Here is a 66,779-nt window from a genome sequence, read left to right as displayed (position 1 = left end):
GGGAATTCTAGCTCTCTTTCTCTCTTCAGTAACTCTGTAGCACTTTCGTCGCAGCTGGAACTCCTTTATCTCTCTCTCATTCTGTGTTGGCCTCCAAGGCTGGGTCTATCCCCCTTCCTGGGCTAAAACCGAAGGCTGGGGGTTACTCAGGTCCTGAAGGGTTTCCTTCCATAGGCTTGCAAGGGGACACTTGCTTACTATGGATCTTCTTCCACAGGGTTACAGGGGATAATGGTTTAAGAGTTCACCCCTGTTTCCCTATGGAGGTCCCTCCCCATGGGAGAACAGTCCTTGATAGACTCCTCGGCATGGGTCTAGTCTGGATCCCACGCATGGATCCCTTACTTGGATCCCAATATCCCACCTGAGCCGTCTTCTGCTCCAGCGTAGGTCCTTATCCCCCTCAGGGTCATAAATCTTCAACAGTAGCAGCATGGATCTTTCACTGAGATCCCAACATCTCACCTGAGCCGTCTCTTGCTCCAGCGTGAGGTTTCCCTCAGGGTCACAAATCTCCAGCACCAGCAGCATGGATCTCTCACTGAGATCCTAAGCTTATCCGAGCCGCCTCACTCTGGCATAAGCATCATCCCCTTCAAGGGTCACAAAGTCTTCAACAGAACTCTGCCTCATCTGAGCCGCTTCTGCTCCAGCACAAGGCTTTCTCTTTCTGTCAAAGTCACAAATCTCTGGTACATTCACAAGCTCCTCTGTGAGCCGCATGGGGAGGTCTCCTCACCCCAACAAACTTTCACAGGTAGCAGGGATTTTATTTTTCAGTCTTTACCCTGCTGAAGGGAGGGAGAGGGAAAGGGGGAAAAAAGCAGCTCTCCCCCCTTCGAATTTTTCTTCTCTCTCCTGCAACTGCCAGATTTGACCTTGGAAGTCCTGTTATCTCATGGCTGGAATTCTTCTGCAGCAGTTTCTCATCTAAGCAGTTCATCTTTTAAACCTTTTTTTTTCTTCACTCTCTTACAAGAGAGAAGAGAGGCTTCAGTGCCGCACCTGCCCCCCCGCCCTGACCCAGGGCCGGGGGAGGAGGAGGCCTTGACCCACTTCAGGGCCCACTGCCACCTTTCCTACATGGCTGCTTAATTTCAACTGCACAACCAACCTTTCTCTTCCGTTTTCTTAAAGATGTAATTAGCAAAGGCATCACTGAACTTTTTGATTGATTTTTTTGTCCGGAAATCACTTGGACAAAACCATCCTCAGCCCCAGGGATGGGCTGGTGGGCAAAACCATGACACCGGGTCAGCTCATCCCTGAAGGACTGACCCCATTGAGGAGGGACCCACGGGACAGCAGGGTGGGAAGAGCTGCTGCCCGAGGGATGGACTCACTGGAGAGGTCAATCCAGGACTGTCTCCTGTGGGAGGGACCCCCACGGGAACAGGGGGAAAGACTCAGAACTGTGGCTCTGCTGTAGCCGTGGTGGAGACCAAAGTAACTCAGGTGTTCCCCTGCAGACCATGGAGGACCATCGGGGTGCAGAGACCCCCCTGCAGCCCATGAAAGAATAACCCACAGGACAGCAGAATGGGAAGAGCTGCTGCCCGAGGGATGGACTCAAACAACACCTGACTGCAACCCCCTTCCCCGTCCCCCTGCACTGCTAGGGGGGAGGAGGGAGAGCTGAGAAGGAAGGAGGGCTGGGGGGAAGGTGTTTTTAAAACTCTTTTATTTCTCACTCTTTGGCTTTTATCCTGTTAGGAATAAATTTAAGTACTATCTCTACTTTGAGTCTGTTTTGCCCATTAGTGAGCAACTTTCTCCAGACCATTTTCTCTACTCAGGAATCCTCAGCTGGTTTTTTTTCTCTCCTCTGTGGACTTGCAGAGAGAGGGGGAGGTAGCGGCTTTTAGTGGGTGTTTGAAATGCAGCCAAGGTCAACACATTACATCAACCCATGTGCTTGAGGCCCTTTTGTGATGTCACAGCCCATCCTCTCCATTCCAGAATAGCCCTTGGCAACCAAAGAACCAACACCCTACAACCCCGAAGTAAAGCCTCACCTGTGTGCCATGGGACCCTTTATGATGTCATGGCCTACCCTCTCCATTCCAGAACGGCCCCTGGCAACCAAAGAACCAACGTCACAGAATGTCACAGTGCAGCCCCACCATCTGCCATGGCCCCTTTGAGATGTCAGGGCCTTTCCCCCAAGGAAAGAAAGCCTGTAACCTTTGGGTTTCAGGTGCAGTTGGTGGGCCACCCTTGGCACTCCATGGGCAGCAAGAATCAAAAGCAAATGTAACCATCTTACCTCAAATTTAATCCCCTCACCCATCTTTTGGATCAAAGGTGGATTTAAACCTGGAATGAGAACCTTTAGGAATATGCCAGACCACCCTGCCTTATTTGCTCATGGGATCCCCTCTTTGACCCATTGCACACACCAGATGTACACAAAAGTTTAGAGAGGACACGAGGACCTGCCTGTCAGGAGGGTGTTTGTCAGGGACAGGAGCAGGAATTTTTGGACAGAAACAGGGATTAGGTATTGACATGGGCTGCCCAGGCAGGTGGTGGAGTCACCGTCCCTGGAGGTGTTTAAGGACAGACTGGACATGGCACTCAGTGCCGTGGTCTGCTTGACGTGCCGGGGATGGGTCGTAGGCTGGACACTGGTTGAGCCTCAGAAGTCTCTGCCAACCTCATGGATTCTGGGCTTCTGTGCCATCCCAGCCTTTGGGACAGCATGCTGGTGGCTCAGAGGCTCCGTCCTTGCCTTGCCTTGCCCATCTCCTGGGTGCCAGGCAAGGGCCTTGTGCCATCCCAGCCTTTGTGGAACAGCGCGGGGGCTGAAAACTGTCAGCGCTCCGTCCCCGTGCACAGAGCCTGGGCAGAACTTGGCTGGCAGGGACGGCACAGACTGTGCAGAGGGGTCAGCTCTTCCCACAGCAGCACAATGCCCAACCAGGGCATCTCCTGGCTCCTCAGGCTCTCTGTGCTCCTGCTCTTGCCTGGCACACTCGACCCTTGCAGCTGTCCCACAGGTGCCATTGCAGATCACCGGGGTTTTCCTTGGATGGTACCTTGCCATCAAAGGCAGGAGTGGCTTTAGAGAGGGCAGGGAGGGGGGTCAGGCCGGTGGGATGGTGCCAGCGGACCGTGAACCCGGAGCCAGCAAGGCCTGGGCCCAACAGGGTGTCAGGAGAGGACTGGGAGCCCCCAGGGAGGAGGAAAGCTGGGCAGGCCCCAGGGCTCCTGGGCCTCTCCCTTACCAGCCCTTTGCCCAAGGCCCCAAGGCAGAGGTGGGCTCAGCCCCTGGGCAGGAATGGGGCACAGGCTGAGCCCCAGGGACAGCAGACACAGGAAACCTGGGCTCTTCTTCCTCCAACATCTACCTGGGGCAGCCCAGCCAGGCCTGAGGCTCTCCAGGACAGGCCAAGCCCAGCCAGAGAAGGCTCAGCCCTCGGAGGCTGCACTCACTCCACATGGAATAAAACATCAGCCTAGAGGAAATCCTGACCCCAGATGGAGAACTGGAAATGTCAAGAATAAAAAAGCCACCTCCCTCTATTATCCAAGGAATGTTTCCAGCTCTTTACTAAAAGCATCCAGGACTCAGTCACCCCATTTTCTCTCTGTCAAGGGTTTGCAGGGGCTGATTGGGAAAGGGAACCCCTGGGGCCCCATTGCAGAGGGTGGGGCTGCACTCAGGGAGTGTCGGCCTTTGGCTCTTGGGTTCCAGGGGCAATTGGAGTCAGTGAGCCGGGCTGGGGACGAGGGGCAGGACTGGCTGGGCTGGCTCTGGTGCTGGCCCAGAAAATGGAAGTGTCCCCATGGGGGCAGCTCTGAAGGGCCCAAGAAGTAAATGCTGCTCCAGTGCAGGTTGTGCCAGGGGTGAGTGTGCAGGGGGGAAGAGGCTGGGCCAGGCAGGGCTGGGCAAGAATGGCCATGCCAGGGGAGGGATCTCCCCCTGCCTCCAGGGCCCAGCCCCTGATGGGAGGGCTTGGGCAGGGCCTGGTGAGTGGCTACAGCACAGCTCACTGTGGGCTGGAAGGCACTGCCCAGATATCCTGCCTGGGAGGGAAAACTGAACTCTGTAAATACACCAGACTCCGTGTGGTCTCCCTCCCTCTTTGTCCTTCCCTCTGGTCTCTCCTGCTGCCTAAACCATGTGAGTCAGTAACTATTTTTCCCTCCTCTCCTCTTCCTGTCTCTTCTCTCTTTTTCCTCTCCAGCTGGTACCATGTGAATCATCGACTCATCAGTAACCATTTTTTTTTCTTCCCTTTTTCTTTTGCTCTTTCTTTATTCTTTTTAATCTGTTTTCTTTTACTCTTTTTCTTCTCTTGTGGGTAACTTAAAACCAATGAACTGGGTTTTATTAAAGCTGGTATATGGATTGTTTTAGTGGATGTTTCCTGTGGAATGGGTCTTTGTGCTGAATGTCTGAGTGAAATGCTTTTTCCTTGGTTGTATTTTACTCTTGTAAAGGCCTTTTGGCAAAATATTGTATCTTTATCACTAAATTAAAAAGAATTTCTCTTAGAGAAGAACATGTGACTCTCTCTCCAGACTCTAGAGGTTATAACAAATCAAGAGGCTTTTGAAAAGTCTTAAATAAAAAATGCAAATGCTCTGGGCAGTTTATAGCTTAATCCAGAGCACAACACCCTCTTCTCTTTGGAGGTGCCGTCCTGGTAGCCTTTGTAAAGAGCTGAGCGTTCCAGGTGAGTCGTGGAGGCAGCAAGGAGGAGCAGGGGACCAGGGAATTTTCCCTACCCAAGGTGTGCCATGCAGTCAGAGCCGCAGGCTCCGACTTTGGCGGCCGCCAGGGACTCGAGGACCTCGGTGCACTTTGGAGACAGTGAGTGGTGGAATTGTTGGGGTTTGGCCCATGTGCAGCTGAAGTCGTGCATTGCTTTGGGTTTCCTTTCTTGGAGGTGATGAACAGAATAAACAGTGACTGCAGGAACCTCTGAACAAGCCAAAGGGACCTGGGGACCTGCTTTTGGCAGGTGGATTTATAAACCCAGCTCTCTGCAAGATAAGTCGATGAATGGGATCCAGAGAGGGGATGAGAGCCGGGTACAGGCTTGGGATTTACCAGAAGGGCTTTTGTAATGAGCATAGGGGAAAGGGATGTCTAAGAAGAAGTCCTTTAGGAGAGGGAAGCCTAAAGGCACAGGTTTGTCCCCACCATTAAGGTGTTCAGGGCAGAGAGGAGAATCTTCCCCACATAAGATTCTTGTGCGTCCCTCTTTGCAGTTCTGACAGATCCTTCTTGTCAGAGGTCATTCCTTGAGTGTCTTTTTCTTTCCAGGTGGCCTGTGAGCGGTGAGGTGGACTATCAGCACTGGAGGGCAGAGGAGCAAGGTTAGTATTTTGCTGCCAGTCAGAATCACGTTACTTTTGGCAAGTTGCATTTTTGTGAATCTGAGCACATCCCTTGTAATTTGTTTTTTTCCCAGTGTTACACAACCTTACAAGTGTGGGCGGAGAGGGAAGGAGGTCCTTGCAGTAATAGGTGAGTGTAAAGGAACCTCAGATGGAAAATTTGGTCAGACTGTTGCACTCTGAGGGGATCGATCAGTATGTGCCTTTGTCTCTGTGATTTTTTTGCAGTGGCCATCTGTATTCCCACAGGAGCAGAGCCACAAAATGTCACAGTGCAGTCCCTTCCATGTGCCCCTTTGTGATGTCATGGTCCATCCTCTCCATTCTAGAATACCCCTGGATACCAAAGAACCAACACCCCACATTGTCAGAATGCAGCCCTGCCCACAAGCCATGAACCCCTTTGTGATGTCACGACCTATCCTCTCCATGCTGGAATGGCCCCTGGAAACCAAAGAACAAATGCCCAACACCCCCTAAAATGCAGTCCAACCCGTGTGCCATGGAACCCTCTGTTACATCATAGCCTCTCCTCTCCATTCCGGAATGGTCCCTAGCAACCAAAGAACTAATGCCTCACACCCCCAGAATGCAGCCCCACATGTCTGCTGTGGGACTCTTTGTGATGCCATGGCCTACCCTCTCCATTCCAGAATGGCCCCTGGAAACCAAAGAACACACACCCCACAGTGTCCCAGTGCAGCCACACCCTTGAGCCATCGACCCCTTTCAGATATCACGGCCTGTTCTCTCCATTCTGCAATGCTCCCTGGCCACCAAAGAACCAATGCCTCACTACCCCAGAATGCCATCCCACCTGTCTTCCATATCCCAAGGGAATGGCAGCCTGAGATTCTGTGGAGACATCTGCTTTGTCCTGTTTGATACACCCTGACTGACTCTTGTGTGGATAGGATGGAACACGTGCCATTGCAAATGTCATGCTCGGGGATGTTCTTGGTCTCGCTTGGCTTGGCAGGGCAACACCTCCCCAAAAGCCCTGGCCATGCCAACATGTTCATACCCAGCCCTTCCACCAGGCCCAGGCCCATCACAAATGTGTTCTGGATGCCTTGATCCCAAAGCATCTTTGTGACTGGCACATGTATTGACAATGTCTGATGGATAAATCCAGATCAAATCTATTCCCTGGATTGGACATGGAGACGTGAGCCCCTCGAGTGAAGACATCTCCATGCCCTGTGTCCAAAGGAAGCTGTGTGTCCATAAACCACGGGATCCAGCTGTGGGTGTGCTCTTCTCTGTGCCCACACTGATGCTCCCCTGGCTGCACAGGCACACAGGGGCAGAAACCCTGCTGTGAGATGTCTGTGGCCTGAGCTCAGCTGAGACATCCACCAGACCCTCAAACCTTCATGTTCATACTGTTCTACTGCCCCTCCTTTCTTTCCTTGCATTTTCTTTCCAAACCTAAATCCCAGACAAAGGTAATTTTTAGCCCTCGCTGGACCCAGAAAGGCCCATGACATTGGAGTGTTAAAATACCATGTGAGGTCACAGGGTCACATCTTTTCCTGCATCAAAATTGTCATCAGTTGGTAGATTGAGGTTTACCTTAAAGTTTAAGAAAAAAAGAGCTCTGCATATTCCCATGAGGGCTGGGTTTGATGTCCCCACATGAGCCCCATGAAGCAGGTTTTGGTTAAAACTCCTGGATACAGAGAGTTGCTCCTGGGGGACATTTCGCCTGACCCTTCTCCTTGGATGAGGCAGAAACATCCCCTTTCTCTTACCCTTCTCGGTGTGGGGGGCGAAAATCGCCCTTGTCAGGGAGCCCCTGCAGGCTCTGCCCCTCCGGTGATCCAACAGCGGCCCCTGCTGACCGGGATTGGAATTGCGCCAAAGAAGGGGAAGAGAAAGGGGATGTTTTTGCCTCATACAACCTTAACTCTAACCCTAACCCAAACCCTAATCTTAATCCTATCCCTTACTCTAACAAAAAAGTTAGCTAAACCCTAAATTTAACCCTAAACCCTAATCCTAAACCCTAACCCCAATCCTAACTCTAAACCCCAACCCTAACCCTAACCCTGATGCTATCCTTTATTGTAACACGAACATTACCTAAAACCTAACCCTAATCTAACCTTACCCCTAACCCTAACCTTAAAACCTAAGCCTAAACATAAACTTAAGCCTTACCCTAAACCCTAACCCCCTAACCTAACCCTTAACCCTAAGCCAAACCCTAAACCCTAAACCCTAAGCCTGACCCTTAACCCTAACGAAAGGGACATTGGTGACATCACTGCAGATGAGTGTCATCACAGGGGATTGGTGAAAACAAAGAGACAGCTATGATGTCACAGAGACATCAGTGACATCACATAAGACATCAGTGACATCATAAGTACATGGTTGACATCAGAGACATCAGTGACACCATCAGGGACAATGGTGACATCACAGGGGACAGTGGTGACATCACAGGGACATGGGTGAAATTATTGGGGACCAGTGACATCACAGGGGACTGTTGACAACAAAGGGACAGGCGTGGTATCACAGGGAAATCAGTGACATCACAGGGGACATCGGTGATTTCACAAGGACAGGGGTGACATCACAGTGACACCAGTGATATCATCAGGGACACTGATGACATCACAGGGGACAGAGGTTACATCACAGTGACATGGGTGACATCATTGGGGATCAGTGACCTCACAGGAGACTGGTGACAACAAAGGGACAGATGTGGTTTCAGAGGGACATCGGCGACATCACAGGAGTCTGGTGACATCACAAGGATATCAGTGACATCACAGGGACAGCGATGACACCACTGGGCACAGTGATGACACCACAGGACAGCAGTGACATCACTGGGGATCAGTGACATCACAGGGGGTTGGTTAAAACAAGAGGATAGCTGTGATGTCACAAGGACATCAGTGACATCAAAGGGGTCTGGTGACATCACAGGGACATGGGTGACATCACTGAAGACCAGTGACATCCCAGGTGACTGGTGAAAACAAAGGAACAGCCATGATGTCATTGGGAAATCGTTGAAATCATGGGGACGTGGTGTCACCTCTGGGGACAATGGTGACATCACAGGGACAGCAGTGACATCATTGGGGACCAGTGACATCACAGGGTACTGGTGACAACAATGGGACAGCTGTGATGTCTCAGGGGACATTGCTGACATAACAACAACACTGGTGACATCACAGGGGACAGTGGTGCCATCACAGGGATGTTGATGACATCACTGGGACCAGAGGCCGCACAGATGAGCGTTGAAAACAAAGGGACAACCCTGATGTCACAGGGACATCGGTGACTTTACAGAGACACCAGTGACATCACAGGGGACTAATGAGAACAAAAGTTAAACCCTGTTGTCACAGGGACATCGGTGACACCACAGGGGACGTCAGTGACTTTACAAGGACAGGGGTGACATCACAGAAACACCAGTGACAACATCTGGGACATTGCTGACAACACAGGAGACACTGGTGACATCACAGGGACCTCACTATTACAAATTACAGAGGACCGGTGAAAACAAAAGGAACAGTTGTGATGTCATAGAGACATCGGTAAAGTCAAAGGGTCTGGTGACATCACAGGGACATCGATGACCTCATGGGGATCTGGTGCCACTGCTGGGGACAGTACTGACATCAGAGGGACAGCAGTGACATCATTGGGGACCACTGACATCACAGGGGACTGTTGACAACAAAGGGACAGACATGATGTCACGGGGACATTGGTGACATCACAGGGGACAGTGATGACATGACAGGGAGATAAGTGACATCACAGGGGACTGCTGACAAGAAAGGGACAGTTGTGATGTCACAGGGACCTCACTGACATGGATGACATGATGGGGACATGGTACCACAGCTCAGCAAAGTGATGACAACACAGAGACACCAGTGACATCAACGGGGACATCTGTGACATCACAGGGGACATCAATGACTTCACAAGGCCAGGGGTGACATCATAGAGACACCAGTGACATTATTGGTGTCAGTGGTGACATCCCAGGGACATGGGTGACATCACTGGGGACCAGTGACATCACAGGGGACTGGTGACAACAAATGATAGCCATGATGTCACAGAGAGATTGCTGAAATCACAGGGGACATCAATGGCTTCACAACAACAGTGGTGACATCACAGAGACTCCAGTGACAGCATTTGGGACCAGTGACATCACACGGGATTGTTGACAACAAAGGGAAAACCCTGATGTCACAGGGACTTCGGTGTCTTCACAAGGAAAGGGTTGAAATTATAGAGACACCAATGAAATCATCGGGGACATTGCTGATGTCACAGGGGAGAGTGGTGACATCATAGGGACAGAGGTTACATAATTGGGGAACAGTGACATCACAGGGGACTGATAATAACAAAGGGACAACAGTGATGTCACAGCGACATTGGTGACATCACTGGGACATGGTGCCACTTTTGGGGACAGTGGTGACACCACAGAGACAGCAGTGACATCAACATGGACATCTGTGACATCACAGGGGACATTGTTGATTCACAAGGCAAGGGATGACATCACAGAGACACCAATGACATTAGCTGTGACATTGGTGACATCACAGGGGAAAGTGGTGACATCACTAGGGACCAGTGACCTCACAGGGGACTGTTGACAACAAAGAGACAGCTGTGATGTCACAGGGACACTGGTGACATCACAGGGGACTTGAGTGACTTCACAAGGAGAGGGGTGACATCACAGAGACACCAGTGACAATGTCAGGGACATCTGTGACATCAGAGGGGACAGGGTGACATCATTGGGGATCAGTGACATCACAGGACAATGTTGACAGCAAAGGGAAAGCCATGATGGAACAAAGTCATCGGTGACATCACAGGGGTCTGGTGACATCAGAGGGACATCGGGGACATCAAAGGGACATGGTGGCACTGCTGGGCACAGTGGTGAAATCACAGGGACAGCAGTGACATCATTGATGACCAGTGAGATCACAGGGGACTGCTTACAGCAAAGAGAGAGCTGTGATGTCACAGGGACATTGGTGACATCACAGGGGGTGGAAGTGAACACAAAGAGACACCAGTGAAATCCAGCCAGGGTCAACTCACTAAACCAACCCATGTGCTTGAGGCCCTTTTGTGATGTCACAGCCTACCCTCTCCATTCTGGAATAGCCCTTGGCAACCAAAGAACCAACACCCCACAAGGTCAGAATGCAGCCCCACCCATGTGCCCCTTTAGGATGTCCTGGCCCATCCTCTCCATTCTGGAATAGCCCCTGGAAACCAAAGAACCAACGCCCCACACCCCCACAGTGCAGCCCCACCCATCTGCCATGGGACTCTTTGGGAAGTCACGGCCTTTCCCCCAGGAAAGAAAGCCTGTAACCTTCGGGTTTCAGGTGCAGTTGGTGGGCCACCCTGGGCACTCCATGGGCAGCAAGAGCTTTCTGTCCTGGCACCTTTTGTCTGGCAGGAATCTTCATCCATATTTATTTTTGGAAGTCGGACAGACAATTTCAGCATGGAGCTCCTGCAAGTGAACAACAGCTCTGCCCTCCAGGAAAGAAACCCCTTACCCTCGGTCTCTTTTCCTCTTCCTTCAAATACAACCTGCAGGGCAGCTTTCTGCCATCTCTTCTCTTGGGAATTGTGAAGATAGACCCGCTCCCATGTTTAACACCTCAGGCAAAACCACCCTGTTAACACCTTTCCCAACCTTCCCCATCCTTTCCCAAAGCTGAGATGTGGAAAGAACAAGTGCCCTTGTCCCTGGCTGTGCTGCTGTGCTGGGAGTCTCTTCCCTCCAGCTCTGCACACAGGCACTGCCCCTGCAGCTCCAGAGAAGGGCTGAAGAAGCATCTTCAACACAGAAATCAGGGCAGGTGCATCAGGGATTGTTGATATTTTTTGGTCTGTGTTTGGCCCAGCCACCTGCTACAGTTTTGTTCTTTGCCTGCCAAGTTCACTGAGAAACGGGAGCTTTGTCCTTGGAGAGAGAGTTTCTTGTATAAACTGTTTTAATTGGTGTTCTGTCATTGACTGGTTGTCTGTAGGAGGACATTTGAAGGAGAAACTGAAGAGGAGAGGATGAAGTAAAGCCCCCAGACCCAAATAGATCAGACCCCCTGAGTGAAGCAGCGCAAGTGCGAGGGGAATCCCCACGTTCTCCCGCATGGCTGAAGGGGGGCACTCACAGAACGGGGGAGGGACCGAGGGCCTCTGGCTGGGTGGTGCTGCCACACCGGCCCAGGGAGACGTCCCCGGCTAAGTGGATAAAAATGCAGGTGGTTCGTGCTTAGGGCTCTCAAGCTTCACAGGAAGGACAACGTTGCATTTTGTGGAGACGCCGCTGTCTTTGTGAGCCTGCTGACCCTCCGAGGATGCAGCCTCTGCTGTGGGGAATTCTGGTTATCCTGGGGTGGGTAAAGACAACCTTGTAAAACACAGCTGAGTGAGTGGGGGTTTCCCTGAGGGCTCAGTTCACTCCCCTCCTTTCCTGTCTCTCAGGTTCCTGTTTACTTGGCCATTCTTTTGTAATAAATATTGGGTTTATTGATGAGCTTTGAGCAGTGTCTTGGTTTTCAATCTCGGCATCCTTTCGAACTCACCCCGTTACAAGGTGTTAATAAACGAAACTAGGAAATTGCACAACAACAGGGAGAAAAGACAAGATAGAAAACTTACAAAGGTTGTGGTTGCTGCTTTAATTCAGAATTCAAATATTAGGGGTGGTGGCAGAGGACAGGCAATGTGAGGAAGAGGGGGCTCACCTTTTCAAGAAGCAAGAGTGGGACAAAATCCATGTGCCCATTGCATGCAGGAGGAACACTGGAAACGGGATTGCCCCACATTGGCAAACGGGAACCCAGGAGGAGCTGTCATTGCTCATCAGACCAGGGAATGAGGGGGACTGGTGAGTCATTCCCTGGCAGACCCACTGGTTAAAATGGAGCAAGGGGAAGGTGAAAAAGAATTAGACTTTCTGATCAACACTGGAGCCACATTTTGGGTTCTAAACCAAGAACTAGTGCTTAAAAGTGATAAATTTGTTCATGTCGTGGGAGTAACAGGCCAATCAGGAAAAGCTTTCTTTCTGAAACCCTCCAATACAAAGTTGGGAAAAATGGGAATTCATCAATTTTTAGATCTGCCCAATTCCCCAAAGCCTCTGTTGGGTAGAGATTTGTTGGAAAACCTGGGAGCTGTGATTAAGTTTGAAAAAGGTAAACTTGAATTTCAGGTAAACAAAGAAAAACTAATAGCAGCCCTGAGTTTGGTCCTGAACTGCGTAAAGCCAGAGCAAAACAATCAAAATATCAGTCACATTTTAGATGGAGTCTATTCCTTGGTGTAGGCTACAGATGAACCCAGTAAATCAAAAAAGGCAACTCCTATTCAGATAGAATTATTACCAGGAGCAAAGTCAGTAGTCAGGAAACAATATCCATTGATGTTTGGGGGCAGAAAAGGAATTGTACCATTAAGTGAAAACTTTTTGAAGTTGGGACTTCTAATAGAGTCCGAACATTAACATCCCAATTCTCCCAGTTAAGAAACCAAGTGGAACTTACAGACTAGTTCAGGATTTAAGGGGAGTAAATGAGATAACTAAAACCTTATACCCCGTGGTAGCAAATCCCTATACACTTCTAATAAAATTGAGAGAGAATTTGATTTGATTCACAGTGTTATATTTAAAAGATGCCTTTTTCTGTCTACCTCAAACTCAGGAAAGTCAAAAAATTTTTGCTTTGGAGTGGGAATCTGTCCATAGTGGGAGAAAGATGCAATCAAGTTGGACAGTCTTCCCACAGAAATTTAAAAATAGTCCCACTTTGTTCAGTGACCAACCAGTCAAAGAGCTGGAACAATGGCACAGCCACTGGCAGATGGCGTTCTGCTACAATATGGAGATGACTTGTTAATAGCGACTGGAACAGAAGAAGTGAGTGTGCAGTGGACAATATCTCTGCTAAACTTCTTGGGTTTAAACGGTTCCCGAGTTTCCCAACAGAAAGCAGGGCTGGTGCAAGAGAAAGTGGTGTACCTGGGGTATGAAGTCTCCGGTAAGCAATGTTCCCTGGGAACAGCAAGAAAGGAAGCATCTGCCAGACACCCAGCCCAGAAACAGGGAGAGATCTCCAAGCCTTTCCAGGAATGACAGGTTGGTGTAGTTTATGGCTCTATCAGTAGGGAGTACTTGTAAAGCCTTTCTAGGACCTGCTGAAAAGAACCCAAAAGAACATCATGTGGAGCCCTGAGACAGACGAGGCCTTCAAAGGCCTGAAGCGGGAGCTCAGGAGGGCTCCGGCGTTGGCTTTGCCTGACGGGACGAAGCCCCTTTGGTTGTTCTGCCATGACCGTCAAGGAATGGCTTTGGGGGTCTTGGGCCACCAAGCAGGGCCATCCAGGAGGGCCGAGCTCGACTGCAAACAGTGGGATGGAGTCAGTGAGGGATGGCCCACCTGTCTGACAGCAGTGGCTGCAGCAGTCATGGACCACTGTCCCAGTGATGTCACTGATTTCCCCAGTGATGTCACCGCTGTGTCTGTGATGTCATTGCTGTCCCTGTGATGTCAGTGATGTGCCTGTGATGTCACCAGAAACCTGTGATGTCACTGGTCTACAGTGATGTCACTACTGTCCCCAGGGGTGGTCCCTGTGTCCCCAGTGATTTTAAAGCTGTCCCATGTGACATTACCGCTCTCCCCAGCGATGTCACTGTTCCCAATGATGTCACAGAAGTCCCTGTGATGTCACCACTGACCCCTGTGATGTCACTGATGTCCCTGTGATGTCCCTGGTCTCCATTGATGTCACTGTTGTCCTCACAGGTGTCACCACTGTATCCTTTGATGTCAATGGTATCTCAGGGGTGGTCTCTGTGTCCCCAGTGATGTCACTGGTCTCCAGTGATGTCACCACTGTCCCCTCTGATGTCACCAATGTCCCTGTGACATCACGGCTGCCCCTTTGTTTCCACCATTCTCCTATGAGGTCACTAGTCCCCAGTGATGTCAGGGATGTCCCTGTGATGACACCAGTGTCACCGATGATGTCACTGGTGTCTCTGTGATGTCACCCCTGTCCTTGTGAAGTCACCGATGTCCCCAATGATGTCCTTTGGGCATCACGGCTACCCCTTTGTTGTCACCGGTCTTCTGTGATGTCACTGGTCCACAGTGATGTCACTGCTGTCCCTGTAATGTCACCACTCTCCCCTGTGATGTCACCAATGTCCCCCGTAATATCACTGGTGTCTCTGTGTTGTTATCCAGGTCCCCTGTGATGTCACCGATGTCCCTGTGACATCACGGCTTTCCCTTAGTTGTCACCAGTCCCCAGTGATATTTCTGGTCCCCAATGATGCCATTGCTGTCTCTGTGATGTCACCACTGTCCCCAACGGTAGCACCATGTCCTCATTATGTTACTGATGTCCCTGTGATGTCACTGATGCCCCTGTGACATCACGGCTTTCCATTTGTTTACAACAGTTGCCTATGATTTCACAGGTTCCTGTGTGATGTCACCACTGTTCCATGTGATGTCACCAATGTCCCCAATGATATCACTGGTGTCTCTGTCTTGTCACCTCCACGCTCTAATGTCACAAATGTCCCTATGACATCGCAGCTTTCCCATTGCTCTAAACAGTCCCCTGTGACATCACTGGTCTCCAATGATGTCATTACTGTCCCAGCAGTGCCACCATGTCCCTGTAATGTGACCAATGTCCCTGTGCTGTCACCAGACCCCTGTGATGTCACTGATGTCCCTGTGACATCACTGCTGTCCCTCTGTTGTCTCTCTGATGTCACTGGTCCCCAGTGAGGTCCCTGCTGCCTCTGTGATGTCACCACTGTCCCCTGTGATGTCACCAATGTCCCCGATGATGTCACTGGTGTCTCTGTGATGTCACCACGAGCCTCTCTGATGTCACGGATAGCCCTGTGACATCACGGTTGTCTCTTTGTTGTCAACAGTCCCCTGTGAGGTCACTGGTCCCCAGTGATGTCACCAATGACCCTGTGATTTCACCACTATCCCCTTGTGATGCCACCAGTGTCACTAATAATGTCACTGGTGTCTCTGTGATGTCACACATGGCCTTGTGATGCCACCGATGTCCCCTGTCATGTCACAGATGTCTCCAATTCTGTCACTACTGTCCCTGTGATGTCACCACTGTCCCCAGGGGTGACACCATGTTCCCATGATGTCACCAATGTCCCTGTGATGTCACCAGACCCCTATGACATCACTGTTGTGTCTGTGACATCACAGCTATCCTTTCATTGTCATCAGTCATCTGTGATGTCACTGGCCTTTAATGATGTCACTGCTGTCTCTGTGATGTCACCACTGTCCCCAGCAGTGACACTGATATCCCTGTGATGTCACTGATGTCCCTGTGACATCATGGCCTTTCCTTTCTTGTCATCAATCCCCTGTGATGTCAGTGCTGTCCCTGTGATGTCACCACTGTTCCCTGTGATGTCAGTAATGTCCCCGATCAAGTCACTGGTGTCCCTGTAAAGTCACCGATGTTCCTGTGATGTCACCTCTGTCCCCTGCGTTGTCACCTCTGTCCCCTGCGTTGTCACTATTGTCCTTGATGATATCACTGGTGTCACTGTGATGTCACCGCTGTCCTTGTGAAATCACCCATGTCCCTTGTGATGTCACCGATGTCCCTGTGATACCACGCCTGTCCCTTTCTTTTGCACAGTCCCCTGTGATGTCAATGGTACCCAGTGATGTCACCCATGTCCCTGTGATGACACCAATATCCCCAATGCTGTCACTGATGTCTCTTTGATGTCAGCCATGTACTTGTGATGTCACTGATGTCCTATGTGATGTCACCAATGTCCCTGTGACATCACAGCTGTCTCTTTGTTTACACCAGTTCCCTGTGATGACACTCGTCCCCAGTGATGTCACCAAAGTCCCTTTCAATAGGGTTAGGGTTTAAGTTTAGGGTTAGTCTTACGTTTAGGCATAAGTTTTAGGGTTAGGGTTAGGGGTTAGGGGTTAGTGTTAAGGTTTAGGGTTTAGGGGTTGGGTTTTGGTTAGGGTTAAGGGTTAGGATTAGGGTTAGGGGGTTAGGGTTTTGGATTAGGTTTAGGCTTACATTTAGACTTAGGTTTTGGGGTTAGGGTTAGAGGTTAGGGGTCAGGATTAGGCTTAGAGGCAAGGGTTAGGTTAGGGTTTGGTTTTAGGTAACGTTTTGGTTAGAGTAAGGGATAGAGTTACAGTTAGGGTTTAGAGTCAGATTTAGGTTTAGATTTTGTTTTTAAGGTTAGGTCTATCGTTTAGTACTGTCTAAGATACCTCCCAGTCCAAAGGTGCCCGCAGAGAAAGCTCTTGCTCTTTGTGTAGTGCTGAGCATGTCACAACAACTGCACTGGAGAGACAGAGGCTCAGGGCTTTCTTTCCTGGGTGCAGTGCCAGTCGTTCTCTTGTAGGGACGCTGGGCTGAAACTGCCATCTGACAGCCAAAATTCCATAAGGACGAAGAAAACTCCCTGACCAAAGGTGCTCGCACAGAAAGCTCTTCCTCTTTATTCAGAACCGAGAGAGGCACCCCAACTGCACTGGGTAGATGCTGAGTCAGGGCTAGGGTGAGTGTTCGGGGCTATGATTAAAGGTCAAGGTTAGTGTAAGGGTTAGGGTTAGGTTTAAAGTTAGGTTTAGGTTAGGGTTCGAGCTTAGGTAATGTTTGGGTTTGAGAATAGGATAGACTTCAGGTTAGGGTTTAGGTAATGTTTTTGTTAGGGTTAGGATTAGGTTTAGTTTTAGGGTTAGGGTTATGTTGGGGTTAGGATTAGTTCAGGGTTAGGGTTATTGTATAGATTATGTTTGGGTTAGAGTAAGGGATATGGTTACGGTTATGGGTTAGGGTTTAGGTTTTAGATGTTTTTTCATATTAGGTCTAAGGTTCAGTACTGTCCGAGATACCTCCCAGTCCCAAGGTGCATGGACAGAAAGCTCTTGCTCTTTGTGTAGTGCCGAGAGTGGTGCACAAATTGCACTCAGTAGATGGTGAGTCACAGTTAGAGTTAATGTGAGGTACTGGGATTTAGGGTTAAGGTTTCAGATGGGGTTAAGGTTAGAGTAAGGATTAGGTTAGGTTTAGGGTTTAGGTAATGTTTGGGTTAGAGTAAGGGATAGTTTTATGGTTAGGGGTTAGGGTTTAGTGTTAGGTTTAGGTTTAGAGGTTTTTTTAAGTTTAGGTCTAGGGTTCAGTATAGATGAAGATGCCTCCAAGACAAAGGTGCCTGCACACAAAGCTCTTGCTCTTTGTGCAGTGCCGAGAGTGGCGCAGCAACTGCACTGGAGAGATGCAGACTCAGAGCTTTCTTTCCTGGGTGGAAGGGCAGTCGTTCCCTTGCAGGAGTGCTGGGCTGAAATGGCCGTCCCACAGTGTGACACATTTGCTTGTCCTAAGGAAAAAAGGAACTGAGCATTGAATGTTTTCCTTCTCCCCCTTCCCTACTTTGTGGGAGGGATGTTGAATTGGCAGGTTAATCTTGCCTTGGGTGATTGAGCAAGACGAAAGAACTGGTCAGGGACTCAGATTCCAGACTGATGGCCCTCGAAGTCTGTGGGGAGGGATGAGGAAGGGTTTTTTTTGTTTTGTTTTCTTATCTTTTCCCTCTGCTGGGACACACATGTATTGACAATGTCTGATGGATAAATCCAGATCAAATCTATTCCCTGGATTGGACATGGAGACGTGAGCCCCTCGAGTGAAGACATCTCCATGCCCTGTGTCCAAAGGAAGCTGTGTGTCCATAAACCACGGGATCCAGCTGCGGGTGTGCTCTTCTCTGTGCCCACACTGATGCTCCCCTGGCTGCACAGGCACACAGGGGCAGAGGCCCTGCTGTGCTCAGGGCTATGGGGGTGTGCAATGCTCAGGTGCTTCTGCTCCCGGGGAGAACAAACATGGATTTCTCTCCCTGACTGCACCTCTGCCTCCCACAGTCCCTCCCGGAATGGGGCTGAGCTGCCCAATGACAACCCTGGAGATACAAAGGGGTAGCTGGGGAGACATGAAGGGTTTGTGGAGCTCCATGGTGAGAGAAAGGACAGATGTCTGTGACCTGAGCTCAACTGAGACATCCATCAGACTTTTCAACCTTCGTATTCATACTATTGTACTGCCCCTCCTTTCTTTTTTTGGATTTTCTTTCCAAACCTAAATCCCAGCCAAGAGTAATTTTTAGCCCTGGCTGGACCCAGAAAGGCCCATGCCATTGGAGCGTTAAAATATCATGTGAGGTCACAGGATCACATCTGTTCCTGCATCAAAATTGTCATCACTTGGTAAATCTAGGTTTACCTTAAAGTTTAAGAAAAAAAGAGCTCTGCATATTCCCATGTGGGCTGGGTTTGATGTCTGCACATGAGCCCCATGAAGCAGGTTTTGGTTAAAACTCCTGGAGACAGAATGCTGCTCCTGGGGGGCATTTCACCTGAGCCTTCTCCTTGGATGAGGCAGAAACATCCCCTTTCTCTTGCCCTTCTCGGTGTGGGGCGAAAATCGCCCTTGTCAGGGAGCCCCTGCAGGCTCTGCTCCTCCGGTGATCCAACAGCGGCCCCTGCTGACCGGGATTGGAATTGCACCAAAAGCGAGGAATAACGGACTGTTTCCTTTTTTTTGAGGGGGATTTTTGGTACAGGATTACTCGATCATCCTTGTGGGTCCCTTCAAACTTGGAAGAATCGGTGTTATTCTGTGAAGTTCCACAGGGCTGTGTCTGAGCAGAGAGAAGGGGCTGAGCAAAGCAGAGCAAGGTAATGGCAGCACAGCCCTTGAGCACTGTGAGGACACAACACAGGATCCAGATCCAGAGGGGAATGGCTGACCCTGGAAGAAGGGTGGGTCACAATGTGGACAAAATATGTCTAGGAGGGAAGAGCACTGGAGTGCTGCTGAGAGGGGCAGGACAGGGCATGTCCTGGGCACAGGACAGGACACAGGCTGTGTGGATCAGGCGTGCAGCAGTGATGGGCAGAGCTGCTTTGGGGAAGGCAGGAGGATGATTGCTTCCTTCAGCCCCCATGGGACTCGGAACAAAAGGGGGTGATTTTCAACACTTCACAATGGGTTCAGGGCAGAGTGTAACACCTGGGAAGTGTTGAAATGCTTTAGGCATCAGAACCATCCACCTGGAACCACAAACCACACAAAAATTAGGTTTGGGGTGGTGTCGAACAGGGGAAAAAGGAGGTGTGGGATGGAACCACATGGGTGAGGAAATTCTTGTCTAGTAAATCCTCAGTAATGGGAATGTGGAAGGGATCCAGAACACATTTCTGAGGGGTCTAGGCCTGGTGTAAGGGCTGGGTGTGGCCATGTTGGCATGGTCAGGGCTTTTGGGGAGGTGTTGTCCTGTCAAACCAAGGGAGACCAAGAACATCCCCGAGCATGACAATTGCAATGGCACGTGTTCCACCCCATCCACACAAGAGTCAGTCAGCATGTATCCAACAGGACAAAACAGATGTCTCCACAGAATCTTGCGCTGCCATTCCCTTGGGATATGGAAGACAGGTGGGATGGCATTCTGGGGTAGTGAGGCATTGGTTCTTTGGTGGCCAGGGAGCATTGCAGAATGGAGAGAACAGGCCGTGATATCTGAAAGGGGCTGATGGCTCATGGGTGGGGCTGCACTGGGACACTGTGGGGCGAGTGTTCTTTGGTTTCCAGGGGCCATTCTGGAATGGAGAGGGTAGGCTGTGACATGGTAAAGAGTCCCATGGCAGAGATGTGGGGCTGCATCCTTGGGGTGTGAGGCATTAGTTCTTTGGTGTCCAGGGGCCATTCTGGAATAGAGATGATTGGTTGTAAAATAACAACTAGGCCAATGGCACAAAGGAAATCTGCAAGGTGGAGTTGCCGTGCATTGGTTCTTTGGTTTTCAGGTAAAATTCTAGAATGTAGAGGGTAGGTCAAAACATCACAAAGGTAACCATGGAACACTTCTGGGGCTGCAGTGAGGGGGTGTGCACTGCAGTTCCACCCAGGAAAGAAAGCCCTGAGCCTCTGTCTCTCAAGTGCAGTTGCTGCGCCACTATCAACACTACACAAAGAAAAAGAGCTTTCTGTGTCAACATCCTTGGTCTGGTAGGTATCTTCGTCCCTATTGAACACCAGACCTAAACTTAAAAAAAATCCTAAACTCAAACCTAATGCCAAACCTTAACCCCTAACCATAACCCTGTCCCTTACCCTAACCCAAACCTTCCCTAAATCCTATCCTAATCTAACCCAAATACTAAACCTTATCCTAAATCCTAGACCATAACATTAACTCTAACCCTGACCCACCATCTATTTAGTGCAGTTGTTGCACCACTCTTCGTACTACACAAAGAGCAAGAACTTTCTGTGTGGGCACCTTTTGTCTGGGAGGTGTCTTCGTCCATACTGATTTTTGGATGTCTGTCTCAGTTTAATGAGACAGAAGTGTTTTACTAAGGAACATGAGTTATGAGGAAAAACCAGAAGTCCTCTACCTAAGCAATTGTAAATCCAAAATTAAGATGCTCTGATTGAGAAAGTGTGGAGAAAAGAAAAAATAACAACCCTTTATTAAAGGATATATGTGTTTTGGCAGAACAATGAACAAAGAAAACAACCAAACTATAATCCTGTACCCAAAAGTCCCCTTCAAACAGAAAAGTAAAAAGCTCAGTTTGCACTTTTTTGGTGCAATTGGAACCACAGTCAGCAGGGGGCGCTGTTGGATCACTGGAGGAGCATAGCTTGCAGGTTTCCCTGGTGTCCAGCAGGGGGCGCTGTTGGATATGGAGGTTGCCTTGGGGGTCCCTTGGGGGTGCAGGAGCAGCCGAAAATGGAGATTTTCCCTCCCACACCGAGAAGGGGAAAGAGGAGAGAAGGGGTTTTTCCCAAGAAAACTCACACTGTCTGTGGCTGGCTCTGTGACTTCCCCTTTTCCTTGATATGTATAAAAAAAAAAAAAAGAAAAATGACTGCCAAAAACACAGGAGCAGAAGAGGGAAAAAGGGTGACCTCCTTCCCAAAGAGTTCCTCTCTGATGAAGTCTGGGCAGGTCTGGGCTGGGGGCAGAAAACCAGGTACAGGTAAACTGGAACCAAGCAACCAGGCTGAGAATAAAGCAATTTTGGAACTTTTCCACCCCACACCTTGTCTCAGTTCAGGCAACAATGAAGTGTCCTGTTTCCCAGGAGAGGGAAAAGATAAGAAAACAAAAAAAACCCTCCTTATCCCTCCCCACAGACTTCGAGGACCATCAATCTGGAATCTGAGTCCCTGACCAGTTCTTTTGTGTTGCTCAATCACCCAAGGCAAGGCCAACCTGCCCATTCAACATCCTTCCCACAAAGTGGGGAAGGGGGGGAGAAGGAAAACATTCAATGATCAGTTCCTATTTTTGTTAGAACAACCGAATGTTTCACACTGTGGGATGGCCATTTCAGCCCAGCACTCCTACAAGAGAACGACTGCCCTTCCACCCAGGAAAGAAAGCCCTGAGTCTGCGTCTCTCCAGTGTAGTTGCTGCGCCACTCTTGGCTCTGCACAAAGAGCAAGAGCTTTGTATGCGGGCACCTTTGTCTGGGAGGTATCTTAGACATCACTGAACCCTAGACCTAAACTTAAAAAACCCTCTAAACCTAAACCTAACTCTAAACCCTAAACCTTAACCGTAAAACTATCCCTTACTCTAACCCAAACGTTACCTAAACCCTAACCTTAATCTAATCCTAAGCCTAACCTTAACCCCATCTGTAACCTTAACCATAAATCCCAGTACCTCACATTAACTCTAATTGTGAATCACCATCTCTCGAGTGCAATTTGTGAGCCACTCTCAGCACTACCCAAAGAACAAGAGTTTTCTGTGCATGCACCTTTGGACTGGGAGGTCTCTTAGACAGTACTGAACCCTAGACCTATTAAGAAAAAACATCTAAAACCTAAACCCTAACCCATAACCGTAACCATATCCCTTACTCTAACCCAAACATTATCTAAGCAATAACCCTAACCTAACCCTAAACCTAATCCTAACAAAAACATTACTTAAACCCTAACCTGAACCCTATGCCTTTCTCTAACCCAAATGTTACCTAAGCTCTAACCCTAACCTAAACTTAACTTCAAACCTAACCCTAACCCTTACGCTAACCCTAGCCTTTAGTCATAGCCCCGAACACTAACCCTGACCCTGATTCACCATCTACCCAGTGCAGTTGGGGTGCCTCTCTTGGCACTGAATAAAGAGGAAGAGCTTTCTGTGCGAGCACCTTTGGTCAGGGAGTTTTCTTCATCCTTATGGAATTTTGGCTGTCAGACAGCAGTTTCAGCCCAGCGTCCCTACAAGCGAACGACTGGCACTGCACCCGGGAAAGAAAGCCCTGAGCCTCTGTCTCTCAAGTGCAGTTGTTGTGACATGCTCAGCACTACACTAAGAGCAAGAGCTTTCTCTGCGGGCACCTTTGGACTGGGAGGTATCTTCACCTATACTGAACCCTTCACCTAAACTTAAAGTAAAACCTAAACCTGAACCTTATGCTAAACCCTAAACCCAAACCCTAACCCTATCCCTTACTCTAACCCAAACATTACTGAAAACCAAATCCTAACCTAACCCTTAACCCTAACCCTTAACCCTAACCCCTAAGCCCTAACACTAACCCTAAAACCTAAGCCTAATTGTAAGCCTAAGCCTAACCCTAAACCCTAACCCTCTAACGCTGACCTAACCCTTAACCCTAACCAAAACTGAAACCAGAAACCCTAACCCTAAACCAAACCCAAACCCAAACCCTAAACCATAAATCCTAACCCTAAGCCTAATCCTGACCCTAAATCCTAACCTAACCCTAACCCTACTGAAAGGGACATTGGTGTCATCACAGGGATTGGTGAAAACAAAGAGACAGCTGTGATGTCACAGGGACATTGGTGACATCCCATGGGACATCAGTGACATCACAAGTACATGGTTGACATCAAAGAGACATCAGTGACATCATTGGGGATATTGGGGGCATCACAGGGACATGAGTGACATCACTGGGTACCAGTGACATCACAGAGGACTGTTGAAAACAAAGGGACAGGCGCTGTATCACAGAGAAATCAATGACATCACAGGGGCATCAGTGATTTCAAAAGGACGGGGTGACATCACAGTGACATGGATGACATCATTGGGGACCAGTGACATCAGAGGGCACTGATGACAACAAAGAGACAGCCATGATATAACAGGGACATCGGTGACATCACAGGGGTCTGTTGACATCACAGGATATCGGTGACATCACGGGGACAAGGTACCACCGCTGGGGACAGTGGTGACACTACAGGGACAGTAGTGACATCATTGGGGACCAGTGACATCACAGAAGACTGGTGAAAACAAAGGGGCAGCCGTGATCTCCCAAGGACATCAGTGACATCACTGGGGACATCGATGACTTCACAAGGACAGAGGTGACATCGCAGAGACACCAGTGACATCATCGGTAACACTGGTGACATCACAGGGGCAGTAGTGACATCATCGTTGACACTCTTGACATCACAGGGACATCAGTGACATCATTGAGGACCAATGGCATTACAGGGGACTGGAGACCACAAAGGGACAGTCGTGATGTCACAGGGTTTTCAGTGACATCACAGGGGACAGGGGTGACATCGCTGGGGACCAGTGAGGTCACAGGGGAATTGTGACAACAAAGAGACAGCCATGATATAACGTGGACATCCATGACATCCTTGGGGACATCGGTGACATCACAGAGACACCAGTGACATCATCGGTGACCCTGGTGACATCACAGGGACATCTATGACATCACTGGGGACTAGTGACCTCACAGGGGAATGGTGACAACAAAGGGACAGCCATGATATCACAGTGAAATCGGTGACATCCTTGGGGACATTGATGACTTCAGAAGGACAAGGGTGACATTACAGAGACAGCAGTGACATCAACGGAAACATTGGTGACATCACTGACAGGGGAGAGCAGTGACATCACAGGTGACATTGGTGACTTCACAAAGACATTGGTGACATCACAGAGAGACCAGTGACATCACCGGGGTCATTTGTGACATCAAGGTGGTCTGGTGACATCACAGGGACATTGGTGACATTACGGGGAAATGGTACCACCACTAGGGACAGTTGTGACTTCACAGAGAGAGTAGTGACATCAAAGGGACATTGGTGACATCACAGAGAGACTAGTGGCATCACCCGGGATATTGGTGACATTACAGAGGACAGTGGTGGCATCACAGGGATATCAGTGACATCACTGAGGACCAGTGACATCACTGGGGAATTGTGACCACAAAGGGACAGCCGTGATACAATGTGGACATCGGTGACATCATTGGGGACATCGGTGACATCACAAGGACAAGAGTGACATCACAGCGACATCAGTGACATCATTAAGGACCAATGGCATTACAGGGGACTGGTGACAACAAAGGGACAGCCGTGATGTCACAGGGACATCTATGACATGACAGAGGTCTGGTGAAAACACAGAGATGCCAGTGACATCACAGGAACATGGTGGCACTGTTGGGGACAGTGGTGACATCACAGGGACAGCAGTGACATCATTGAGGACCAGTGATATCAGAGGGGACTGGTGACAACAAAGTGGTAGCCGTGATGTCACATGGACATCAGTGACATCATTGGGGACAGCGATGACTTCACAAGGGCAGGAGTGACATCACAGAGACAGCAGTGACATCACAGTAGACAGCGGTGACATCATAGGGACAGTTGTGACATCACTGGGGACACAGGGACTACCCTGGGGACAGTAGTGTCATCACAGAGGACAGTGGTGACACCCATGAGGACAGTAGTGACATCTCATGAGACCACTGACATCACAGGACATTGGTGACATCACAGGGACATCAGTGACATCAGAGGGACAGTGGTGACATCATAGGGACAGCGGTGACATCATTGGGGACATTGATGACATCAGAGGGGACAGTGGTGACATCACATAACACCAGTGATGTCACAGGGGTCTGGTGACATCATAGGGACATCAGAGGCATCACAGGGACATGGTGCTACCATTTACACAGCAGTGACGTCACAGGGACAGTAGTGACATTTTGAGGAAACAGGGATCACCCTTGGGGACAGCAGTGACATCACATGGGAGAGTGGTGACATCCGTGGAGACAGCAGTGACATCACTGGAGACTGCTGACATCACAGGGATAGTAGTGACATGAAAGGGACAGCGATGAGGTGACAGGGACAGCAGTTGGGCACATTGGTGACATCTCATGGGACAGCAGTGGCATCACTGGAGACCAGTGATGTCACTGGGGACAGCGGTGACATCACAGGGACAGCAATGATATCATTGGGGATGTCAGTGAGATCAGAGGGACAGTGGTGACATCATTGGGGACACTGGAGACACCCCTGGGGACACCAATGACATCACGGGGACATCACTGACATCACTGGGGATGAGTGACATTGCTGGGGAGAGCGGTGACATCACCGGGGACAGTGGTGACATCACTGAGGACAGCAGTGACATCACTGCAGACCAGTGATATCACAACTGTCTGGTGACATCACAGGGACTACAATGAAATCAATTGGACAGCTGTGACATCATTGGGAACACCAGTGACATCCCAGGGACAGTGGTGGCATCACTGGGGATGTTGAGGATGTTTGGGGGCCTTTGGGAGGGCACCTGCCTGGGGGGTTTCATGCGAGCATGGACGACTCAGCACACCAATGTGATGATCAGAGAGCGCCGTTGATTGGAATCAAGCAGCAGTCTTTGATCCAGTTTTCTAACAATACTCTTCTATCAGCTTTGTTTCTTTAACATTCTTTATGTCCTTTCCCACTCTGATAGCCGGTACTGAGACCCTGTTTTCTATATCCAGTTTTGCTACTGTTTCTCTTGGTAGATCTTTCACATCCTGGTACCATCAGAAGGCCATCAGAACAACAGATCATGTTTTCACAATTGCAACATAAGGTTATGATCTCACAGCTGCAGCGTATCCTCCATATTAGCACTAAAAATCCCAACACTTCCCCCTTTTTCTTTAAACAAAGCAGACACAGTTTGACCCAATAAGCTGTGAAAACATTGAACCAGACATGGCAGAAAAATACACACTCCTGGAAGCAGAAAGACAATGGGTGCCAACCATTGTACAGTTTGCATAAGCTGATTCTGGGGGGGCTTTGGGAGGGCACCTGCCCTTCAACACCAGGACTGCAGAGAACTGGGAAGCTTTACTGGGAGCACTGGGAGCAGCAGGTGGTTGGTGTGAGAACAAAAGCAGGGCCGGGGGGGACACACGACCCCCCCAAACTCCAGGTGGGGATGGATTGGGGGATCCCAGCTGGGCCCGAGGCCACGGGGAGGGGCTGTGGCCACCACCGGTTCAGGAGCTCTGTGGGGAGAGAAAAGGGGGGTGACAGTGGGCTGAGGGGGGCAGGGGAGCACACACGCTCTGGAGAAGGGGGGACACGACCCCCAGGGACCCCCCTTTACCTTCTCCCGCAGGTAGAAGCCGAGCCCCAGTGCCAGGAAGACGAAGCCCAACATGAAGCCCCCGACCCCCACCAGGATCTTGCTGTGGACGGTGTCCTGTGGCATCTCTGGGGGGAGCCGGGTGGGTCAGGGCCCCCTAAACCTACCATAGACCACCCGGGACCCCCTGAAAACCTTGTCCTGGTCTCCCCGAGCCCACCCAGCACCCCCTGAAACCTCTTCTCCATCCCTTCCCACCCACTCGGGGATCCCACAAAGTCCCTCCCATCCCCTTTAAGATCCTCCAACCTCCCTCCCATCACCACCAGGACCCTCCTGAACCCCTCCCAGTCCCTTTTAAGCCCCCCCAGCACTTCCCCAACCCCTCCAAGTCATCCCAGCCCCCTCCCCAACCTCCCTCCCATCCCACCCAGGCTCCCCAAACTCCCTCTCAGTTGCCCCCAGGACTCCCCACAGCCCCACTCAGCCCTCCCAGGACCCCCCAACCTCCTCCTCAGCCTCTCCATTGCCCCCCAAAGCACTTCCCGGTGTCCTCAGTGCTCCCCCAGCCCCCTGGCCCCCCTGCCAGTGTCCCCCCATGCTGGGGGGGCCGGGCCGTACCCCAGTGCTGGCTGAGGGGGTGCTCCAGGCTGACGTGCTCCACCTGGCAGGGGGAGGTGACCCCGCGCCGGGGGGGGATTTCCAGCATCACCAGCACCTGGTAGGTCCAGTCCCCGTTGGGGACCACGTCGGTGGCCACCACGTGCTCCGGCAGCTCCTGCCCATCCTGGAACCACCTCACCTGCACCGGGCAGGGTAGAAATCCATCACGGAGCAGAGCAGGCGGCCGGGCCCGGACTGGGAGCTCGACGGCACCAGCGAGATGGACACGCTGGGGGGCACTGGGAGAGACGGGGGAGACACTGGGATGAGCTGGGGGGGCACTGGGAGAGAGGGGAGAGGGCTTGTAGGACATTGGAAGGGGTTTGGGTGGCACTGGGAGGGACTGGGATGGTACTGGGGGACTGGGAATGGACTGGTGTAGAAGGGGATGGGCTGAGGGGTTACTGCGGAGAGAGTTGGGAGATGTGGGAGTGAACTGAGAACCACTGAGAATGGACTGAGAGGGTCTGGGAGTGAAATCAGAGAATCTCTGAAGGACTGGGAGGGACTGGGAATGACTGGGAAGGACTGGGAGGGACTGGGATGGACTAGGAAGGGACCGAGCGGGACTGGGAGGCTGAATCCTGGAGAGGTAACTCTGCGCTGCGGATCTGCCCGGCAACTGATGAGTCATCAAAGAGATGCGCTCTGATTGGCTGAGGGGAGGGAGAGCGGTGGCCCCAGCGGGGCGGAGACGCGGGGGGGCACTGGGAGAGACTGGGATGGACTGGGGGACACTGGGAATAACTGGGAACGATCGGAATGGATTGAGGGGCACTGGGAGAGACTGAGATGGATTCGGGGGGCATAGGAAGAGACTGGGATGGACTGGGGGCACTGGGAGAGACTGGGATGGATCACAATGGAATGAGGGGCACTGGGAGAGATGGGATGGACTTGGGGGGTATAGGAAGAGACTGAGATGGACTGGGGGGCACTGGGGTGGGGCCCAAGGCCACGGGGATGGGAACAGGGAGGTCTGAGGAGTCTAGGGTGATTCCCAGGGAGGGTTTGAGGGGCTCCAGGGTCGTTCCCGGGGCAGGGGAATTCCCGAGGGGACCTGCTCTGCCTCGCGCTCACCTCTCCTCTCCACACTGAACGGCGTGAACACCTTGTAGTTGTGCCGGCAGTAGATGTCCACCGCAGACCGTTGGTGCTCCAGCCCTTCCTGGTCGCTGTTCCAGTACCTGGCCTGGATCTCCCCAAACGGGGTGTTCCCCACATAGACCCCCACATCGCTGTCAAAGTGGATGTACTGCTGCCGGTTGTAGATGTACCTCTGCACGAACCTCACCCGCTCGGTGCCATTGATGAAGTGACACTCGAACTTTACCATCTCCTGATGCACCCCTGTGTGTGCAGGACATGGCTGGGGAGGAACCCCCCCCATCAGCCCCCCAGGGATGGACAGGGGGGTTGGGGATCCCCATGTGCGGATCCGACCCCACCCCCAGAGCCCCAGGGAACCGCTGCAGGGCTCCAGTGATGGGGGACACCGAGGGACGCCCATGGCACCCCTCTTCCTGTTCTCCCACCCCCCTTTTCCCCGCTCTTCCACCTCTTTCCCACCGTCCCCCCAATCCTCAGACCCTCCCGCGTTCACTTTGGGGCTCCCATCCCCCTCCCACTAATTCCGGGGATTCCAACCCCCTCGCACTCACTTTATGGCTTCCCACTCCCTCTTTTCTCTCCTCTTTTCCCCTTCCCGCCCCCCCCCGCTCACCCGACAGCTCCTCGCCCGCAGCCGGGGGGGGCTCCCAGCACCACCAGCACCACCAGCACCACCAGTACGGCCCCAGTTCCCCACACACGCTCCATCCCCAGAGCCGGGCAGGGGCTGACACTCCAAAAACAGCCGGGCGGGGCCGTTTTTGGGCTGTTTTGGACGCGTTCTGATTGGCTGAGCGCTAAGTTCGGGCTCGTTTTGCGTCGTGTCTTCCCGGCAACTGATGAGTCATCAGCATTTTGCGTTCTGATTAGTCAGAAGGGTCGCGTCCGCGCTTTCTGATTGGCTGAGGCCGTTGGGGGCACTGCAATCCCCGGGGGTGGGGGATTTTGGGGGGTCCGTGGGATGCGGGGCAGGTGGGAGCTCAGGGAAACCCACAGATGGGCATCCAGGGATCCCGCAGCTCTGCTGAACCCAAAAACGGCGATCAGGCTGTTTCGGAGCTCCGACATGTACCCAAAACCGAGTGGAGGACGTTCTCTGATTGGCTGAGTTCGGTGAGGGCTCAGTTTGAACCGGGTCTGCCCGGCAACTGATGACGCCTCAGCTGCGCTCGCTCCCATTGGCTGGGGAGTTTTCGGGGTGCTGCGCCCCCCGGCCCAGCTCCCCCAGTTCGCCGCCGCTTTCCTGGGAGCCACATCGACTCTTCCCGGTATCCCCGTGTCCGGAGGGGCCATGGATGGAGCTCGGAGTATCCCCCTGCTGCCTCTGCTGCTGCTGGGGCTGACCCTGTCTGCAGCTTGGGGGGTCCCGGATTGCTGGGGTTGGGGTTGGTGTGATCTGGGTAGGTGGGAATGCGGTGTTTGGGGGGGCGGAGGGTGAGAAATCTTCGTTTTACCCGGGATTTTGGGTGTCTTGGAGTGACCAAACCCCCTGGTTTCTACAGTTTGGGGTTCTGGGACTACCTAAACTTCCCTTTTCCAGGATTTTTTGGGGTTGGGAGTGACCAAACCCCCCTTTTCCGGGGTTTTTGGGAGGCTGGCATTGCCCCAACCCCCGTCCCAGGGATTTTGGGGGTCTGGGAGTGTTATAACCCCCCTGTTCGGACAGTTTTGGGGCTCTGGGACTACCTAAACTTCCCTTTTCCGGGGTTTTTGGGGGCTGGAAGTGACCAAGCCCCCCTTTTCCGGGATTTTTGGGAGGCTGGCATTGCCCCAACCCCCCTGTTCCTGGGATTTTGGGGGTCTGGGAGTGTCCCAACCCCCTGTTCGGGCAGTTTTGGGGTTCTGGGACTACCTAAACTTCCCTTTTTCTGGGACTTTTAGAGTCTGAGAGTGCCCAAAGCCCCCTGTTCCTGGGATTTTGGGGGTCTGGATGTGCCCAAACCACCTTTTTTTCACAGGATTTTTAGTGACTGGGAGTGCCCAAACCGCTCTTTTCCCACAATTTTTGGGGTCTGGGAGTACCCCAACCCCCCTATTCCCAGGATTTTTTTTTTTTTTTTTAGTGTCTGGGAGTTCCCAAACCTCTATTTTCCCACAATTTTGGGGGTCTGGGAGTGTCCCAACCCCCCTGTTCCCAGGATTTTCGGGATCTGGGAGTACCCAAAACCCCCTTTTCCATGATTTTTTGATCGCGGAGCTGCCCAGTCCTGGGGTTTTTGGGGCACCGTGGCTACCCAAGCACCTCTTTCCTGGGGATTTTGGGCTGAACCCCCCCATTTTCCTGGGATTTCGAGCTGAACTCCCCCCCATTTTCCCAGGATTTCAGGCTGAAACCCCCCCTTTTCCCGGGATTTCGGGCTGAACCCCCCCCCATTTCCCAAGGTTTCCAGGTGATTTCTCCTCCTTTTCCTGGGATTTTGGGCTGAAAATCCCTCATGTTCCCAGGTTTTTGGGATGAACCCCCTCATTTCCCTGGAATTTTGGGCTGAAACCCCCTCGTTTTCCCGGGATTTTGAGCTGAAACCCCACCTTTTCCCTGGATTTCAGGCTAAACCCCCCCCCCCCCCCTTTTCCCACAATTTCACCCTGAAACCCCCTCTTTCCCGGGATTTCAGTCTCAACCCCCGAACCGCCTCTTCCCAATGTCCCACCAGATTATCCAGACAGAATACTACCAAAAAGCCCTGGATTCGACGGTGGAAGAGGGCGGCGAGTTCATGTTCGACTTCGAGCGACGAGATTTTCCACCTGGAGTGGGAGCAGACGGTCTGGAGGCTCCTAGAATTCCAGGAATTCGCCAGTTTCAAGGCACAGGGGGCGCTGCAGAATATCAAGATAGACAAGTAGAACCTGGAGAACTCCATGAAGGCTTCCAACAATTCCCAAATCCCCAGTGGTAATGGCAGGATTAGGGAAGGGAAAGGGAAAAAGGGAAAGGGAATTCGGGAACTTTCTGGTAGGACTTTTAGGGAGGAACCAGGTGGAATTCCAGGGATATTCCGGTTTTTGGGCTTCCCCCTCCCCCCCGAGTCCTATCCAGGGGATCCCGGGAGAATTCCAGGGGGTTCCAGCCAAATTCCAGGGGGATCCAACCCAATTCCAAGGCAGATCCCAGGCAGATGATCCCAATCCCGGCTCCTCCCCCCTGCAACACCTCTTTCCATCCCAAACTCCATCCTTATCCAATTCCCACCCCATCCCACCCATTTCCCACCCATTCCTACCCCATCCCAATCCTTTTTTCCATCCCAAACTCCATCCCACCCTATTCCCATCCCACCCCATCCCACTCCATCCCAACCCCTTTCCACTCCATCCCACTCCCTTCTCACTCCATCCTAACCCCCTTCTCCATCCCAACCCCCTTCTTTACCCCATTCCCACCCCCATTCCCTGTGTCCCAGTGCCCCCGGAGAAGGCTGTGTTCCCGAAGCATGCACTGGAGCTGGACGAGCCCAACGTGCTCATCTGCTACATCAGCAAGTTCTGGCCTCCGATCTCCTCCATGTCCTGGCTCCGGAAGGGGCTCCCAGTGTCCGAGGGGGTGCTGGAGATGGTGTTTTATTCCGGGCCCGACAACACCTTCTGCAAGTTCTCCTACCTGTCCTTCATCCCGTTCCAGGGGAATTACTATGATTGTTGCGTGAGGCATGAGGGGCTCGGCCAGCCCATCAAGACACACTGAGGTAAGGCTGGGAGGGAGAATTCCCGCTGGGAATGGGGTGGGATGAGCTGGGAATGGGGTGGGAATGGGGAGGGATGAACTGGGAATGGGGTGGAGAAGGTGGAAATGGAGTGGGGATGGGATTACTATGATTGTTGCGTGCAGCATGAGGGGCTCAGCCAGCCAAGCAAGACTCACTGGAGTAAGGGAGGGATTGGGAATTCCTGCTGGGAATGGGGTGGGAATAGGCAGAGAAGGTGGGGATGAGCTGGGAATGGGATGGGATGGGGTGGAGAAGGTGGAAATGGGATGGGGATGGGAGGTGTTTAAGGAAAGAGTGGACATGGTACTTTGTGCCATGGTCTGCTTGACGTGCTGGGGATGGGTGGAAGGCTGGATGCCAGTTGATCTCAGAACTTCTTCTCCCCCCCAGCATTTCCAATCACCCTATTTTTGGAGTCAGGGGCTCTGCTCCTTTCTGCCTAAAAACAAAATCGAAAGATAAAAGGAACATGGCCTGTCTTTATTGCACATTTTTTTCTCCTGCTTCTTTCTGTGAACTGTGAATTTTGATTTAAAAGCATAACAGCTTTTAATTAATCAGAGATTTGAGGCTTGAACAGTGAGTTTCATCTACTCCCCTGCAGACACTCCTGGGAACTTGTTTTCTCCAGGCTCCCTCTATAGTCAGTGGAGACAAGAGAAGGCTCTGCAGGCTGGGTTCTCCCAGTCTAAAAATGGCAGGCAAAAGAAAGCTTACAGATCTCTTCCTGGCACTGTTCTCTTGTTCTGCCTTTTGTTGGGAACTTTTGAGAGCAAAAGCAACGAGCAACTGTATGGAAACAAGTGCCTTTTTGTGCAGATGGGTGTGAGATGGGACTCTGTGACACACTGTGTGGATCCATAACAAATGCTGCTCATTGTTTAGAGGACTAAAAAGGCAAGTCATACTTGGTCGCTATTCTGCCCTCCCCTCTCTTTTCCTGAAGAACCAGAGAGCAAGAAGCTGTGGCAGAAAGTAGGGGATTGCAAAATACTTGATACTGATTATCTTGAAACCACCAGATTCTTGGGGATTCCCAGTGCAAAAGGCAAACACTGAAAAGTAGAAACAAGAGCTTTAAACATACAGAGTGGATGTGATTTCATGGGTTGGCATTTACGCAGTAGAAGAGAGGTTTTTGGCACATAGGTGTGACAGATGTTTGCAATAGGTCTGAGTGAGCTTGGAATTTCCCAGGAATGGGGTGAAATGGCCAACAGCCTCTTTAGAATCCTCTGCTCTCGTGAAAGAAAAAGTAGAAACAAGACAAAAAAAATCCCTGAGGACTCCAAGTGAAATGTGAAACAGAAAAATCAGGGGGTGAGAATTGCTTGAAGGACAATCTCTGTGCTATACAGGAAGACTGCAGGAAAAGAAAGGAGCAGAGAGGGAAGGATAGAACATTTAGTCCAGACTGTGAAATTATCACCCTGGGTTTTGCCACGTTCCTGTCTCAGCAGGAGGAACTGAAATTCAGCATGGGAGCAACAAATGAAACAGCAGTTACTGAGTTCATCCTAGAGGGTTTCCCAGAGCTTGATCAAAGGCTGCAGCTGTTTCTCTCTGTGATCCTTCTGCTCATGCACCTGACAACAGTGACAGGGAATGCAACCATCATTTTCCTCGTGCATGGGGATCACCACCTGCAAACCCCCATGTACTTTTTCATTAGCAACCTGGCCTTCCTGGAAATCAGCTTTACATCCTCCACAAGCATCAAACTGGTTGCCATCCTGAGTTCTGATCAGAAAACCATCTCCCTGAGCAGCTGCTTTGCCCAATCCTATTTCTATTTTGCCCTGGGTGGCACAGAGTGTGTCCTGCTCATTGTCATGTCCTTTGACCGCTGTGTTGCCATCTGCCAACCCCTGCACTACGCTGCCACCATGCAGCCTCAGCTCTGCCTCGGCCTGGTTGTTGCTGCCTGGGTCATCGGCTTCACCCTCCAGAGCTACCACCCACTCTTCCTCTCTCAGCTGTCCTTCTGTGGCTCCAGCAGGATCCCCCATTTCCTTTGTGACAACTCCCCCTTATTCCAGTTGTCCTGCTCTGACACCAGCCTGCTTTGGAAAATAGACACTGCTTTCATATCATGTGCAGTGCTGGGCTCCTTGGCTTTAAACCTGGCATTTTACACCTGCATCCTTTTCTGTATTCTGCAGCCTCCAGCAGCCTCTGGGAGGAAGAAAAAAGCTTTTACTACCTGTTCTTCCCATCTCATCACCTTATCCATTGCATATGGGAGCTGCATTGCTCTCTACACGTGTCCTTCAACAGATGCTTCCTTGAAGACCAACAGAATTGTAGCTTTGCTGAACACAGTGCTGTACCCATTCTTAAATTCATTCATCTACAGCTTTAGGAATAAGGCTGTGATATTGGCACTGAACAAATCCATTGCCAAGACAAGAGCAAAGCTCTTCCCCTAATCATGATGCATTTCTGGACATAAATTCCAAGGATCTACTCCCACATGTTAAACAATACCAGGGCATATATTTGTAACCTCCAAACGTGGAGGCCTCGGAAGATTTATGCTCTTGTCAACTTGAGTCAGGTTAAGTGATAAGAAGCTCATCTGCACACCCAGACAGGACACTAACAGTGGTAGGAGGAGTGACAGGGCAGTTAATGCTCTGCCCTGGCTGCTCCATCCCTGCAGAGCCATCAGCTCACCAGGAATCCATCTCCAAACAGAGAGAGCACAGAGGAACAGTGGCAAGGGACAACCCAAATTACGGGCTCCTGAGAAAGGGACACCATGTCCCAGCTCCTTCCAGGGCTGCCCTGGCAGAGCCATCAGCCCTGTTGTCCAGGTTTGAAAGCCCTAAGGCGCTGAGAGCAGATCACCATTTGAACTAGGGGGATTGCTGCCTTGGAGTGTAGGACACATTCTGGGAGGCAGGAGAAGAGCAGTTTTGGATAGCACAGGGCTTGAGGGAAGTTGAGGGGAGGACCCCAACCAGTGCGGTCTGTTCTGTCTTCTCATTAAACTGAATTTCTAACTCCTGTGTGAGCCAATTTGTCTCTGCAAGAGCTGGTGAGCGTGGGGGTGGGAGTGCAGCAACTGCAGGAGGAGCAGGGCATCAAACAGCCCCCATGTCAACAGTGCTGGCAACGGAGCGACTGGAGCGGCTGGACTGCAGGGTCGGAGGGTGTGTGAGTGTGGGGGTGTCCTGGGTGGGAGTGGAAGGCTTAGACAAAACCTTTAAAGAAGCTCAACTGCTGTTGAGTCCACAAGGTACAGAAAGGATCCCCTGGCTTTCTGAATTCCTTCTCAGAGAGGAGCCTGAGTGTGGCTGGATCCAATCTAAGCCTCGGGCTGTGTCAACGGTTTAAATTAAGGAATTCCAGAGGTGTGATTAAATCACTTTGTCTTGCAGGTTTTAATGATGGCAGATCAGAGTTACTTATATAAAATGAATTATTTATTATGACAAATGAACGGACAACTGAAAACAGATGAAAAACCTTAATCAGAATGATTTACCGCAGGGTGAAGAGACTAAAAACCTACTAGTAGGGTATAATATAGCATAAAGTAGTACAGTGTATCAAAGCAATTCTAATAAAGCAATTCTATCAAAACCAGCCAAAGAAATAAGCATTAAGAAGAGATTGATATAAACCACCAAAGGAGACAGCAGGCAGATCTCTCACTTAACCCCACAGGAAGAGCAGTTGTGGCTCTGTGAGAGTTTGGGCTTCTTTTCCCTCTAAAAGGAGCATCACTCCAGTTGGAGGGAGACCACTGGACAATATGTTTGCTGTTGGAAGTCCCATCATTTGAATGCTTTCATTGGAATGAGTGGGAAACGGAGAACAAATCCAGCAGTTCCTGCTGTTTGTTCTCAGTGTCACAGCCTGCGTTGGCTTTCGGGGTGAGCTTCTCTTCCAAGGCTCAGGTGGCATTTGCTCTGGGTGTGTTCTATTGGAGTGGCCCTTGGGAAAAGGGACTTTGGTCTCTTTGCTTTCTTTTGTCATTGTTATTTGCAAGGCCCTGTTAGGACAGTTGGTTAATCCAGGGGTAAATAACCACCCTGCAATCCTAGAAACATTGTCCTATAAATATAAAAATGGTACACCATTTAATGATTTTCATTTTAGAGGTCCTTATTGTGTTGCAGCTTTACCTGCAGCAGATTTCTTGTTCACTGCACTGTGCAAGACAGTTGGTTCCTCTGTGTCCAGAGCTGTTTTATTCCCATACAGGGAATTTGGGAGTCTCCTCCCAGAGCTTCCACAGCCATGTTGGGAGACAAAAGTCCTTCCCACTTCTGCTTACATCTGGACATACACCCAGTTTTCTGTTTGCTGAGGATACACTCGAACATCCAAGGTTTTTAGAGAAGCTAAAATAACAAACTCATACAATGACAAGTGTAGTTCAGAATGTGGGAAATATCCATGAGGAACTGATCCTGTGTGTGTGCCCATTAGAGTCCAGATTCAGTCAGGATAATGGTCCTCGAGTGTCCATCAGTCACAGGTACAGGGTCCCTTTGGTTCCAGGAGTCCCCACTGTGTCACAATTAAACCCTTTTATTCCATGAGGTTCCACAGCATTCCAGTTGTCCTGATGACCCCATGAGGTTCCACAGTTCCCCAGGGTTCCTTTGGTTCCATGACGTTCCACAGTGTCACAACGGCCCCTTGATTCCAAGAAGCCCTGCAATGTCATAGTGGCCCCTTGATTCCATGAGGTTCCACAGTGTCCCGGGGTTCCTTTATCTCCATGAAGTTCCACAGTATCACAGGGTTTCTTTGGTTCCACGAGGCCCCACAGTGTCACAATGGCCTATTGGTTCCACAGGGCTCTGCAGCTGAAGTACTGAGGCCTGAGCAATGTCCCCTGAGCCAAAGTTGGCCTCTGGATAAACCTTCCAACTTAACGTTCTGTTTCTCCACAGATCCACTCAGGAGCTAAAACTGTGCATAAGTATCAGTGAAATCTGTAGTGGGATAGGGCTGTATCTGTGTAAGATATATTTGTATCATCTCATTATTGGAAAATATTTGTATTTGTCCATTAATAAAATATGCAGTGAAATGTGCGAAATGTGAATGTATTTATCTTTCCGTGTTTAGATCCCGGTCAAGGCCATGGCAGTCGATGTCTGGCCTTGTTTGGCAGCAGGTGGTGCACATTGAGTCCCTTGGTTTGCCCCTTAGGCCCTGGCCAGGCTTTGGGTGGAGAAATTACACCCTTGTTCCTTAGAGTTGGTGTCTGTGTGTCTTGTGCTGACCCCCTTTCCCCGGAGAAACAGGGTCCAGTGGGGCACTGCAAGGGCTCATGGAACCCAAGCAATTTCGGGACAGGGTGGAACCTGGTGGAATCAAGGGGCCATTGTGACATTTCCAAACCTCAGGGAATCAAGGGGCCACTGGGACTCTGTGTCGTGGTTTTGCTCTGGATTAATTTGCTTTCACACCCCCACACAGTTACTATTAGTTGAGAGAAGGTTTATGCAGACAAAAGAGACTGGATTTGGGGAAAATAGTATGAACATTCATTACTAGCAAAATAAAACTACTAAGGAACTATATCTATAAGAATTCTACTTAAATAAAAAGTACTATGTATTTACAGAAATACTTCTCCCCCCTTTATATCAGTCCAAGGAAGAAAAGTAGTTTCTTTCTCTATTCTCAGAGTTTCAGGTCTCTTCAATAACTCTGTAGCACTCTTGTCACAGCTGGAACTCTTTCTCTTTCTCTCTTGCTCTGTGTCAGCCTCCAGGGCTGGGCCTACCCCCCTCCTGGGCTAAGACCAGAGTCTGGGGATTGCCCAGGCCCTGAAGGTTTTTCTTCCATGGTTTTGCAAGGGGACACTTGCCTACCATGGCTCTTCTTCACCACAGAGTCACAGGGGATAATGGCTTTTGAGTCCACCCCTGTTTCTTGTGGAGGTCCCTCCCCATGGAAGAACAGTCCTTGACAGACCTCTTCTACATGGGTTTAGCATGGATCCCTCACTTGGATCCCAACATCCTACCAGGGCTGTCTCACTCCAGCATAGGTTTTCCTCAGGGTCACAAATCTCAACAGGACTCTGCTTCACCTCAGGTCTCTCATAAAGTCTCGGCTTCTTCACGCATCAACTTACTCCAGTGTAGGCTCCTCCATGAGCAACATGGGGGTCTCCTCACCCCACAAAATTTCACAGGTAGTAGGGATTTACTTTTCAGTCTTTACCCTGCTGAAGGGAGAGAGCGAAAGGGGGGAAGAAGCAAACCCCCACCCTTGGCACTTCTCTCTCCTGTTGCAGCTTCAGCTGCCAGCTTTAACCTTGGACGTTCTGTTATCTCTTTGCTGGAATTTCTTCTGCTGCGGTTTCTGTCCAAGCAGTCAGCCTTTTAAACTTTTTCTTTTCTTCACTCTCTTACAAGAGAGAAGGGAGACTTCAGTGCCGCATCTGCCCCCCGGCCCAAGCCGGGGGAGGAGGGGGCCTTGGCCCACTCAGGGCCCACTGTCACCTCTTCTACATGGCTGCTGCCCCTAATTTCAACTGCCCACCAACCTTTCTCTTCTGTTTTCTTAAAGATGTAATTAGCAAAGGCGTTACTGAGAGTTTTAATTGGGTTCTTGTCCGGAAATTCACCTGGACAAAACCATTCTCAGCCCCAGGGGCTGGCTGGCTGGGCAAAACCACAGCAGACGTGGTGAGATTTTGTTTTGCTGGTTCTTTATTTTGTCGGTTCTTGGCTTTGATTGTGCGTATCTGTTCTGGTTTTGTCCCTTTTTGTCCCTTTTTTCCCCTTTGCCTCCAGGGGATGTTTGGATTCCCTGTGCTGTGTACGCAGCATCTTAATTGTGTATAACCATAATATACATAAACATATTTATCTTTATATAATTAAATTGATTTCAGGGGGGTTTTTTTATAGGGTTTTTTTTTCCTTTGCCCCGAGAGAGGAAAGGAGGGGGAAGGGGTTGTCACTGTGAGTTCGGGCCCTGGGAAGGAGCCAGGTCCGAACCATCACAGCCCATCCCTCGGGCAGCAGTTCTTCCATCATCTGCTGTCCCTCAGGGCATAAATAAGTTTCACCAGCGTGGATTCCCCCACAGGGCCACGAGTCCTACCCAGGACAACTCACCCCAGCACAGGTTTCTCTCTCCACAGGCCACAGGTCTCCAGCAGGACTCTGTTTCATCTCAGGCCTCCCATGGAGTCTCAGCTTCCTTGTGCATCCCCCTGCCCCAGTGCAGGCTCCTCCATGAGCTGCAGGGAGGGGTCTCCTCACCCCAAAAATCTTCCACAGGCATCAGGGGGGGCTCGGCTTTCAGTCCTTCCCCTGCTGGAGGGTGAGAGAGAGGCCTTTCTGGGCCTCTCCTCCTCCCCTCTCCGGCCACACCGGCCTTGAAGTCTCCATTCCTACCTCATGTTCTCCTCTGCTCTCCTCCCCAGCTGGAATTTCTTCTGTGCCACAGAATTCTCTTCCTGAGTTCTTCAATGTGTTATCACAGGAGTGAATGACACTGGCTGGAAGTGATAGGAAGCCCACCCTGGAGCTGGCCCATCCTTGGGTTTTTGTGGAGACAGCAACTGCAGGAGGAGCAGGACATCAAACAGCCCCCATGTCAACAGTGCTGGCAACGGAGCGACTGGAGCGGCTGGACTGCAGGGTCGGAGGGTGTGTGAGTGTGGGGGTGTCCTGGGTGGGAGTGGAAAGCTTAGACAAAACCTTTAAAGAAGCTCAACTGCTGTTGAGTCCACAAGGTACAGAAAGGATCCCCTGGCTTTCTGAATTCCTTCTCAGAGAGGAGCCTGAGTGTGGCTGGATCCAATCTCAGCCTCGGGCTGTGTCAACGGTTTAAATTTAAGGAATTACAGAGGTGTGATTAAATCACTTTGTCTTGCAGGTTTTAATGATGGCAGATCAGAGGTATTTATATAAAATGAATTATTTATTATGACAAATGAACTGGCAAGTGAAAACAGATGAAAAACCTTAATCAGAATGATTTACCGCAGGGTGAAGAGACTAAAAACCTACTAGTAGGGTATAATATAGCATCAAGTAGTACAGTGCAGTGTATCAAAGCAATTCTATTAAAGCAATTCTATCAAAACCAGCCAAAGAAATAAGCATTAAGAAGAGATTGATATAAACCACCATAGGAGACAGCAGGCAGATCTCTCACTTAACCCCACGGGAGCTACCAGGAAGAGCATTTGTGGCTCTCTGAGAGTTTGGGCTTCTTTTCCTTCTAAAAGGAGCATCACTCCAGTTGGAGGGAGACCACTGGACAATATGTTTGCTGTTGGAAGTCCCATCATTTGAATGCTTTCATTGGAATGATTGGGAAACAGAGAACAAATCCAGCAGTTCCTGCTGTTTGTTCTCAGTGTCACAGCCTGCGTTGGCTTTCGGGGTGAGCTTCTCTTCCAAGGCTCAGGTGGCATTTGCTCTGGGTGTGTTCTATTGGAGTGGCCCTTGGGAAAAGGGACTTTGGTCTCTTTGCTTTCTTTTGTCATTGTTATTTGCAAGGCCCTGTTAGGACAGCTGGTTAATCCAGGGGTAAATAACCACCCTGCAATCCTAGAAACATTGTCCTATAAATATAAAAATGGTACAACATTTGATGATTTTCATTTTAGAGGTCCTTATTGTGTTACAGCTTTACCTGCAGCAGATTTCTTGTTCACTGCACTGTCCAGGACAGTTGGTTCCTCTGTGTCCGGAGTTGTTTTATTCCCATACAGGGAATTTGGGAGTCTCCTCCCAGAGCTTCCACAGCCATGTTGGGAGACAAAAGTCCTTCCCACTTCTGCTTACATCTGGACATACACCCAGTTTTCTGTTTGCTGAGGATACACTCGAACATCCAAGGTTATTAGAGAAGCTAAAATCACAAACTTATACAATGACAAAATAGTTCAGAATGTGGGAAATATCCATGGGGAACTGATCCTGTGTGTGTGCCCATTAGAGTCCAGATTCAGTCAGGATAATGGTCCTCGAGTGTCCATCAGTCACAGGTACAGGGTCCCTTTGGTTCCAGGAGTCCCCACCCACTGTGTCACAATTAAACCCTTTTATTCCATGAGGTTCCACAGCATCCCAGTTGTCCTGATGACCCCATGAGGTTCCACAGTTCCCCAGGGTTCCTTTGGTTCCATGACGTTCCACAGTGTCACAAGGCCCCTTGATTCCAAGAAGCCCTGCAATGTCATAGTGGCCCCTTGATTCCATGAGGTTCCACAGTGTCCCGGGGTTCCTTTATCTCCATGAAGTTCCACAGTATCACAGGGTTTCTTTGGTTCCACGAGGCCCCACAGTGTCACAACAGCCTATTGGTTCCACAGGGCTCTGCAGCTGAAGTACTGAGGCCTGAGCAATGTCCCCTGAGCCAAAGTTGGCCTCTGGATGAACCTTCCAACTTAACGTTCTGTTTCTCCACAGATCCACTCAGGAGCTAAAACTGTGCATAAGTATCAGTGAAATCTGTAGTGGGATAGGGCTGTATCTGTGTAAGATATATTTGTATCATCTCATTATTGGAAAATATTTGTATTTGTTCATTAATAAAATATGCAGGATTGTGAAATGTGCGAAATGTGAATGTATTTATCTTTCCGTGTTTAGATCCCAGTCAAGGCCATGGCAGTCGATGTCTGGCCTTGTTTGGCAATAGGTGGTGCATGTTGAGTCCCTTGGTTTGTCTCTTAGGCCCTGGCCAGGCTTTGGGTGGAGAAATTACACCCTTGTTCCTTAGAGTTGGTGTCTGTGTGTCTTGTGCTGACCCCCTTTCCCCGGAGAAACAGGGTCCAGTGTGACACTGCAAGGGCTCATGGAACCCAAGCAATTTTGGGACAGGGTGGAACCTGGTGGAATCAAGGGGCCATTGTGACATTTCCAAACCTCAGGGAATCAAGGGGCCACTGGGACTCTGTGTCGTGGTTTTGCTCTGGATTAATTTGCTTTCACACCCCCCACACAATTACTATTAGTTGAGAGAAGGTTTATGCAGACAAAAGAGACTGGATTTGGGGAAAATAGTATGAACATTTATTACTAGCAAAATAAAACTACTAAGGAACTATATCTATAAGAATTCTACTTAAATAAAATGTACTATGTATTTACAGAAATACTTCTCCCCCCTTTATATCAGTCCAAGGAGGAAAAGTAGTTTCTTTCTCTATTCTCAGAGTTTCAGGTCTCTTCAATAACTCTGTAGCACTCTTGTCACAGCTGGAACTCTTTCTCTTTCTCTCTTGCTCTGTGTCAGCCTCCAGGGCTGGGCCTATCCCCCCTCCTGGGCTAAGACCAGAGTCTGGGGATTGCCCAGGCCCTGAAGGTTTTTCTTCCATGGTTTTGCAAGGGGACACTTGCCTACCATGGCTCTTCTTCACCACAGAGTCACAGGGGATAATGGCTTTTGAGTCCACCCCTGTTTCTTGTGGAGGTCCCTTCCCATGGGAGAACAGTCCTTGATAGACCTCTTCTACATGGGTTTAGCATGGATCCCTCACTTGGATCCCAACATCCTACCAGGGCTGTCTCACTCCAGCATAGGTTTTCCTCAGGGTCACAAATCTCAACAGGACTCTGCTTCACCTCAGGTCTCTCATAAAGTCTCGGCTTCTTCAGTGTAGGCTCCTCCATGAGCAACATGGGGGTCTCCTCACCCCACAAAATTTCACAGGTAGTAGGGATTTATTTTTCAGTCTTTACCCTGCTGAAGGGAGAGAGCGAAAGGGGGGAAGAAGCAAACCCCCACCCTTGGCACTTCTCTCTCCTGTTGCAGCTTCAGCTGCCAGCTTTAACCTTGGACGTTCCGTTATCTCTTTGCTGGAATTTCTTCTGCTGCGGTTTCTGTCCAAGCAGTCAGCCTTTTAAACTTTTTCTTTTCTTCACTCTCTTACAAGAGAGAAGGGAGACTTCAGTGCCGCATCTGCCCCCCGGCCCAAGCCGGGGGAGGAGGGGGTCTTGGCCCACTCAGGGCCCACTGTCACCTCTTCTACATGGCTGCTGCCCCTAATTTCAACTGCCCACCAACCTTTCTCTTCTGTTTTCTTAAAGATGTAATTAGCAAAGGCGTTACTGAGAGTTTTAATTGGGTTCTTGTCCGGAAATTCACCTGGACAAAACCATTCTCAGCCCCAGGGGCTGGCTGGCTGGGCAAAACCACAGCAGACGTGGTGAGATTTTGTTTTGCTGGTTCTTTATTTTGTCAGTTCTTGGCTTTGATTGTGCGTATCTGTTCTGGTTTTGTCCCTTTTTGTCCCTTTTTTCCCCTTTGCCTCCAGGGGATGTTTGGATTCCCTGTGCTGTGTACGCAGCATCTTAATTGTGTATAACCATAATATACATAAACATATTTATCTTTATATAATTAAATTGATTTCAGGGGTTTTTTATAGGTTTTTTTTTTCCTTTGCCCCGAGGGAGGAAAGGAGGGGGAAGGGGTTGTCACTGTGAATTCGGGCCCTGGGAAGGAGCCAGGTCCGAACCATCACAGCCCATCCCTCGGGCAGCAGTTCTTCCATCATCTGCTGTCCCTCAGGGCATAAATAAGTTTCACCAGCGTGGATTCCCCCACAGGGCCACGAGTCCTACCCAGGACAACTCACCCCAGCACAGGTTTCTCTCTCCACAGGCCACAGGTCTCCAGCAGGACTCTGTTTCATCTCAGGCCTCCCATGGAGTCTCAGCTTCCTTGTGCATCCCCCTGCCCCAGTGCAGGCTCCTCCATGAGCTGCAGGGAGGGGTCTCCTCACCCCAAAAATCTTCCACAGGCATCAGGGGGGGCTCAGCTTTCAGTCCTTCCCCTGCTGGAGGGCGAGAGAGAGGCCTTTCTGGGCCTCTCCTCCTCCCCTCTCCTGCCACACCGGCCTTGAAGTCTCCATTCCTATCTCACGTTCTCCTCTGCTCTCCTCCCCAGCTGGAATTTCTTCTGTGCCACAGAATTCTCTTCCTGAGTTCTTCAATGTGTTATCACAGGAGTGAATGACACTGGCTGGAAGTGGTAGGAAGCCCACCCTGGAACTGGCCATCCTTGGGTTTTTATGGAACAGCAAAAGCTGCTTGTAAAAGCTTCTGACCAAAATCACCTCCACGGCCCTCCTGTTCCCGAAAGTTCAGCCCCCTTGAAACCACGACAGTTCTGGTTGGTTCCCTGTTTGTAGTAAATCGTTATTTCCTTTCCACACCTTGCTTGTTAAGTGTCACATTTTCAGATTTACAGTTAAGTCTGGGAGGGAGGGGCTCCTGTTCCATCGGAGATCCCATCTCCTGGAAGATTAAACTGGGGGCAGCTGTGTGGAAGGGGCCTCTGTGGGTGTGGGCAGAGGGGTTTGCCATCAGCCTGCAGGTGGTGAGCAGTTGCACCTCTTTTTATCATCATTACTATCATCATCATTTGCCATTATTATTGCATTTTACTTTATTTACAAGTTATTAAATGTACAAGGTTTACTTTGGCCCCCATGTCCCTGCCCACCATGTGTCCCTCATGTCCCTGCCCACCACGTGTCCTTCATGTCCCTGCCTGCCACTTTGTCCCTCACGTCCCCACCGCTGGGGTTTTAAGCCCAGCTGGAAATCGAGCCCTTCATTCACCCATCCCTGCTTCCCATCCCTGGTGGAATTGGGGGGAGAATCCAAGGGACACGGGGAGGGAGGATCCAGGGGATGGGTGGAGGGGGGTGAGGGACCCACAGGACAGGAGGATGGGACACCAACACCGGGAATGGGGACACCAACGGCCCTTTATTCCCTGTCCCCTCCCCCCTGGAGCAGGCGGTTGTAGGCGCCACGGCGCTCCCGCAGCTCCGCCGGCGTTCCCTGCTCGGCCACGGTCCCGCCCTCCAGCAGCACCAGCCGATCGGCCCCGTCCAGCACCCGCCGCCGGTGCGACACCACCAGCACCGTCCGCGCCAGCCCGGCACGCACCCAGCGCTGTGCCTGGAGCAGGGAGACTGGATCCCATCCCATCCCATCCCTGTCCCACCCCATCACATTCCATTCCATCCCTGTCACACCCCATCCCACCCCAGCGCTGTGCCTGGAATGGGGACCGACCTCCCATCCCTGTCCCACCCCATCCCATCCCGCACCCACACCCAGCGCTGCGCCTGCACCGGGGAGAGCTGATCCCAGCCCAGCCAGCCCTGTCCCACCCTGTCCCATCCCATCCCATCCCATCCCATCCCATCCCATCCCATCCCATCCCATTGCATCCCAACCACCCCATCCCACCCCACCCCACCCCATCACCACCCTGTTCTCCATCCCATCCCCACCTCCACTATCCTGTCCTATCCCCACTGTTCCCATCCCCACTGTCCCATTCCACCCCATTCCCACCACCCCAACCCCTCCCTTTCATCACTCTCTCCTCATCCCAACATTCTCAACCCCACCATTCCCACCCCACCCCATCCCATCCCTTCTTTTCCATCCATTCATCTCAACTTCCCACCATCCCACACCCCCCTGCTTTCCACCCCATCCTCCCCATTCCCATCCCACCATCTCGTCCCATTTCCCCACACCCTTCCCCCCCACCCCCAACTCCTTTTCCCTACCTGGTTGACCTTCCGCACCCCACCCCATCCCTTTGCCACCATCCCATCGTTCCCACCCCCATCCCACTGCCCCCATGTCCCCACCCCACTCACCGCCCCCTCATCTCCCTCATCCAGCGCCTCGTCAAGGATGAGAACGGTGGGACGACGGAGCAGGGCCCGGGCCAGGGCCAGGCGACGCCTCTCGCCCGCCGCCAGCTGCCCCCCGCGCTCCCCCACCTCTGCAGGGATCCCATGGGATCAGGGGGATCCAGACCCGGGGATCCACCCCACCCAAATCCCACTGCTAGCTGCTCCCCCACGCTCCCCCACCTCTGCGGGGATCCCATGGGATCAGGGGGATCCAGACCCGGGGTTCCATCCTCCACATCCCATTGCCAGTCACCCCCTTTCCAACCCTCTCCCCTCCCCCAACTTTGCGGGGGATCCCATGGGATCAGGAGGATCCGGACCTGGGGTGTCCCCACCCCACATCCCACTGCCAGTCCTGTCTCCCCTATCGGCTCCCCCACTTCTGCCAAAGGATCCCAAAATCTGCAGGATCCATTCCAGGGGTGCCCCTCGTGCCCCCAGATCCCACTGGTGTCCCAGTCCCACTCCAGCCCCTGGATGCAGCCCCTGGCCCCAGGATTTCCCTGGGATCCTTCCCTGGTGTCCCAGTCCCACTCCAGCCCCTGGATGCAGCCCCTGGCCCCAGGATTCCCCCGGGATCCTTCCCTGATGTCCCAGTCCCACTCTAACCCTGGGATGCAGCCCCTGGCCCCAGGATTCCCCCGGGATCCTCCCCCAGTGTCCCAGTCCCACTCTAACCCTGGGATGCAGCCCCTGGCCCCAGGATTCCCCCAGGATTCTCCCCCGGTGTCCCAGCTCTGCTCCAGCCCCTGTCCCCAGGATTCCCCCGGGATTCCCCCCCCAGTTCTCACCAGTGTCCCAGCCCTGCTTCAGCCCCTGGATGAACTCCAAGGCTCCAGCAGCAGCGGCCGCTTCCCGCAGCTCCGACTCTTCGCAGCCCTCCAGCCCCAGCACGACGTTTTCACGGATTGTTCCAGAAAACAGGACGGGATCCTGCTCCACCAGCACCACCTGCCCCGGCCCCAAGCCCGTGAGCTGTCCCAGCTCCTTGGTGTCCCCACCCCTGTTCCATGGTCCGACCCCAGTCTTGCGGGGTGTCCCCATCGCTGTGCCCACTGTGCCTCCATCCCTAATCCCACTGTCCCTAACCCCATCCCTTGATGTTCCCAATCCTATTTCCCAGTGTCCCCATTCCTACGCCTGGTACCCCCATCCTTGTTCCTATTGTCTCTGTACCCAGCGTTCCCCATCCCACCCCAGTGTCCCCACCCTGTCCCTGGTGTCCCCATCCTTGTTCCTACTCTCCCCATCCCTGTACCCACTGTCCCTATCCCACCTCAGTGTCCCCATCCCACCTGAGTATCCCCACCCTGTCCCTGGTGTCCCCATCCTTGTTCCTCTGTCCCTACCCTGTCCCTGTCCCCATCCCTGGTGTCCCCATCCCACCTCAGTGTCCCCATTCCATCCTTCAGTGTCCCCATGTCCCACCTCAGTGTCCCCATCCCACCTGAGTATCCCCACCCCATCCCTGGTGTCCCCATCCCTTTTCCCAGTGTCCCCATTCCTGTCTCCTAGTTCCCAATTCCACTTCACCCCCCATGCCCATCCCCGCCATCTCCATCCCATCCCATCCCACCCCATCCCATTCCATCCCACCCTATTCCCTGCATTCCCATCCCATCCCCACCATCTCCATCCCATCCCACCCCATCCCATTCCATCCCATCCCATCCTATTCCCTGCGTTCCCATCCCATCCCTGCCGCCCCCACCTGCCGGTGCAGGTACTGGTGCTCGTATTCCCGCAAGGGGATCCCGTCCAGCAGCACCTCCCCGCTCCCGGGATCCCGCAGCCGCTCCAGCAGCGCCACGGTCGTGCTCTTCCCGCTCCCGTTGGGCCCCGCCAGCACCGTCACCTCCCCAGGATGCAGCTCCAGGGACACGTCCTGTGGGATCAGGAATGGCTGACACTGCAATTCCCACCCCTGGGAATGCCCACTGCCCCCCAAGATAGGCCACCAAGGACACATCCTGCGGGATAGGGGACAGCTGACACCACAATTCCCACCCCTGGGAATCCCCACCCTCCCCAGGATACGCCTCCAAGGACACATCCTGTGGGATGGAGATGGCTGACACCGCAATTCCCACCCTGGGAATCCCCACCCTCCCCACCCCAGACCCACCCTCAGCACGGGGCGCTCGGGATTTCGGGATAGGTGAAGGAGACCCTCTGGAAGGCGACGTGGCCCCGGAGCTGGGGGGGCTCCAGCGTCCCACCCGATGTGCCTGGAGGGTTTCCGATCCAGGTATTCCCAGATTTTCTGCCCGGCAGCCACGTTGGTGGTGAACTCGTTGAAGCCAGAGAGCAGCACCTGGGGGGAGGGGAGGGCAGGGGGTGGCACTGGCAGGGATTGGGAACAGGGCACGGATGGACGTTGGGACACATGGATCCTGCTGGATCACCTTGACGTGGCTGCCGACCGTGTCCCGGTACAGCAGGAAGGTGACGAGCACCCCGGGAGTGATGGATCCATCTCGGAGCTGCTGGTGGCTCTGGAAGAGCACCAGGACCCGGATGGCCAGCTTGAGCATCTACAGGTGGGAACACAGATACTGGTGTCCCCATCCCAGTCCTGGTGTCCCCATCCCAGTCCCAGTGTCCCCAGCCCAGTCCCGGTGGCCCCATTCCCGCTCCTGGTGTCCCCATCCCAGTCTCGGTGTCCCCATTCCCATTGTCTCCATAACTCCTCTTGGTATCCCCATCCCTGCCCCCACTCCCCCCACTTCCTTTCCTGGTGTCCCCATTCCCGCTCCTGGTGTCCCCATTCCTGCTCCTGGTGTCCCCATCCCAGTCCCAGTGTCCCTATTCCCACTCCTGGTGTCCCCATCCCAGTCCCGGTGTCCCCATCCCAGGCCCAGTGTCTCCAGCCCGGTCCTGGTGTCCCCATTCCTATTGTCTCCACGACAATAGGCTCTTGGTATCCCAATCCCTGTCCCCACTCCCCCCCCTTCCTTTCCTGGTGTCCCCATTCCTGATTCTGGTGTTCCCATCCCTTGTCCCAGAGTCCCCATCCTGCTGCTGGTGTTGGCATTCCCATTCCCAGTGTCCCCATCTCTGATCCCAGTGTGCCTGTTCTGATCTTCCCACTCCCATTCCTGGTATCCCCATCCCTGATCCCAGTGTACCTGTTCTGGTCTTCCCACTCCCATTCCCGGTGTCCCCATCCCTGATCCCGATGTCCCCATCCCAGTGTCCCCACCCTGCTCCCAGCGCCCCCATTCCAGCGGTGTCCCCATTCCCGGTGTTGCCACTCCCGTTTTCCCCTGACCCTCTGGATGAGGGTGAATCCCGCCAGCTCCAGCTCCATCCGCTCCTTCAGCCTCAGCTCCTCGTCCAGGTTCCAGCCGTGCCGCTCCTCCTCCTCCTCCTCTGCCGAGAAGATCCGGATCGTCTCCATGGCGGCGATGGATTCCTGCACCCCCGAGGCCGTCCGGGCAGATGCTTCCAGCATGGAGCGCTGCAGAGCCTATGGAGCCACGAAGGGATTCCCAGCTTTCCCAGACTACCCTCCTGGCCCACCATCCACATCCCATCCCCACCAATCCCATCCCATCCCATCCCATCTCCCAGTCCCCCTCCCACAGTCCCCATTCCCACTGTCCCATCCCCACCATTCACATTCCCAACATCCCATTCCTCTGGTCACCTTCCCCACTCCCATCTCTCTGATCCCCATCCAGCCATCCCATCCCATCCCATCCCATCCCGTCCCATCCCATCCCATCCCATCCCATCCCATCCCGTCCCGTCCCATCCCATCCCATCCCATCCCATCCCATCCCATCCCATCCCATCCCATCCCATCCCATCCCATCCCCATCATTCCATCCTGCCCTGTCCCCAGCATTCCCATCATCCCCATCCCATACACCCCATTTCCATCCCATCCCACCTCACCCCATCCCACTGTTCCCATCCCCACCATCCCGTTCATCCCATCCCATCTCACCCCATCCCACAATTCCCATCCCTACCATCCTGTTCCTTGCTCTCCATCCCACCCCACCTCACCCCATCCCACCGTCCTCCCATCCCATCCCATCCCATCCCATCCCATCCCATCCCATCCCATCTCCATCCCATCCCATCCCATCCCATCCCATCCCATCCCATCCCATCCCATCCCATCCCCACCATCCCATTCATCCCATCCCATCTCACCCCATCCCACCATTCCCATCCCCACCATCCCGTTCCCTGCTCTCCACCCCACCCTGCCATTCCCACCCCGTTACTCCCTTCCCGCCCATCCTGTCCCGTGTTCCAGACCCGTCTCCGGGCACTGTGGATGCGCTGGGCGGTGATCCCAAGGGGCAGCTCCAGCAGCGCCAGCAGCGCCAGCCCCGGCACCAGCCGGATCATGGCCGTGCCCACCACCAGTGCCATTCCCAGGCTCCGAAGCAGCAGGTTGGTCCCCCTCGGCACCGCCATGGACACCAGCGGCACCTCCGCGGAGAACCGTGTTGACAGCTCGGCTGCAGGGTGGGAAGGGAGGTTGGGATCATGGACACAAGGATGGGAATGGTGGGGAAAGATGGGACAGGTGGGATTGGGATGGTGGGAATGGGGGTATAGGATGAAGGTCAGGAGATGGAACGGGATGGCAGGATGGGGTGATGGGTGGGACGGGATGGGAAAGGGGATGGCGGGAACGGGAGTAGTTGGAATGGATTGATGGGGATGGGATGGTGGGATGGGAGTAAGAATAAGGACAGGACAGTGGGATGGGATAGTGGTATCAGGATGGGATGGTAGAACAGGACTGGGGAAATGGGATAGGATGGAAAGGGATGGGATACTGGGATGGGAATGATGGAAATGGGATGGTGGGATGGGATAATGGAGGATGGGGGTAGGATGGGATGGGGATTAGGGTAACAGGATGAGGAGGAAAGCATGGAATGGCGGGATGGGGACTGGAGCAACGGAATGGGATGGTGGGATGGGATGGGGACTCAGGTAACACGATGACGAGGAAAGGATGGAATGGCGGGATGGGGAGTGAAATAATTGGATGGGAAAGATGGATGGGTGGGGTAGGATGGGATGGAGACTCGAATAACAGGATGGCAGGGAAAGCATGGAATGGCGGGATAGGGACTGGAGTGATGGGATAGGATGGTGGGATGGGATGGTGGGATGGGATGGGGACTTGGGTAACAGGATGACAGGGAAAGGATGGAACGGTGGGATGGGGACTGGAGTGACAGGATGGGATGGTGGGATGGCACCGGCCTGGGCTGCGCCCTGTTACCTGTTGGCATTCCCTGGAAGAAATCCAGGTCCTGGTGCAGCAGGTGGGAGAAGAGCCGGAGGCGCAGGCTCTGCCGGAGACGCGCCGCCGCCAGCAGGAAGAGCCACCCACGGCACCCGGAGAACAGGACGCTGTGGGGACACGGGGACATCAGGGACATTGGGGAACGCTGTGGACACAGGGACACCGTGAACGCTGCGACCCACCTGGCTGCTTCGGTGGCCACCACCATCCCCACAGCTCCGGTGGTGAGTCCATCCCCGCTCCGGACGGCGTCCAGAACCTTCCCGGTGACGTACGGCCCCGCCGTCTCCCCTGGGCGACACCGGCACCGCGTCACCACGGGGGGACCCGATGGCAGGGGTTTGAGACCGAATTCAGGGGGCTCAGCACCCAAATTTGGGGGTTGGGACCCAAATAGGGGGGCTCAGCACCCAATTTTGGGGGTTCAGCACCCAAATTTTAGGGGTCAGGACCCAAATATGGGGGGTCAGCACCCAAAATTTAGGGGTCGGGACCAAAATAAGGGGGGGTCGGGACCCAAATATGGGAGGTCAGGACCCAAATATGCGGGGTCAGGATGCAAATATGAGGGGTCAAGACCCAAATATGGGGGGGTCAGCACCCAATTTTGGGGGTTTAGCACTCAAATTTTAGGGGTTGGAACCCAAATATGGGGAGTCAGGATCCAAATATGGGGGATCAGGACCCAAATATGGGGATCAGGAGCCAATTTCTTGGGAGTCAATGCCCATTTTTGGGCATCAGACCCCCAATTTTTTGGGGGGTTAACACCCGAGTTTGATGGGTCAGGACACAATTTTTGGGTAGTGTCAGCACCCAGTTATGGGGGGACGGGGCAGGTGGGTCACCATCCAATTTTCAGGTGATTGGTTCCCAACGTAACGGGGGCTCAGCAGCCAATTTTGGGATGGTCAGTACCCGCTTTTAGGACTCAGCACCCAATTTAGGGGCAATCAACACCCAAGTGTGGAGGTTGGGGATCCAATTTTTTTTTTGGGGGGTAAGCAGCTCCCAGAATTCCAGGCTGCTCACCACCCCAATTCCAGTGGGGGAGGGTCAGCCCCAAACCTGGGTGGGTTCAACACCAAATTTAGGGGCTGTGCACCCACTCTGGGGCTGCAAGACTCGGTTAACGGGGGGTCCACCGCCCTCCCTGCGCCGTCACCCACCGGCAGCTGCCACCACGAGGCACAGGAAGGCAGCTCCCAGGACTTTCCACTCGGAGCAGGCCAGCACCAGGACCCTCCAGACGCCTCCGGGAACCTTGGGGACACCCCCGGGAGCTTTGGGGACACCACCCAGGGAGCGGGGGGCATCCCAGGCCAGCAGGGCCAGTGTGGCAGCCGCGTGGGTGACCCCAAGCCAGGCGGGCGCGGCGGCCGCCAAGAGGCTGGGCCCAGTGCCGGGCAGGCCCAGGAGGCTCCGCAGGGCCACGAAGGCTGCAGGGGTGATGGCGATGGTGGCCACGGCGGCCGTGGTGGTGGCCCCGGGGAAACAGAGAGGGGACAGGAGCCGGGGGGCTGCGGCCAGGAGGGGCAGGCGCAGGGCGGCCTCGAGCCACACGCCCGCCGGGCCCAGCTGTGCCAGCGCCGGCACCAGTGGGCCCAGTAAGGACAGGGCCAGGGCGTCGGCCGCCAGCAGCACCCCTGGGAGCAGCAGGGATGGAGGCAGTGCCATGGGGGGATTGGTGAGGACCAGTGCTCCCAGTATGAGTCCCAGTATGGCTTTCAGTACAGCTCCTGGTCGGGCTCCCGGTACAGCTCCTGGTCAGGCTCCCACTACAGCTCCCAGTATGGCTCCCAGTACAGCTCCTGGTCAGGCTCCCAGTACAGCTCCCAGTACGGCTCCTGGTATGGCTCCTGGTACAGCTCCCAGTACAGCTCCCAGTACAGCTTCCAGTACGGCTCCCAGTGGGGTTCCCAGTACAACTCCCAGTACAGCTCCCAGTACAGCTCCCAGTACGGCTCCCAGTATGGTTCCCAGTACAGCTCCCAGTGGGGGTCCCAGTACAGCTCCTGGTCAGGCTCCCAGTACAGCTCCCAGTACAGCTCCCAGTACGGTTCCCAGTACGGCTCCTGGTGGGGATCCCAGTGGGGTTCCCAGTACAGCCCCAGTAGGGCTCCCAGTACAGCTCCCAGTATGGCTCCTGGTGTGGCTCCCAGTACGGTTCCCAGTACAGCTGGGCTCCCAGTCAGCTCCGGTGCTCCCAGTACAGCTCCTGGTCAGCTCCCAGTCCACTCCAGTGCTCCCAGTACAGCTCCCAGTCAGGCTCCCAGTACAGCTCCCAGTGCTCCCAGTACGGTCCCAGTACGGCTCCCAGTCCACCCAGTATGGCTCCCAGTATGGTTTCCAGTATGGCTCCCAGTATGGCTCCCAGTGGGGGTCCCAGTGCGGCTCCTGTGCTGGGGTTCAGCACCCTGTGAACTCACCAGTTAACACCAGTTAGGGTTTGGGTGCTCCCCAGTCCATACCAGTGCTCCCAGACCAACTCCCTCAGCTCCCCAGTCCACACCAGTTCTCCCAGTCCAGCCCCCTGAGCTCACCAGTCCACACCAGTGCTCCCAGTCCAGCCCCCTGAGCTCACCAGTCTGCACCACTGCTCCCAGACCAACTCCCTCAGCTCCCCAGTCCACACCAGTGCTCCCAGTTCAGACCAGGGCACTCTCCAGTCCACACCAGTGCTCCCAGTACAGCTTGAGCTCCCCAGTCCACACCAGTGCTCCCAGTACAGCTATGCCAGCTCCCCAGTCCACACCAGTGCTCCCAGTACAGCTCCCTCAGCTCACCAGTCCACACCAGTGCTCCCAGTACAGACTGGGGTGCTTTCCCGTCCACACCAGTGCTCCCAGTCCAGCTGTACCAGCTCCGCAGTCCCCACCAGTGCTCCCAGTTCAGGCTCCCAGAACGCTCCGTTCTCCCCAGGCCACGCCCACTCCCGCCCTGGCCCCGCCCCTGACCCGCCCAGACCCCGCCCCCTTTTTGGCCTCGCCCCTCCTTTTCATAACCTGCTCCGGCTTCCTCTGCCCGGTAACCGATGACGTCATAAAACATTGACCAGTCAGCGCCGCAGTGGCGGGCTGGGATTCCCGGGGATTCCGGGGGCGGTGGCTGCCGGGAAAGGAGCGGGAGGAACCGGCGGGATACACGGGGATACAGCGGGATACACCGGGAAACACCGAGATACACCGGGGTACACCGGGATATACCACGATCCACCGGGATTCACCGGGATACAGCGGGATACACCGAGTACATCGGGATACACCGGCACTCATCAGGATACACCGGCACTCATCGGGATACACCGCAACCGGGACCGGGACCTGCCGGGAGCGGGACCGGGATCCCCAGGGACCCACCGGGAGCTGAATCGGGGCCCACCGGGAGCCACCGGGAGGGGACCGGGACCTACCAGGACCCACGGAAACCCACCGAAAGCAGAACCAGGACCACGGAAACTCACTGAAAGCAGAACCGGGACTGACCGGGACCCACCGGGACTCACCGAAAGCAGAACCAGGACCCCCCGGGACCCACCAGGACCCACGGAAATCCACTGAAAGCAGAACCAGGACCGACCGGGACTCACCGGGACCCACCGAAAGCAGAACCAGGACCCCCGGGACCGGACCGGGCCCCCCCCCGTGATGTTGCCCCCCGCCAGCCGGCGGCTCCTGGCCCTGCTGCTCCCCGAGTGCGGGCGGTGGGCGCTCGTGGGGGTGCTGATGGCGGCCGCGGCCCTCGGTATGGGGGGACCCCGGCTCGGGGGGTTGGCAGGACTCGATTTGGGGGTCAGGGCTCAATTTGAGGAGGGCAGGGCCCGACTGGGGGGGCAGGACCCCACTTGAGGGGGGGGCAGGACCCCCCAGTGGGGGTGTAAAAGACCCGATCTGGGGGGCAGGGCCCGATTGGGGAGGGGGCAGGATCCAATTTAGGTGGGACAGGACCCCACTGCGGGGAGGGGGCAGGACCCCACTGGGAGGGGAAAGACCCAATTTGGGGGGGCAGGGCCCGATTGGGGGAGGGAAGGACACGACTGGGGAGGGCCAGGACCCGATTTAGGAAGGGCAGGACCTGATTTGGGGGGCAGGAGCCAATTTGTGTGGGAACAGAACCTGACCGGGGGAGAACCGGAGCAGATTGGGGGGAGCAGGACCCAGATTGAGGGGGCAGGACCCAACCAGGGGGTCGAGACTCAGTTTGAGGGGGTCAGGACTCAATTTGTGGGGGTGATAGGGCCTGATTTGGGGAGGCAGGGCCCAATTTTGAGGGACCAGAAACCAATTTGGGGGGGGTCAGAACACATTTTTGGCTGGTCAGGACCCATTTTGGAGACAAATTTTCAAGGGTCAGGACCCAGTCTGGGGGGGGTGACACCCAATTTTAGAGAGTCAGACCCAATTTTCAGGAGTCAGACCCAATTTAGTGGCTCAACACCCAATTTTCAGGGGTCTACAGACAATTTTAGGTGTGCAGGACCCAATTTGCGGGTCATTACCCAATATGGGGGATCAGGACCCAATTTTCAGGGGTCAGCACCCAAATTTGGGTTTTCCAGACCCCAATTTTGGGAGTTCAACCCCCAGGATTGGGATCTTAGCCCACAACAGAGGGGGATCAGGACCCAATTTTCAGGGGTCAACACCCAATTTCCAGGGGTCAACACCCAGTTTCCGGGGGTCAACACCCAACTCTGGGTTTTCCAGACCCCAATTTCAGAGTTCAACCCCCAAGTTTGGGATCTTAGGCTGCAATGAAGGGAGTCAGGACCCAATTTTCAGGGGACAACCCCCATGTTTGGGATCTTAGTCCACAACAGGGGGGGTCAGCACCCAATTTCGGGGCTGAACCCCCGTTTTGAGCGTGGTCGGTACCTAAAAAGTGGGGCACGGCTCCACGCCAGGGGGCTGTCCCCACCCAGCCTGGGGGTGTCCCCACCCAGCCTGGGGGTGTCCCCTCCCCGCAGGTGAGGTGGCCGGCCCCTACTTCACGGGCCACATCGCTGACCGGGTGATGCGGGAGGAGGACGCGTGGGCGGCCGTGTGGCCCTTGGTGGCGCTGGGGCTCGGCAGGTGGGTGACAATAGGACCAGGGAGGGGACATCCCCTGGAGGTGGCGGTGCCCCCTGACCCCGCGCTGTCCCCGCAGCGCCCTGGCCGAGCTGGGCTGTGACGGAGCGGCGGCCACGGCGCTGACCCGGGCTCGGGGGCGGCTCCAGCGCGGCGCGGTGGCCGCGGTGCTGCGGGGGGATGCAGCCGGCTCGGGGGGCGTCCTGGGGGACACTCCGGCCGCGGTGGCCGCGCGGGTGACGAGGGGATGCGGCGGCGGCCCATGGGGCTCTGGCCGACGAGCTGGTGCCGGCGCTGTGGGCGCTGGCCCGGGCAGGGGCTCTGCTGGCCGTGATGGGCTCGCTGGCCCCGCTGCTGGCCCTGGGCACCCTCCTGCTGCTGCCCCTGCTCCTGCTGCTGCCGCGCCGCGTGGCCGCCACCCAGCAGGTACCGGGGGGGGTCCTCTTGTCACCCCTGTGTGCTCAGTGCCACCTTCCTGCACCCCCTGTCCTTGCCAGGCTTCCCCTCAGTGCTTCCCCCGAGCCTTTTTGTCACTTCCCTCTGTAACCTGTACCTTTGTCCCTGCCACCCCCCCTCCCCGGTCACTCTTCTTGTCCCCTCCCTGCAGCCCATATCACCTCCCTGGGCCCCTTGTCCCCTCCCTGCAGCCCATGTCACCTCCCTGGGCCCCTTGTCCCCTCCCCTGCACCCCTGGTCACCTCCCTGCACTGTGTGCCCCATTGTCACCTCCCAAAGCCGCTTGTCCCCACCCCAGGTCCTGTCCGAGTCCCTCCTGTCCCCTTCTGGTTCTTGCTGTCACCTCCCCGTGCCCACTGTCACCCTCTCCTGTCCCCTGTGCCCTCCCTGCCTCCCATCTGCACGTGTGGTGACCTCGAGGTGACCTCCCTGTCCCCAGGGTGACCCCCTCAATGATCCCACGTGGTGACCCTGCAGTGACTCCCGTGTAACCCCCGTGTGCTCTCTGTGACCCCCCCCATGACCTTGTGGTGTTCCCTCTGTCCCCTCCCTGTCCCCACCCTATCCCCACCCTCTGTACCCTCCAGCCCTGTGGTGACCACTCTGTCCCCTCCCTGTACAGACCCTCCGTGCCCTCCATCCCTGTGGTGACCCCCCTGTCCCCCGTGTCCCCAGGGTACCCGCTGTCACCCCTGTGGTGACACCCGTGGTGACCCCTGTGTGGTGTCCACTCTGTCCCCTCCCTGTCCCCACCCTGTCCACCCTCCATGCCCTCCATCCTTGTGGTGACCCCAGTGTCCCCAGGGTACCCCCTGTCCCCTGTGTGGTGACCCCGAGTGGTGACCTCCTGTGGTGACTCCATGTCCCTAGGGTAGCCCCTGTCCCCTCTGTCATGACCTCCCGTGGTGACGCTGTGTCCCCCATGTGGTGACCACGTGTGGTGACCCCACTGTCCCCCTGTGGTAACTCCCCGTGGTGACCCCTGTGGTGACCCCGTGTCCCCAGGAGCTGGCGCGGGGGGCGCAGGAGGCTCTGGCCGGTGCCACCGCAGTGGCCCTGGAGTCGCTGGTGGGCCCTGGGGACTGTCCGGGCCTTCGGCCACAAGGCCGGAATGACCACCCGTGTCCGGCAGCGCCTGAGCCACGGCCACCACCTGGAGAGCAGAGAGGCCTTGGCATACGGGGTGGCACGCTGGGCCAGCGGGGTATGGGGACACGAGGGGGACACAGGGGATGGGGACACACGGGGGGGACATGGGGAGATGGGGACACATGGGGGGGACACATGGGGACGGGGGGCATTGTCGCGGTCGAGGCAGGAAGCGACATGGGTTTCAGGATACCAGCAGCTTTTTTTATTGCAACAGTGCATCTACCTTTATACAGTTCTGGGGTGACACATGTACACACAGCATTGGTTTAGCACTTCATAACAACTCATGGTTGGACACACAGCCACATGTCCTAACACCATAGGTTGACATTCTAACAGGAAACCCACTGTGTCACAGTCCCCACTGTCCGTGGTTAACCCTCTGCAAGGTGTAAGAAGTTCCATCTTCAGGATCTCAGCTTACTGAGAGCCCAGAACCAGCTGGATTCCCCCACAGGGCTTGGGAAGATGGGGACACATGGGGGACACATGGGGACAGGGGGCAAGGGAGGATGGGGACACACGGCGGGGAGGCCCTGGCATACGGGGTGGCACGCTGGGCCAGTGGGGTACAGGGACACGGGGGACACACGAGGACAGGGGGCACGGGGGGATGGGGACACACGGGGGTACACGGGACGAGGGGCACGGGGGTTGGGAACCAGTGGTCTGGAAATGGAGGACTTGGTGGCAGAGGGCTGGGAACACGGGGATGGGGGACGTGGAGGTGAGGGGGGACTCAGGGGTGAGGACAGGGTGGCAGAGCGGTGGGGTACATGGGGATGGGGGACGCACGAGTGGAGGACATGGGTGGGAGGACACAGGGTTTGGGACAGGGTGGCAGGGGGCCTGGTGATGGGAGGCATAGGGGATGGGGACACATGAGAGGGGGCACGGGGACAGGGGCACAGGGGATGGGGATACATGGAGGGGACACGGGGACGGGGGTACAGGGAGATGGGGACCAGCGGTCTGAAAATGGAGGACTTGGTGGCAGAGGGATGGGGGACACGGGGCAGGGTGACACGGGGTTGTGGTCATGGGAGTGGGGGGACACAAGGGTGAGGACAGGGGGCAGGGGACATGGGGACACGGAGATGGGGGACACAGGAGGGGAGGACGTGGGGGGAGAGGGACACAGGGGCGAGGACAGGGTGGCAGAAGGGTGGGGACACGGGGCAGGATGACACGGGGGTGGGGACATTGGGTGTGTCGGCAAAGGGCCGGGGGACACGAGGGCGTGGTGATCCGGAGACAAGGGACGTGACAACGGGTGGCACGTGGGGCTGGGGTTCACGGGGACAGGGTGGCATTGTAACAGGGGACATGGGGACGTGGCAGCAGGGAGCTGGGGGACACTGGATGCGGTGGCATGGGGATGGAGACATGGGGACAGGGAACACAGGGAAAAGGGGCACAGGGATGGCGGACATGTGGCAGGAGGCTGAGGGACATGGGGGACAGGGGACATGAGACTGAAGTAGCAGGGGGGTGGGGGACATAGGGACAGGAGGTTATGGAGACAGGGGACATGGGGACACAAGGGTGGGTGGCCCAGGGATGGGAGATGTGGTGACAGAGGGCTGGGAACACAGGGACATGGTGACAGGGGCTGGGGTCTCAGGGATGGGTGGCACAGGGATGGGAGATGTGGTGACAGGGGCTGGGGACACAGGGACGGGGTGGCATGGGACTGGGGGACACAGGGACACAGGGCTGGGATGATACCCTGTGACCCTGTGTGTCCCCATGTCCCCAGTTCCCCACACTGGTCCTGAAGCTGGGGCTGCTCCTCGGGGGGGGACACTTGGTGGCTTCAGGGACCATGACCCCTGGGGAGCTGGTCACCATCCTCATGTGCCACCTGCAGTTCACCAGGGCCGTGGAGGTGAGGAGCGTGTCCCCACTGTGTCCCCAACCTCTTCCCAGTGTGTCCCCAACCCGTTCCCAGTGTGTCCCCAACCTGACCCCCGTGTCCCCAGTATGTCCCCAGTGTGTCCCTATCCTGTCCCCAACCCCATTATTCCCCATGTCACTGTCCTCCCATGTCCCCCTCCCATGTCCCCGTGTCCCCACACTCTCCCAGCCGTGTCCCCGTGTCCTCCTGGCCATGTCCCCATCCCTGTCCTCTCTGTCCCCACCCCAACCCTGTTGTGTCCCCTCTGTGCCCTCAGGTCCTCCCCGTGTCCCCTCATTGTGTCTCAGCGTGCAGCTACCGTGTCCCCACCGGGTCCCCCTGTCCCCTACCATGTCCCTGTGTCCCCATCCCTGTCCCCACACCCATGTCCCCCCAGCTCCTCAAAGCCCCCCCAATGTCCCCATGTCCCCAGTCCCTGCCTGACTGTGTCCCCACCCCTGTCCCCACCCCCATGTCCCTCAAAGCCCTCTTGATGTCCCCGTGTCCCCAGTCTGTGCTGTGTCCCTGTGTCTCCACCCCTGTCCCAATGCCCATGTCCCTCAAAACCCTCTTGATGTCCCCATGTCCCCAGTCCCTGCCTGGCTGTGTCCCCATCCCTGTCCCCACGCCCAAGTTCCCCCAGCTCCTCCAAGTCCCCCAATGTCCCTGTGTTCCCAGTCCCTGCTGTTGCACCTCCCAGACCTGGCCAAGGCTGTCAGCTCCTCTGAGACACTCCTGGAGCTGCTGGACGAGGCCAAGGAGGTGGCAGTGCTGGGGACACCGTCCCCTGTCACCCCTGGGGGCCGGGGGAGCTCCGGGATGCCGGGACTGCGTCTGGAGAATGTCTCCGTGACCTACCCTGGGCGGGCAGAGCCCGTCCTCAAGGTGACACGGGGGGGTGGGAACGGGGGACATGGGGGGACACGAGGGGATGTGGGGACATGGATAGGACATGGGGGGACATGGATGGGACATGGGGGGGACATGAGGGGACATGGGGACAGGGATGGGATATGGGGACATGGGGGGACATGGATGGGACATGGGGACATGGGGGAGCATGGATGGGACGTGGGGACATGGGGGGACATGGATGGGACATGGGGACATGGGGGACCATGGATGGGACGTGGGGACATGGGGAGATGGGACGTGGGGACATGGGGGGACATGGATGGGACATGAGGGGACACAGATGGGACATGGGGTGTGGGGGGACATGGGGACAGGGTAGGGACATGAGGGGACACAGTGGGGATAGGGGGGATGTGGGGGGACATGGATGGGACATGAGGGGACACGGATGGGACATGGGGACATGGGAGGGACATGAGGGGATGTGGAGGAAGATGGGGGAGATGGGGGACATGGGACATGGAGGGGAGGTGAGGGACATGGGGGGACATGGATGGGACATGGGTGTGGGAGGTGACATGGGGACATGGGGGACACAGATGGGACATGGGGTGTGGGGGGACATGGGGACAGGGTAGGGACATGAGGGGACACAGTGGGGATAGAGGGATGTGGGGGGACATGGGGGACATGGGGACATGAGATTGAGGTAGACAGGGGGCATGGGGACATGGGGACAGGAGGTTATGGAGACAGGGGACATGGGGACACAGAGGTGGGTGGTCCAGGGATGGGAGATGTGGTGACAGGGGCTGGGGACACGGGGACGGGGTGGCATGGGACTGGGGGACACAGGGACACGGGGCTGGGGTGACACCCTGTGACCCTGTGTGTCCCCATGTCCCCAGTTCCCCATGCTGGTCCTGAAGCTGGGGCTGCTCCTCGGAGGGGGACACTTGGTGGCTTCAGGGACCATGACCCCGGGGAGCTGGTCACCATCCTCATGTGCCACCTGCAGTTCACCAGGGCCGTGGAGGTGAGGAGCATGTCCCCAGTGTGTCCCCAACCCGTTCCCAGTGTGTCCCCAACCTGACCCCCCTGTGTCCCCAGTATGTCCCCAGTGTGTCCCTATCCTGTCCCCAACCCCATTATTCCCCATGTCACTGTCCTCCCATGTCCCCCTCCCATGTCCCCATGTCCCCACACCCTCCCAGCCGTGTCCCCGTGTCCTCCTGGCCATGTCCCCATCCCTGCCCCTCTGTCCTTACCCCAACCCTGTTGTGTCCCCTCCGTGTCCTAAGGTCCTCCCCGTGTCCCCTCCCTGTGTCTCAGCGTGCACCTGCCGTGTCCCCACTGGGTCCCCCTGTCCCCTGTCGTGTCCCTGTGTCCCCATCCCTGTCCCCACGCCCATGTCCCCCCAGCTCCCCAAAGCCCCCCCAATGTCCCCAGTCCCTGCCTGACTGTGTCCCCATCCCTGTCCCCACAACCATGTCCCTCAAAGCCCCCCTGATGTCCCCGTGTCCCCAGTCTGTGCCGTGTCCCTGTGTCCCCATCCTTGTCCCCACGCCCATGTTCCCCCAGCTCCTCCAAGCCCCCCGAAGTCCCCGTTTCCCCCCATGTCCCTCCAAGCCCCCCGATGTCCCCATGTCCCCAGTTGCTGCTGTTGCACCTCCCGGTTCTGGCCAAGGCCGTTGGCTCCTCTGAGATGCTCCTGGAGCTGCTGGACGAGGCCAAGGAGGTGGCAGCGCTGGGGACACCGTCCCCTGTCACCCCCGGGGGCCAGAAGGGCTCTGGGACGCCGGGACTGCGTCTGGAGAACGTCTCCATGACCTACCCTGGGCGGGCAGAGCCCGTCCTCAAGGTGACACAGGGGGGCGTGGGGGACATGGGGGACACGAGGGATGTGGGGACATGGGGGACATGGATGGGACGTGGGGGGACATGGATGGGACATGGGGGGTCCATGAGGGGACATGGGGACAGGGATGGGACATGGGGACATGGGGGGACATGGATGGGACATGGGGATGTGGGGGAGATACAAGGGGATGTGGAGGGAGATGGGGGACATGGGACATGGAGGGGAGGTGGGGGAGATGGGGGACATGGGGGGCACGAGAGGATGTGGAGGTGTTAAGGAAATGGGGGAGATGAGGGACACAGGACATGGAGGGGAGGTGAGGGACATAGGGGGACGTGGATGGGACATGGGGGGTGTGGGGGCACATGGGGACAGGGTAGGGATATGGGGGGACACAGTGGGGATAGGGGGATGTGAGGGGACAGCCTGGGGACACAGGGATGGGGTTCACATGGAAGTGCTGGTGCCATCCCCTATCCTGGTGCTCTCCCCATTCCAAGTGGGATCCCCTCTCCTGGTGCAATCCCTGTCCTGGTGTGATCCCCTTTGTTCCCAGTGTGATCCCCTTTGTTCCCAGTGTGGTCCCCGTTATTCCCAGTGTGATCCCCATTATTCCCAGGGAGGTTACCATTCCCACTGCGATCTCCCATTGTTCCCATGGCCGTCCCTCTCCTGTTGATCCTGGTGTGATCCCCATTTCTGGTGCAATCCCTGTTCCTGCTGTTCCCATTCCTGGTGCGATCCCCATCCCCTCTCCCGCCGTTCCCATTCCCAGTATGATCCCAATCCCATTCCTGGTGCCATCCCCATCCCATTCCCAGTATCATCCCCATCCCCTCTTCTGCTGTTCCCGCCATTCCATTCCTGGTTCCATCCCAATCCCGTTCCTGGCTCCATCCCATCCCCTCTCCTATGTTCCCATTCCTAGTGCGATCCCAATCCCATTCCCAGTACAATCCGTTCCCATTCCTGGTACAATCCCATTCCCATTCCCATTCCCAGTACGATCCCATTCCCAGTTCCATCCCCTCTTCCGCCATTCCCAATCCCATTCCCAGTACGTTCCCATTCCCAGTACGATCCAATTCCCATTCTCAGTTCAATCCCGTCCCCTCTCCCGCCATTCCCATTCCTGGTTCCATCCTAATCTTATTCCCGGTTCCATCCCATCCCCTCTCACGCCATTCCCATTCCCAGTTTGATCCCAAACCCATTCCCAGTCCATTCCCATTCCCGTTTCAATCCCAATTTTGTTCCCATTCTTGGTACGATCCCATTCCCATTCCCGGTTTGATCCCATCCCCATCCCATTCCCATTCCCATTCCCATTCCCATTCCCAGTCCAATCGCATTCCCATTCCCGTTCCCATTCCCGTTCCCATTCCTGTTCCCGTTCCTAGTCCGATCCTGTCCCCTCTCCTGCTGTCCCCATTCCCATTCCCATTCCTATTCCCGTTCCCATTATCTATGCTGTTCCTATTCCCAGTCTGATTCTGATCCCGATCCCGGTCTGATCCCATTCCCAGTTCGATCCCATTCCCGATCCCGATCCCAATCCCATCCCATTCCCGCCACCAGGGGGTGTCTCTGTCCGTGCGTCCCGGGGAGCTCGTGGCGGTGCTGGCGCCCCCTGGCGGCGGGAAGAGCTCCCTGGCGTTGGCCGCGCTGGGAGTGCGCCCCCTGGCGGCCGGGGCCGTGCTGCTGGACGGGGCCCCCCTGGGCCCCCGCGCTGACCCCGCCCTGCGGCGACAGGTGACACCCCCGGGTCACTATGGCCACCCCCAGGTCACCCCGGGTCCCCACTGCCACCCCCGGTCACCCCCGGGTCACCCTGGGTCCCCACTGCCACCCCTGGGTCCCCACTGCCACCCCTGTCACCAAACACCCCCTGAGCCCCCCTGTGCAGGTCCTGCCTTGCAGTGACAAGATGACACCCCGGGCCACCCCTGAGTCACCCCCCAGGCTCCCAGTGCTGTGTTCGGGTCACCCTTGGGTCCCCAGCAGGTTCCCACAGCCACCCCTGCGTCACCCACATGTCCCCTGGGCCACCCCAGGTCATCAGTGGGTCGCCAGCGGGTCCCCATGGCCACCCCTGCGTCACCCACATGTCCCCTGAGCCATCCTGGGTCACCCCTGGGTCCCCAGCAGGTTCTCATGGCCACCCCTGCATCACCCACATGTCCCCTGGGCCACCCCAGGTCATCAGTGGGTCACCAGCGGGTCTCTGTGGCCACCCCCAGGTCTCCAGTGGGTTCCCAACGAGTCCCCAGTTTCACCCCAGGGTCACCAGTGGTTCCCTCTGTGTCACCGTGGTCACCACCACGTCACCCTCTGTCCCTCACGGGTCCCCACGGCCACCCCTGGTGTCCTCTGCTGCCACCCCTGGGTCACCGCTGTGTCCCCAGCAGGTCCCCATGGCCCCCTCCGTGTCCCCAGACATTCCCTCCTTGTTCCTGCCACCGTGTCCCCCCCGTCCCGATGTTCCCCCTGTCCCCACGCCCCCCCACAGCCCCTTGTGTCCCCTGTCCCCGCAGGTGGCCGGTGTCCCGCAGTCCCTATCCCTCCTGTCCCATTCCCTCCGTGCCAATATCACACTGGGCTGGGGACACGGGGAGGGGACGCAGGTGACACAGGTGACACGAGTGACGGCAGTGGCGCAGCGGGTGGGGGTGCACGCCTGGGCCACGCGGCTGCCACATGGCTATGACACAGGTAAGACACGGGTGTCCCCCTGTGTCCCCACCACGTCCCTGTGGTGTCCCCAAGGTGTCCCCAGGGTGTCCCCGTAATGTCCTCTCACCGTCCCCAAGGTTGTCCCTGTGACGTCCCCAAAGCCTCCTCACCACATCCCACTCTGTCCCCTCCCCTCCCTGTTCCCTTGCTCTCCCTGTGGTGTCCCCTCACCATCCCCGTAGTGTCCCCAGTGTGTCCCCACTGTGTCCCCATAACGTCCCCTCATCATCCCTGTAGTGTCCCCTCATCATCCCCACACTGTCCCCACGGTGTCCCCTCCCTGCCCCCTCCCTGTCCCCAAAGGTGGGTGCAGGGTGGGTTTGGCTCCCCGGCGTGTCCCCAGCGTGTCCCCGGCGTGTCCCCACGGTGTCCCCAGTGTGTCCCCTGTGTCCCCAGAGGTGGGCCCGCGGGGGATGCAGCTCTCGGGGGGGCAGGCGCAGGGGGTGGCCCTGGCCCGGGCCCTGCTCAGGACCCCCCGCCTGCTGGTGCTGGACGAGCCCACGCGGGCGCTCGACCCCGTGACCCGGCGCCAGGTGGGTCACAGCGCTGTCCCCGTGTCCCCTGGGTCCCCGTGTCCCCTTCGTCACTGCCCCTCACATCCCCCGGGGTCCCCTGGGTCACCACATCCCCTGCATCCCTGCCCCCCACGTCCCCAAGTCCCCTCCATGTCCCCCATGTCCCCTGGCTCCCAAACGCCAGTGTCCTATGTGTCCCGTGTCCCTTGGATGCCATGTCCCCACGTTCCCTGGGTCCCAAACACCAGTGTCCCATGTGTCCCTGTGTCCCTTGGTCCCCATGTCCCCACGTCCCCATGTCCCTGGGTCCCCATGTCCCCCTGTCCCCTGGGTCTCCCATGTCCCCTGGATCTCCGTGTCCCCCTGTCCCCTGGGTCTCCCATGTCCCCTGGATCTCTGTGTCCCCCTGTCCCCTGGGTCCCCACTCCCCAGATCCCCACCTGTGTCCCCACAGTGTCGCCCCACCCGGGGGTCCCCTGATACCACCATGTCTCCCCTGACCCTGGGGTCCCCCCACTGCCCATGAGCTCCCCCGTGTCCCCTGACCCCGCCGTGTCCCCCTATGTCCCCCCGTGTCCCCTGACTGCCCCATGTCCTCCTGACCCCCATTTCCCCCGTGTCCCCCCGTGTCCCCTGAACCCCCCGTGTCCCCCCCGTGTCCCCGCAGGTGGAGCGGGAGCTGCTGCGTCTCGGCGGTCCCGGGGCGGGGGAGGGGCCGGCGGTGCTGTTGGTGACAGGGCAGGTGGCCCTGGCCCGGCGGGCACCCAGGGTGGCCCTGCTGGAGGGGGGGCGGCTGCGGGAGCTGGGGGCCCGGGAGCTGGGGACACCCCTGGGACACTGCAGGGGACAGCGGGGACACCAGGGATGGGGAGG

At 54.9% G+C, this 66,779-nt stretch overlaps 3 protein-coding genes and 2 pseudogenes across 3 annotated transcripts; 3 read left to right on the top strand and 2 right to left on the bottom strand.

Moving 5' to 3' along the window:
• Positions 1–26,586: 26,586 nt before the first annotated feature.
• On the bottom strand, positions 26,587–29,341 carry LOC126642608 (class II histocompatibility antigen, B-L beta chain-like; annotated as a pseudogene).
• A 366-nt stretch (positions 29,342–29,707) lies between these two features.
• On the top strand, positions 29,708–32,940 carry LOC126642609 (HLA class II histocompatibility antigen, DR alpha chain-like; annotated as a pseudogene).
• Positions 32,693–40,535, top strand: LOC126642607 (olfactory receptor 6C3-like). Its single transcript, XM_050320357.1, has 2 exons — positions 32,693–35,801; positions 40,282–40,535. The coding sequence occupies exon 1, from the start codon at positions 33,897–33,899 to the stop codon at positions 34,845–34,847; it is 951 nt and encodes a 316-aa protein (XP_050176314.1). The 5' UTR covers positions 32,693–33,896; the 3' UTR covers positions 34,848–35,801; positions 40,282–40,535.
• Positions 40,536–45,111: 4,576 nt separating this feature from the next.
• LOC126642606 (antigen peptide transporter 2-like) lies at positions 45,112–53,138 on the bottom strand. The gene is given in 13 exon segments (XM_050320355.1): positions 45,112–45,332; positions 46,049–46,176; positions 46,879–47,038; positions 47,799–47,972; positions 48,213–48,238; positions 48,241–48,307; positions 48,309–48,401; positions 48,493–48,621; positions 49,359–49,556; positions 50,360–50,565; positions 51,345–51,475; positions 51,551–51,659; positions 52,538–53,138. Coding segments are annotated over 13 exon segments (2,124 nt in total). The 5' UTR covers positions 53,046–53,138; the 3' UTR covers positions 45,112–45,137.
• A 1,332-nt stretch (positions 53,139–54,470) lies between these two features.
• Positions 54,471–66,766, top strand: LOC126642605 (antigen peptide transporter 1-like; the record flags this gene model as incomplete). The annotated part of the gene is given in 13 exon segments (XM_050320354.1): positions 54,471–55,112; positions 56,335–56,440; positions 56,517–56,679; positions 56,681–56,863; positions 57,899–57,961; positions 57,963–58,097; positions 59,805–59,933; positions 62,452–62,658; positions 64,237–64,410; positions 65,193–65,370; positions 65,788–65,924; positions 66,574–66,731; positions 66,733–66,766. Coding segments are annotated over 13 exon segments (1,764 nt in total), but the record flags the coding sequence as incomplete, so codon positions are not given.
• Between the last annotated feature and the right edge of the window lie 13 nt (positions 66,767–66,779).

This window comes from Myiozetetes cayanensis, unplaced genomic scaffold, assembly GCF_022539395.1.
Source record: "Myiozetetes cayanensis isolate MyiCay16 unplaced genomic scaffold, myiCay2020 scf235, whole genome shotgun sequence".
In the NCBI taxonomy this organism is placed as follows: Eukaryota; Metazoa; Chordata; class Aves; order Passeriformes; family Tyrannidae; genus Myiozetetes; species Myiozetetes cayanensis.
This window is presented reverse-complemented; position numbering and strand designations above follow the sequence as displayed.

Excerpts from the sequence above, each read along its gene's own strand:
- LOC126642607 (XM_050320357.1), top strand. The coding sequence starts at position 33,897 with ATGGGAGCAACAAATGAAACAGCAGTTACTGAGTTCATCCTAGAGGGT.